Source organism: Neovison vison, chromosome 2 (assembly GCF_020171115.1).
Source record: "Neovison vison isolate M4711 chromosome 2, ASM_NN_V1, whole genome shotgun sequence".
Classification (NCBI taxonomy): Eukaryota; Metazoa; Chordata; class Mammalia; order Carnivora; family Mustelidae; genus Neogale; species Neogale vison.
The window spans coordinates 73234785-73295152 of record NC_058092.1 but is presented as its reverse complement, the minus strand read 5'-3'; the positions used below and the strand labels follow the sequence as shown (position 1 = coordinate 73295152).

At 39.0% G+C, this 60368-nt stretch overlaps 1 protein-coding gene across 1 annotated transcript; it reads right to left on the bottom strand.

Annotated features, from left to right (window-relative positions):
- Positions 1–28007: 28007 nt before the first annotated feature.
- Positions 28008–59813, bottom strand: CLCA1 (chloride channel accessory 1). Its single transcript, XM_044238626.1, has 14 exons — positions 59596–59813; positions 54421–54561; positions 53316–53463; positions 50596–50701; positions 46409–46586; positions 42921–43139; positions 42130–42357; positions 38888–39062; positions 36937–37043; positions 34729–34944; positions 33900–34161; positions 32668–32838; positions 29577–29816; positions 28008–28500 (listed from the first exon to the last, which is right to left on the bottom strand). The coding sequence occupies exons 1-14, from the start codon at positions 59755–59757 to the stop codon at positions 28118–28120; spliced, it is 2736 nt and encodes a 911-aa protein (XP_044094561.1). The 5' UTR covers positions 59758–59813; the 3' UTR covers positions 28008–28117.
- Between the last annotated feature and the right edge of the window lie 555 nt (positions 59814–60368).

Sequence of the window (60368 nt, the reverse complement as noted above, 5' to 3'; positions counted from 1 at the left end):
GAATATTTGGAAAGGAATGTTTTCTTCTGAGTAGTAGGTCCCAACAGTGGGCTTAAAACATTCAGTAAACCATGCTGGAAACAGATGTGCCATCATCTGGGCTATTGTTCCATTTATAGAGCACAGGAAAAGTAGATTTAGCATAATCCATAAGTGCCTTAGGACGTATGGAATGGTAAATGAGCGTAAGCTCAAGTTAAAGTCACCAGCTGCATTAGCCCCCAACAAGAGAAGCAGCAGTCCTTTGAAGCTTTGAAGCCAGGCATTAACTTTACCTCTCTAGAGATGAAAAGCCCTAGGTGGCATATTCTAATAGAAGGCTGTTTTATCTACATTGAAAATCTGTTGTTTACTCTAGCTGCCTTCATTAATTATCTTACCTAGATCTTCCGGATAATTTGCTGCAGCTTTACATCCACACTTGGTGCTTCTTACATTATAGAAAGAGCTTCTTTCCTTAAACCTCATGAACCAACATTTACTAGTTTCCAGCTTTTCTTCTGCAGCTTCCTCACCTCTCTCCGCCTTTACAGAATTGAAGAGAGTTAGGACCTTGCTTTGTCTGGCTTAGGCTCTGGCTTAAGGGAGTGTTGTGGCTGGTTTGACCTTCTATCCAGACCACTAAAACTTGATCCATATCAGCAATAAGGCTGTTTTACTTTTTAACATTTATGTGTCCTCTGGAGTAGCACTTTTAATTTCTTTCAAAAACTTTGCTTTTGCGTTCACAACTTTGCTAACTCTTAAGTACAGAGCCCTAGCTTTTGGGTGGCTCAGTGGGTTAAAGCCTCTGCCTTTGGCTCAGATCATGATCCCAGGGTCCTGAGATTAAGCCTTGCATGGGGGGGTGGGTCTCTCTGCTCAGCAGGGAGCCTCCTTCTTCCTCTCTCTCTGTCTGCCTCTCTGCCTACTTGTGATCTCTGTCAAATAAATAAATAAATAAATCTTTAAAAAAAAAAAAAAAGCTCTAGCTTTCAACCTATCTTGGTTTTGACATGCCTTCTTCACTAAGCTTGATAATTTCTAGCTTTTGATTTAAAGTTAGAGACACGTGACTCTTCTTTTCACTTCAACACCCAGAGACCCTTATAGGGTTCTTAACTGGACTAACCCAATTTTGGTTGTGTCTCGGGGAACAGGGAGGCCTGAGGAGGTGGAGAGAGATGGAGGAATGGTTAGGACAGTCAGTCTTTGGGGAGCCAGAACATGCAAAATATTTATTAAGTTTACTGTCTTATATGAGCACAGTTCATGTTGCACCCCCTCATTACAATATTAACATCACAGTTCACTGATCACAGATGATAGTAACAAATACAATAGTAAGAACAAATTTTAAAGATTACAAGAATTACCAAAATGTGACAACAGAGACATGAAGTCAGCAAATGCTGTCAGGAAAATGGTGACAATAGACTTGCTCAATGCAGGGTTGCCATAAACCTTCAATCTGTAGAAAACACAATATCTGGTAGTGCAATAAAGCAAAGCATGATAAATAAGTTATGATAAATAAGACTTGTTCCCAGAATTTTTGCAGGGGATTTGCTTTGCGATAAGCTAGAAGATTAAAAAAAAAAATTGCTTGCCCTTAAGAAATCTATAGTTCAGTGAAGGAGGTTGACCTATGAAGTTTTAGAATACAAGGTGATAAACGCGGCAATAAAAATCTGTGATAGCTGGCAGACAGAAGGAGCAAGTGTTAGGTCCCCCAATAATGGGTCCGTGATTAAAGGAGCGAGAATGATACAAAGTGAAGGTCAAGCAAAGCTTTTTTTTTTTTTTAATTTATTTTTTATTTATTTTCGGTATAACAGTATTCATTATTTTTTCACCACACCCAGTGCTCCATGCAAGCCGTGCCCTCTATAATACCCACCACCTGGTACCCCAACCTCCCACCCACCCGCCAATTCAAACCCCTCAGATTGTTTTTTAGAGTCCATAGTCTCTCATGGTTCACCTCCTCTTCCAATTTCCCGCAACTCCCTTCTCCTCTCTAACTCCCCATGTCCTCCATGCTATTTGTTATTCTCCACAAATAAGTGAAACCATATGATAATTGACTCTCTCTGCTTGACTGATTTCACTCAGCATAATCTCTTCCAGTCCCGTCCATGTTGCTACAAAAGTTGGGTATTCATCCTTTCTGATGGAGGCATAATACTCCATAGTGTATATGGACCACATCTTCCTTATCCATTCGTCCGTTGAAGGGCATCTTGGTTCTTTCCACAGTTTGGTGACTGTGGCCATTGCTGCTATAAACATTGGGGTACAGATGGCCCATCTTTTCACTACATCTGTATCTTTGGGGTAAATACCCAGGAGTGCAATTGCAGGGTCATAGGGAATTTCTATTTTTAATTTCTTGAGGAATCTCCACACTGTTCTCCAAAGAGGCTGCACCAACTTGCATTCCCACCAACAGTGTAAGAGGGTTCCCCTTTCTCCACATCCTCTCCAACACATATTGTTTCCTGTCTTGTTAATTTTGGCCATTCTAACTGGTGTAAGGTGATATTTCACGCCAAGCATCAAGAATCAAACTGAACGTTCAGGGCCGCGCCTCTTACAGGGAGGGTGACCTCTCTCTGCTTCACAGACGAGCTTTTAAGGGCAAAGGCCATGTGGTTGGGCCCGGCCATGCACAGGTGGCCAATGAAATTGTAACACACAGAAAAAACTGTATAGTCATGTTAGGTCACACATAAGTGACCAATTGAATTATAATTTACCCTAGTAGATAATTGAACCAGCCTATCACCTTGGTCTGAATTGGCACCCAAAAGGTGCCCCAAGGGGCGGGGTCCATACTCCTTGGTAACTAGGGAGACAGTATGTGCCCCCTACTGATCGGATGTCTCCCATCTCATATGACCCACCCTTGTACTTGGGCTTTGTTACCTGGGACTGGTTTCCGGGGGCTTGTTTTTAAGTAAGTCCTGTGGGGGAAGAAGGGTAGGGACAGCTTAAGGGTTAAACAACAAGGTTATTGTTTAACCTGGGTGGAAGTGCTCTGGCTAAAATAGGTCCTTACACAAGGAATTCTGAGTCAGGACTAAAGATGGATTTAGGGAATCAATCTGAGTCTTAAAGAATGGATAGGATTTTAATGTTTTATTTTATCTTACTTTAGTTTTACTAGTCTAATTTTTTTTGTTTTATTTTTAAATTTTATTTATTCTTTTTTTTTTTTTTTTTAACAAAGGAAGAACATGTACCAGAATTTTGTTTGCTCTTGTAGTCTGAATAACAATGCTTCTTTCTCTAATTGACTGATAGAGTAGTCTGGGTCATGACTGTCTTTAAGATGACCTCAAATTATTTTATAATTAGAATTTTTGTGCCCAAACAGGGATTGATTATATTCATAGCTCTATTAAATGTCTGATTCTAAAATTGAAGTTTTAAAGTTTCAAATGTTTCTTATCTGGAGAAGACAAACTAGAGATGTTAACGGCAGAACCAGATCAGGAGAGTAATTTCCTACCTGTGGACTAAGCCCCTCGGGGACTGAAGTTTATTGAGATGGATGTTCAACTCCATATACACATATGCATTCCTTTTTCAAGCCACAGATACCAGAGGTCTTATCTTGTGTGGTTGGAATAAGACAAAGTAGTTGAGAACTCAAGGTTTTGGAGTGGTGTTGCCTGAATTCAAATCCCAGCTTTATCATTGAGTGAGTGAACTTGGTTAAGCTACTTAATATTTCCATGCCTCAATTTCCTCATTAGTAGTGAGGAGAATATTAAACTTGCCTCAAAGATAGTTTTAATACTTAAATGAATTACAAACATATATGGGACGCTTAGAACACTGACTGACACTGTAAGGACCTATTTAGAAACTGTCCCTGCTCCTCTTTCCCCAGGGGATTTACAGGTAGCAAAGCCCAGATACAAAGGTGGGTCAGGCCAGGTGGAGACATCCGATCAGTGGGGGGATGCATACTGTCTCCCTGGTTACCAAGGAGTATGGGCCCTGCCCTTTGGGAGCCTTTTGGGCGCCAATCCCAATCAAGGTGTAATAGGCTGGTTCAAATGTCTACTAGGGTAAATTGTAACTCAATTGGTCATCTAGCATCACTGTGGAGTTTCCCGTGTGTGTTACAATCTCATTGGCCACCTGTGCATGGCCAGGCCTGACTGCATGGCCTTTGCCCTTAAAAGCTAGTCTGTGAAACAGAGAAGGGTCGCCCTCTCTTGTAAGAGGTGTGGCCCCGAATGTTCGGTTAGATTCTTGATGCTTGGCGCGAAATAAAGCTTTGCTTGACCTTTGCTGTGTATCAGTCTCACTCCTTTAATCACGGACCCATTATTGGGGCATAACAGACACATGGTAACTACTCAGTAAATATCAGTTATTATATATGTGAGTTGGGAAAGCAGATCACTGACATTATTTTGACATTACAAGAAATTCTTTTTGGATTATTTCTGAAAAAGCCAGAGCTCACTTGTCTACAGTAGATCCTTGCTTATTCAAAGAAGCCTATCTCAGTGGATTCCCCATGTCCTTTGCTCCTCTTCCTACGCCCTTCATTTCCTACTTGTTTTGTTTTCTTTGTCGGTTTGTTTTTTGGTCCATAGTTTACACATTGGTACCTCTAACCTGTATGAATTAACTAGGAGTGTTTTCACCTAATTAATAGTGGTGTCATGGAGGAAGACCTGATTGCCCTTCAAGGTCCTTCTAGCTAGACTTAGAATCAAACTGATATGAGATGGGAGAAAATCAAATTTAATAGATGTACATAGAGGGAATATACACAAACATGAAATTCCAAAGATGAAGCAATACGAAGCTTATATGAGCTAAGGGGAGGGGTATAGCTTAGGCAACGAGGATGCAAAGGAGAGGAAGGCCATAGCAGGAAGGTGAAGGGAGATGATTTGAAAAACTGAGGTCTCTCTATAAACAGATAAAGCTCTTAGGTATATGGGATTCTCTTGTTAATAGCTCTCCTTTCCATAGTAAATTTAGGTAGTTGAGGGGGAGGTGGAGAGCTTTTTCGGCATCTGCAGGGTTTTGATGACTTTTAACTCCAAATAATATTCATGCTAAAGTGCCCTATCTTGGTGCATCCTGCCTTTGACCTCTACAGTTGCTTAACCAAATATGGATTTATTTTCTTTACAAGGCATTCCAAGCACGGTACAGTGGCTTAAAGATGACATCAAAGCCACAGGCAATTTCTACATTTCTTTTCTACCAACCTTAGGTTGGTGACTTTTTACTCATGATTGCAAGTGGCTACTACAGAGACAGGTCCTGTATCTGTGCTGTAATCAGAGGAATATGGTGGCCTCAACAATGTCTACTTTACTATCAAAAAAGCAAATACTTTACCAAAAGCCCTCAAGAGTTCAATTTCCATCCAATTTTTCTGTACTTCTGATTGTATATGCTATGGATCACCTAGATTATCATCACCTAGGAATCTGTTAGAAATGCAGAATCACAGGCACTATCCTAGACCCACTGACTCAGAATCTGCATTTTTACAATGATTTTACAATTACATTTTACAAGATTTCCAGGTGATAAATATGAACATTAAATTTAAGAACTGGTGTTCATTATATTGACCATAGTTGGTGCATTTTTACTTTGTGGGTCTGACTTTGATGCAAATGCGTTTTTATTAATCACCTCTCTGATAAGGTAAAATAGACGATGGTGGCATTCCTGGCACCCACATAATCCTTCATGCTTAACTTAGTTTCTTTACTAGAATTTACACTTTGCATTTCTTTGGTAGGCATGGCCTTGTTCTTGGTACAGAGCCAACTTGTACTGTTGATGCCTTTGTATGACTTTCTAAATATTCTTGTAAAACCTCCTTTGATACTTCTCTTCTTTCTGGTTGATCCTTGCCACCCTAGGTAGGGATGATTAGAAGAGGAGGAATAGACCTCTTTCGCTGAACCATTTGTGCAATTAATTATTTGTTGAGCTGCTTGTTTGTTTTCTTTCTGCATTTATGTGCTTCAAAGTAATCAAGTTCAAAGTTACTGAGCTCCTTATTCAGTGAAATATATTGTTCTGTGCACTGGGTTTTTCCTCTATTTAGCCTCTTGCTATATACTTTGAGATATTTTATTAGAAAAGTTGTCAAAAAAAGGTTCGATTTTAATTTTCTTTTAGGCAAAGTGCCTTTCACACATGAAATCAATAAACTCTGTTCCCTTTCTTTTTAAAAGTAAATTTTCTTGGAACAGTGATTAAAGCAAATATACCTATAACTTCATAAAGTTATGACAACAGTATAATACAAAATGTTTTAAAATTTGCTCTTAGATTTAAAAAAATGCAGTTGATAAGTAATATGTTTTTTTCATTAACATGCCAGTGACTCTTGGATATAGTTGCCTGGAGAACTGGATGAACAGAAACAGAATAGGATCAAAATTAACTATATCATTAAAGAGAAGACAAAGGTTAATTTAGGATTGACACAGTAGGAAAATGCTGTGTATTAACCACAAAATATCAGGTATTTCAGCACCTCCATATCACATTGCAGAAATGAAGAAAATATTATTCTGTGGGAAATGTCCCTCATTCATATGATTTCAAAGAAGTTTTCTTTCAGTTTAGGACTCAAGAGTGGTATGAGATTTATAGAGGACTTAGAGTGACCAGAAAAATAAACATTGGTCCAAAAACCCAAGGAACTTCACAATGAGGTATCACTTCATACCCATTGGTATAGCTATTATCCAAACATAGATACACATGCACACACAGAAAATAACTGTTGGTAGGATGGAGAAATTGGAACCCTTCCTTGTGGATTGCTGTTGGAACAGTAAAATAATGCAGCTGCTATGGAAAACACTATGGTGACTCCTCAAAAATTAAGCTTAGAACTAGCATATCATCCAACAATTTCATTACTGGGTATATACCCCAGAAATTTAAAAGTAGGGTCTTGAACAGATATAGGTACACTCATATTCATAGCAATATTATTCATAATATCCAAAAATAGAAGTAACCCAAGTGTCCATCAATGGATGATGAATGGATAAACAAAATGTAGAGTATGCATACAATAGAATAATATTATTCAATTTTAATGCTACAATATGGATGAACCTTGAACAAATTATGCCAGGTGAAATAAGCCAGTAATCAAAGGATAAATACCATATGAGCCCACTTATAAGAGGTACCTAGAATAGCCAAATTCATAGAGACAGGAAATAGAATGGTGGTCTGGGGGCTAGGAGGAGCGGGGAATAGGGAATTGTTGTTTAAAAGGTTATGGAGTTTTAGTTTGAGAATATGAAAAAGTGCTGAATGTGGATGGTAGTGATAGTTGCACAGTATGAATGTACTTATGTGACAGTACAGTATACCTAAAAGTGGTTAAAATCATAACTTTTTATGTTGTGCATATTTTGGCACAATAAAAAATTAGGAACTTAAGAGGATGAAGGTTTAACATTTTTCTTTTATCTCACATATTTAAGTTCATAAGCTTAGCACTTACCACAGTGTTCTTTCCTTTATTCAGCAATTTGACTGCAACTGGGGTTGCCAATAGTTCCACGAACATTAGCTGAGTCCCTACTGACTAGAAACCAGGCATGGTAGGCCTTAGCAATACATAGCAAATTAAATATAGTCCTTGGTTTTAATGAAGGCACAGATTAGCATGTTAGATGTGGAGATCAATGATTGCAATTTATATTGCAGTGCAATATGTTACAGAAATACATATGAGATTGTGGTTGAGAGTGCAGATTCTAGAATAAGACTGCCTGAATTTGAATGCTGGATTAGTCACTTGTTACCAGTTGGAAATCTTAAACAAGTTGCTAAAACATGCCTCACTTTCCTCATCTGTAAAATGAGTGTAATAACACTTTCTACTTCACGGGGTTATTGTGAGGCTTAAATGAGTTTATATTGTAAAGTGCTTAGAATAGTGCCTGGAACACGAATTCTTTTTAACTCTAACCAGCATCAGCATCATGGATAGGACGGAAGTAGCAGTAGAATGTAAGACAGAAATTTTATCTTTTTTCTTCACTGCTGGATCTCCAATGCCTAGGAGATTACCTGACACATAAACAGTGCTGAAGAAATGTTTTTTATTTCATGATGAGAAAAGTGAGGCTCAGAACAAATACAGAGAAGAGAGTTTGAGGCCTGTGGGGAAGGTGGCTTGACAAAAAATCAAGAAGAAGTAGCACTTCAAAGAATTTGATGGTTGACTCTGTTTTCCTTGTAACAGTGAGGAGCAAGCCTTCCTGACAGAAGGAACAAAACTGCAGTCATGTGGCTGAAACAGCATCAACCATCTGGGGAATAATGATAAGTTTGGTATTGTCATATTGTAAAGGATTAGGTGGGGAATGGCCTGACAGGAGGCTAGAAAAATAGAGCATTTTCTATTTAAATAATTATTTAGTCATTACTATTTGCCTGACAATGTATATGGTACCCCTCAAGAGCTCATGTCAGAGATCTGAATGCCATGCAACAAGAGTTAGACTTCATGGGGTTAACTATGGAGTCAATGAAGAACCCCAAAAAGATTTTAAGAAAAAATATGACTTGCTTAGAATGTAGTTATAGGTAGAACTCTAGGATCAGGTAGAGGATGGGCCAGGCAGGGGCTGCAGTGTCCTGCTCCTGGTGCTGCTTACATGGCCACTCATGATGAGGTTTTGCTCTGACCCAGATAAGAGAGTGTAATGTCTAAACTAAGGTGGTATCAGCAGGGAGAGAGAGGAGAGATACAGATTCTCTATGATTTAGTGACTGAGAGTGAAGAGACAGAAAACCAGATGACTCCCAGTTTTCTGGCTTGGCTATCTAGGTGGAGAGTTGGGATTCCTGACTCCCACTCATTTAAGGAAAAAGATAAAAAAGAATGTAGATTAGAGAGTGAGAGGCAGAGACAAAGTCAGTAATTCAATTTTGGACAAATTATGTTTGAGGTATCAAAGGCTTATCTAGATGGAAAAGACCTGTACAGCATATGTGTGCACATACACACACACACACACAAACACGCACATACACACACACACACACACACACACATACATACATTAATCTGTTGTGTGTATTTATGTGAGTTGGTACTTGGCAGGGTTATTGCTAGAAACAGAGATATGGAAGTAATATAGCACACATTTACTTACCCAACAAATCTATTTATTAATGTCCTCGATAAACCAAGCTCTGTATTCAAAGCTAGATATGTGAAGTTCTTGCCAATGGATATGTGTAGCATCTTGGCTTGGGTTGAAAAATCTGAATATTAGGGTTAAATATAATGAGAATGGAGACCTATATCTTAAAATCAAATCACTCCTATCCTACTGTATTAGTTTCCTCTTTCTGTTGTAACAAATTACTACAAATTTAGTGACTTAAAACCACTCAGATTCATTATCTTATGATTCCGGAGTTCCTAAATCCAAAATGGGTTTCACTGGGCTAAGCTGTCAGTAGAGCAGATTTCTTCTGGAAGCACTATAGGAAAATCTGTTTCATGGCCTTTTCCAGCTTCTAGAGATGACCTGCATTCCTTGGCTCATGCATGGCCTCTTTCTCCATCTTCAAGGCCCAATGTACAGCATATTTAAGTTCCTCTTTCTATATGTCTCTGTTTCCATCATCACATCTTCTCTGCCTCTCCCACTGCCATATTTCCTTGATAAGGACTCCTGTGATTATACTGGGCCCATCTGGAAATCCAGGATTATCTCCCCATTTTAAGATTCTTAATTTAGTTACAACCGCAAAGTCCCTGTGCTGTGTTAGATAACACGTTCACAGTTGTGGGGACATGGACATCTTTGGGAGGCCATTATTCTATCTTCCACATTTTCTTTTATTTGTAGAGTTCAAGTTCATTTTGAGTTTATTCACCTTTAACCCACTGAGCCACCCAGGTGCCCTGTGAGTTTATTCACCTTTCGTATTTAGATGCCTCTCCCATTTGTTATGATGGCTGCTTATGTAGCTCTACAATCTACAACTAGTCCTTGTTCCCTTGACCTTGAGTAAGGTCATTAAATCTTTCTTCACCTCCCAGGCCGAAGAAATCTCGCTCCTCTGAACTCCTATAATGTTTCCATCTGTCTTGTTCATTTGCACTAATAATTTACTAGTATAAACTTTCCATTCCAACAAACAGAAATTTACCTCAAATTGGCTTAAAGAATTAAGTGGAAGTTATTGAGTCAGAGAATCCAAAAAGGATTGAACATGTAATTATGGGAGGGTGAAAATGCAGTTAGGAGCAGCCAAAACCAGGGACTTAAAAATTATCTCTCCCGGGGCGCCTGGGTGGCTCAGTGGGTTAAGCCGCTGCCTTCGGCTCAGGTCATGATCTCAGGGTCCTGGGATCGAGTCCCGCATTGGGCTCTCTGCTTGGCGGGAAGCCTGCTTCCCTCTCTCTCTCTCTCTCTCTCTGCCTACCTGTGATTTCTCTCTGTCAAATAAATAAATAAAATCTTTAAAAAAAATTATCTCTCCTTTCTTTGTTGCTACTTCTCTCAGAGTCACTTCCTTTCTTTCCTATGAAGGCTGACTTTGTCCATATGACAAGAACAGAGCCAAGAACAGGGAGTAAGTTGTATACTTTAAAGCTTCACTTACCAGAATCACAAATCAAAATGGACCTACAGGAAGAAATGTTGCTTCATTTTCCTTCAAGAGTTGTGAAAAAGAAGAGACAAACCAAGAAACAGACATTTAGCTATAGAGATCAAACTGATGACTACCGGGGGGATGTGGATGGGGATATGGATTAAACAGGTGATGGGCATTAAAGAATACACTTGTCGTGAGCACCAGGTAATGTATGGAAGTGTTGAATCCTTGTATCAGGGGCGCCTGGGTGGCTCAGTGGGTTAAGCCTCTGCCTTCAGCTCGGGTCATGGTCTCAGAGTCCTGGGATGGAGCTCCGCATTGGGCTCTCTGCTCTGCAGGGAGCCTGCTTCCTCCTCTCTCTCTGCCTGCCTCTCTGCCTACTTGTGATCTCTGTCTGTCAAATAAATAAATAAAATCTTTAAAAAAAAAATGAATCCCTGCATCACACACCTGAAACTAATATAACACTGTATGTTAACTAACTGGAATTAAAATAACAACTTAAAAAAATTAAATAAAAGAAAGAGTTGTGAAAAAGAAATATAATGCTTCAATTGCATGTTTAAGAACATCTTGTTTGTTCTACAAGATGTTTTTGTTCTTTGTTCTAGTCTAAAGGGATATCCAAAATATTGGTCTTAACTCACTTAGTTCTTGGGACGCCTGGGTGGCTCAGTTGGTTGAGCAGCTGCCTTCGGCTCAGGTCATGATCCCAGGGTCCGGGGATCGAGTCCCACATTGGGCTCCTTGCTCAGCAGGGAGCCTGCTTCTCCCTCTGCCTCTGCCTGCCTGTCTGCCTGTGCTCGCTTGCTCTCTCTCCCTCTGTCTCTGACAAATAAATAAAATCTTAAAAAAAAAAAAACCTCACTTAGTTCTTTAACTATCAACAAAAGTCCTTAACTCTAATTTCACAAGGAAGATAGAAGCTACTAGCATATACTCCCCCAAATGCTTTCTTTCCGTTACATCTACAAATATACCTTTATCTGGACTGTCCCTTTCCTCATAGCCCAGAAAACACTGATAATCACTTTTTGATCTCCATGTACCTGTGCTCTTTGTCTTCCAGTCTCCTCCAGAACCTCAACAAACCATCATTTTCTCCCTCTCTTCCTCTTTCTTCCTCTCTTTTGGTTTCCTTCTGATCTCTGACCCCTCTCAGCAGCATTTGAAAGTGATACAAACCTTTCTTATCTTAAAAAAGAAAACTCAATAATTTGGACATACTGTTTTATGCAGTGAGCATTGAGTATTTAATCTTACTCCACCTCTCTATAATATTGGATGTTGTTGACCATTCAGTCTTTTTTGAAACTGCCTCCTTTCTTGGTCTACATGATCCATTCCTGAATATATTGACAAATCTCTGGCTGTTCCTTCTCAGTCTAGTTCACAATGCCTCTTTCGTTATCCCCTCTTCTCACTGAAATGTTGGCTTTTATCAAGAGTTCTTTCTTGGCTCTCTTCTATTCCTCGTCTCTAGGTTCCAGTGGATGATCTCACTTACACACATGGCTTCAGTTATCCTTTGTACTCTGATGATGACCAACTACAGATCTAGCTCAGATTTCTCAACAGAAGTCCTAAATGCAAGAAACAATGGAATATTATTTTCAAAATATTGAAAGAAAAAAATTAAACCCACTATCTTAAATTATTACTTAAATATTAGAGTGAAGTAAAAATAATGTCAGAAATACTAGGCCTTACATTACCTAGTAACACTCTAAAAACTCTCTTGAAGGAAATTTTCCAACAAGAAGCAAAACAAATAAAGAAGAATCAATAAAATACGGGTGATAAGGATTAAGGAGGGCAATTTTGATGAGCATTGGGTGTTGTATGTAAGTGATGAATCAAAAATTCTAGTCCTGAAACCAGTATTATACTATATGTTAACTAACTAGAATTTAAATAAAAACTTAAGGCATTAAAAAAAATAAGATATGGGAACTAAGGCTAATATATAATTCAGTTAAATTTCTTGCCTAAATAAACAAAGAATAACAACAATAAAAACCTGTCTATTTATAATTTAAACTCTAGAAAATATCAAGAGGCAGGTTGCTGTTGGAGTGCAGAGAAAGATGAAGACCTGCTAAGGCATTTCCATTGAAAGTGAGAGGGATAAGGGGATTATAGATATTGATAAGCTTTTGAATTCTATTACTATAGGAAACAAATAGATGAATAATAAATATAAGAATTGGTCTTATTAAGTAGAGATAACCACTAGAAGGCTAAATGTATAATGTCTAATTTTCAAACCAGCTGAGCAAAATTCAGTCTATCTAATGGAAGTTAGGAAAGAAGGGAAACAAAAGAAAGAAAAAGGAAATTCATGAAATGGAAAATATAAAAGAAGATGGCAGAAATAATTTTTAACAGATAAACCTTGTGTGAATTCATTAAATTCACTCTTAGTAAGACAGGGACTCTCAACTTAGGTTTTGAAAAGGTGCAGTAATATGCTGTCCACAGAGACACATTTTAAATGATAATGTTATAACAATTCCCAAACTATCTGTGTGTAAAAGAAAATGTAATAAAGGTGAGTATTTGCAACAGGTAATGAAAAAGACAGAAGCAGTTGACCCTGCAAGATTTTATTTTGCCTCTTTATAATTTTGCATACTAGCTCACTAGCTCAGATTGTGATCTCTGTCCTCACAGAATTCCTCCTGTCTCTATCCTGTTTCCTCTCAATATATTCTACAGCACAATCTCTTTATTTTTTTTCAAAGATTTTATTTATTTATTTTGACATAGAGAGAGATCACAAGTAGGCAGAGAGGCAGGCAGAGAGAGGGGGAATCAGGTCCCCCACTGAGCAGGGAGCCCAATGCAGGGCTCAATCCCAGGACCCTGAGACCATGACCCGAGCTGAAAGCAGAGGTTCAACCCACTGAGCCAGCCAGGGGCCCCAGCACAGTCTCTTTAAATAAAACATGATCTTGTCTTGCCACAGCTATTTTACTATCATTCCCTGATTGCATACAGGAAAAGCACTAGATCTTTGTCATTTTATTTAAGGCCTTCCTTCATTTGTAGCTTAGTTATTCCTCATTGTCTTCTTACTTCTCACCTCTTGCCCTCTCTTCTTTCTGCTTTGGGTATACAGAAACCTTTACATTTACCTAAAGGGAACAGTCTCTCATTTTTATGCCTTTGCCTATTTGGCTTTTTCTGACTGAAATTTCCTTCTTCTCTATTTGTCCTTCAAGACATAGATGGGTGCCACCACTTCTGTAATGCTTTCTCCTTTAGCTCCTGTATTTATATCACTTCATACCACATCACATGAAAAATTACTTTGTCTCTCTCTCTGAGTAAACTGTAAGCCACTGGAAGAGGCTTTACTGCAATCCCAGCCTCTAGCATGGTACTTGTTATACAGTATAAATTATGCTCAATGAATAAATGAATCCAAGTCAGCAAATATATTCCAGGTGCTAGATGGTACTAGACTCAGACCAGTAGGTAAGGATAAAAAATTAGGAAATAGGTTCTGTGTATCAAGGTTACAATGAATGGTTTATTCAACTCAAAAAAGAGGATTGAGACAAATTATGTTCTGAAATAATTAATTGTATGAATGTTTTAGGCATACTCTTTTGTTGCATGTGACAGAAAGCCACCTCAAATAAGTTAGTTATATATATTTATATATAAAAGAATATTGGGCACATTTCACATAGTGTTGCAAAGGTGAGGTTGCCCCTAAGAGCTCAGATTCATGGGATCTGGGGAAACTAAGAATATGAATGTAGCCAGGCTTTTGCCCATCTCTTGTTTTACTGGCATCATCATCCCAGAGCAACTTCCCCTTTCAGCAGGAAAAACTGAACAGAGACTAGTCCTGAGCCTCAGAATACATAGCTTTGGGTCAGAGAGACAATGATCTTTTTCCCTTGTTCCAGTTCAAATAAATGCTGGAGAAGGGCTCTGATAAGCTTGTTCTGAGTCAAGTGCTTATACTGGGTGAATCAACAACAGCAAGGATGGCAGGGCAGACAGTAAAGATATGAGAAGTCTGGGGCAGTCTCAATCTTTGCCACTCAAAATCAGGTCCTGAAGTGTCATCTGAAGGGTGTTAGAAATGAAGAATCTTGGGCCCTCAATCCACTGAACCATAATCTGCATTTTAGCTAGCTCCCTAACTGATTAGTCAAATTTGAGAATCACAGGACCCATTAACTAGCAACAATTATTCTCTCTTTCTTCTGAGGCTGGGAAAATTAGTACCGGTTTTAAATTGTTGGAGGTATTTCAAGGAGATGTCTGTGAGATCATCCCACGTATTTGCACATAACATACAGTATTTCGAAAAGTTTTGGACTTTTCTTTTACGGGGGCAAATTTTATCGAGAAATATTATTCACTATTTTTCTCTGGGATAGTTTACCACATATGCGAAGAAATAGACATTTCAGCCTCCTTTACTGTTCCATCATTTTTATAGCAAGCTTACCAACTATTATCTTACATCCCATAGACTAATGACTGTCTCCTGAAAATAGTGATTTCTATACCAGTGACCTGTTTTCTCCTTGGGCCCCATGCCTACTGTTTTCCCCAGATGGTCCTGATTAAACATTATGGGCATTGACCATGGTGACTCCGAGAATGGTCCTGTGGTGGTATGAACATTCTTTCTGGACTTGTGTAACAGTGACCTATGTCAACCAGTCAACAAGTGTGAGACTCTGGGGCCTCAGTACGCAGGGCTGTGTCTAGTGATATAGAGGCTCCTTTTGGGAGGACTAAAAGGGAAGAATTCATTTGTACATCAAGCTAATAACAGCTTGTTGAATTTGCCAATCTTCTAGTGCATTCCAGATGAGGTCTAAAAAATGCTTTTTTTTTTTAAGATTTTATTTATTTATCCAACAGAGAAAGATTACAAGTAGGCAGAGAGGCAGGCAGAGAGAGAGGAGGAAGCAGGCTCCCTGCTGAGCAGAGAGCCCGATGCGGGACTCGATCCCAGGACCCTGAGATCACGACCCGAGCCGAAGGCAGCGGCTTAAACCACTGAGCCACCCAGGCGCCCTAAAAAATGCTTTTTGAACAAAGAATTTTTTCTTTGATTGGGTAGAGCAAGAAACATTTCTAGGAATTGACCATTTTCTTTATCATTTCTGCATATCAGGACTTTTAAAATAATCAGATTGCATCTTGGGTACCAGTCAAAATAAGCATCAATTAAAAGTTCCCAAATGATTAAAGACAATTTCTGAGGAACACTGACTTTTTACAGAGAGTTATTTATGTCACTATTGTCAGTGAATTTAATCAAAATATGACAGATTTTTTCCCATTAGACCTATTTTTTTAGTTGATTTAAATAATTTTAGATGTTTTTTTTTGTTTTTTTTGTTTTGTTTTGTTTTGTTTTGTTTTTCTTTTTCAAGCAGAGAACTTGTTAAAACTGTAAAGTATCTAAAACCATTTTCAGGATTCTGATTCAAAGACTCATTAGGCTTTCTTATCAGCTAGCCCATGGTGATAAGGATTTAGCACAATGCTAGGTCTCCCGATTTAAGAATTCTATCTAATTTTTTGGGGGGGAGAGAGAGAGAGAGAGAAAGAAAGAGAAGGTGCATGAGTTGGTAAGGATGGGCAGAGGAAGAGGGAGAGAGAATATTTTAAGCAAAGCTGCATCCCTAGCATGGAGTCCCACATGGGGCTTGATCTCTCAATCCTGAGATCAGGAGTTGAGCAGAAACCAAGAATCTGATGCTTAACTGACTAAGGCACCTAGGTTCCCCAAGAATTATATCTATTAAGATAACTCTATTTAATAACTATTTATGGAGTGGCAAGAGGGCTACTCAGGCTAGTTTTAAATGCAGACTTTCGAGGGAATTCATTTGTATACAAAGATAAATGGAATATTGAGAGTTTTTCTAGGTAACAAAATAAGCTTCTGAACTGCAGTAAATGAGCAATTTTTGTATCTGCCTTCACCAGTTTTCATGCCTTGTACAATTGGCTAAAAAGCCACCAAATGCTCTGTGCCACTTTAGGAAGACATTGTTCAAACCTGTGGAAGGGAAGCCAGTTCTGTTGGATGCATCCCAAATGATACTATTTTTATTATTTGTGTGCCATTGAATCTATGATTTATAGGACACTTCATGGAGAGTAAGAAGTGGAAGATAAAGGAACCATATTGCAACAGATTGAAGAAATAGATACCATTGAGCTTGGCTGAATTATATATGTGACCTGAAATCACACTGACCTAGATTATGCCACCGGTACAGTAATTTTAAGTCATATGGTTTGTCCTATATTGAATCATTTCTCTTTCATTTTCTGAAGGCATGGTTGTATGATTTCCAAAGCAACACCTCTCCATTTGATTTATAATGAAACTAAAGCAGCCAAGAACCCTCTCCATTTGATCCAAATATTTACTGAAAGGCAACTGAATCATTTCTTGCTCAGGAAGTTAAGTCCCTGAGAGAACTTGGAACCAGCCTGACTTCAGATGAAGGATAATGCAGGACTAATAACTCATAAAGTGCAAAATTCAATAAAGATTAAGGAACCAATGCATAATTAGTTTTGCTGGGAACTTTTAAAATCCAAATCAGATTCTGAAACTATCTGGGGAATGATTTCCTAAGGTCTGGAATGGAAAACACCCTGGTTGGCAGATGCTTTAGGTTGTGGTATAGGCAGTGCCAGCCAATCTGATATTCCTTGCTATCATTTGTAGGGTATATGATAACCTTAATGATCTGTAATCAATCAGGAATAATGTCATTGAAACTTCCAGATAACTAAAGCCTAATTCATATAGTTCGAAAACTTAGTTTTAACTATTTTCATGCTTTTCTAAAAGAGAATACATTGAGTGGGATGTGTTGAAGATAGTTTAGGTAATATAATTGGACCTGAGTGAGTGTGTATGGCAAGAGTCTTTATGAATGTCCTCCAGTAGGCACTAGGATAAGTCTTTATCAAAAGGGACAGATTTTACTGAGGCACACACATATTTTTACAGAGGGAAGTGACATATTTTCAGTTATTTTTAGTAAGCAATATCAAATAAATTCATATGGTAATCAGTAATGGGGCAAAGGAGTGGAGAAAACCCATTTCCTTGACATCTTCTCTGAATGGTTGGGCTTGCCTCTGTGTGGCATCTTCTAGTTAATGTTAGAATTTGTTTAGCTGCAAACTTGAGATCATCATTCTCTAAATCAACCTTTGAAGTCTCCTCTGGAGACCAATACAATATTCTTGGAAGTTTGCTTATCTTTGTAGAGGTGTGTGGTGACCCAGGTATCTTTAACTTGGCACGGTGGCCCCTGAAGGCGCTCCTGAGATGTCCTTATGCAGCAGAGTTTTAAATTCTCCATTTTTCTCATTTCTGGTTCTGTTCTGTCTTCCCAGTGCTTATTCTTTGTTGTCATTTTGAATTTCTCAGATCACTCTTCTGGTTTTTTTTCCTCAATGTTTTGGCTTTTGTACTGTGTAGATTTTTTTTATGTCTAAAATCTTCGCTCTGATTGTAAGTAATATTTATTATTAAAAATTGGGAAAAAATTATAAGGTTTAAAGAAGGAAATTTTAATCACCTTCTATTTTATAAATACATATACCCTTTTTTGTTAAACTATTAAGACTATACTATACTTTCAATTTTGTAAACATTTAAAAACTGGACATACTATAAGCATTCTACAAAAGATTATTTTGGGTTTTCTATTCTGTTTCATTGATCTATGTGTCTGTTTTTGTGACAGTACCATACTGTCTTGATGGCTACAGCTTTATAATAGAGTTTGAAGTCTAGGATCATGATGCTTCCAGCTTTGCTTTTCTTTTTCAGGATTGCTTTGGCTATTCAGGGTCTTTTGTGGTTCCACACAAATTTTAGGATTATTTGTTCTAGCTCTGTGAAAATTGCTGGTGATATTTGGAATAAGGATGAAGATGAAGGAAGTAATGAGGTAACCAATATTGCCTTAGTGATTCCTCTGTGCCAGGTCCTACTCTAACCACTCTATTTGCGTTTGTTCAATTAATCTTCTATCACCAGTCCTGTGATAGGACTTATTATCCCCATTACAGATAAAGAAGCTATGGTACAGAGAAATAAGTAACATGCCCAATATTCCATAACTAGTGAGTGGTTATATACATATATTTAAATTGACATTCATTTTCTTATGTCAAAATATTTTATAAATCCCATTTAAAATGATTGAATACAATTTCACCACATGAATACATCATACTTTACTATTATTGTTAGACATTGAAATTGATTTTCAGTTTGGGTATCATTCAGATAATGCTGCTATAAATATCTTTATTGGCACTTTTAGTTATTTCCTCATGACAGATACCTGGACATAAACTGATGTGTCAGGAGGTGAAGATATTTGTGACCTTTGACATTGCCAGTTGCTTTCTAGAAAGATAGTGCCCAGGTATAATTTATAATTCACAAGGTAGTATCTGAGAGTATACACCTCATTGCATTTTATAAATATTAACATTTAAAAACATCTTGTTAGTTTTAAAAGTAAAAATAGTGTTCCATATATTTTTAATTTAGTAGTATGGATTTTGTTGTTGCTGTTACCAGGAACAATCAATCCTGTACGGTAAGGTAGCAAATTTGATTGACACTCAAGTCTAAAGTTAATAGCTGTGTTGAGAACAGTTTATTGTAATAGTTCTATGAGCCTACAGAATTTTCCTTCTATTTCCTGGTTCCTGGATATAATGTAAGTGTAGATAAGGAAGGTACACAGGACGTTGAATTAAAAATAAAATGTGTTTTCATGTGGAGCCTTGGCTACATGATTAAAAAATTAGATCTATAAGGAGAACATTTAAAAATTATTTTCTGAAAAAAAATGCATGAAAAACTGGTTAACATGAGATTTTAGTTATGTCAGATAAAATAGTTCCTTGTACTATTATTCTAGAAACATTACTAATCATCTTGGGTCAGTTGCTTTAGTTCCACCTGTCTGCAAACAGACCTGACTAATGTAAAGATGGATCTATGAAACGATAAGGATGATTCAAAATATCAGAACTGCCTGAGTTAAAAATGCTGACTTTGTCACTATCTGTGTGACCATACTCAATTTGTTGGACCACTCTGCCTCTGCGTCCTCATTTGTAAAATGTGGATAATAATATTACCAACCTCATAAACTTTCTGGGAAGACAATGCAATAACAGAGCAGAAGCTCTTAGAACAGTACCTGGCACACGGTAAAGGTTTGCTCTTCTCATTATTACTACTAAATAACAATAAGTATTCTTGTTATTCTTATTATTCTGTGTGTTCTAATTATTTATTACTACTAAGGAAAGTCACTTGCCTCCTCTCTCTTCATCAAGCTAATGCTTTATGCATAACAATAGTATTATTGCCACTATGTTGCTGGAGCCAGTCTGCCAATGAATCAACCTGGAAGTTCTTGGCTATGGGGAAAAGAATGTCTGAAAATATGAGGCTTGTATAGTGTTGATCCAGTTCACACAACTAAGTGTCTGTTTCATGAGGGATTAAGGTAAACTGATTGAAGAGGTTGGTGTCCAGATTTCAAAACCAATTGTTTCAGGCAGCTTACTGAACTCCAAGCCTTAGTTGCCCATCTATATAACTAACTTACTTTCTTTCTTGCTTTCTTTCTTTTTCTTTCTTTCTTTCTTTCTTTCTTTCTGAGAGAGAGTATTAGTAGTGTGGGAGTAGAGGGGCAGAGGAAAAGGGAGAGAGAGAATCTTAAGCATGCCCAGTACAGAGCCCAGTAAGAGCTCCATATCACGATCCTGAGATCTTGACCTGAGCCAAAATCAAGAGTCAGGTGCCCAGCTGACTAAACCACCTATAGCCTTTTTTTTTTTTAAGATTTTATTTATTTACTTGTCAGAGACAGAGGGAGAGAGAACGAGTGAGCACAGGCAGACAGAGAGGCAGGCAGAGGCAGAGGGAGAAGCAGGCTCCCTGTCGAGCAAGGAGCCCGATGTGGGACTGGATCCTAGAACCCTGGGATCATGACCTGAGCCGAAGGCAGCGGCTTAACCCACTGAGCCACCCAGGCGTCCCCACCTATAGCCTTTTAATGTGACATTTCTTCCCTATAGAGTTCCCTGCTCTGGCTCTTTGATAATCGTATCTCCTCCAGGTTTGGCTTCACAGGCCTGATCTGTGTAGTCACAAATGGCCCTCTACTCAGAGGTTTAATGCTTTGCTGTCATTGTCTTGAAATTCTCATTAATTTTGTCTTTGAGCTTGTGTTTTGTAAATGAAGCTATGCATTTAAGTAGAGGAAATACATGCACTATGAGCATGTACCATTCCTTGCAACCCGATTTGCATAAAACATTCATGATATCCCACAAACACAGAATTCTGAATGGACCCACAATGCACTGGAGTTCAATGAGACTCAAAGTGAGTACCAGGTGAACATGTTATGTCTACAATCAAGTAAGTGTCTCCCTGACAGCTCTGAGAGGCTGAGCTTTCAGTTCAACCCAGAACTTTCTTTGAACAAGAAAAAAGGCAATGATAATCTAAGAAATACAAACAATGAAGAAATTGTATTGTATTTTTTTTTTATTTTTTTACTTCCCTTTGTTAGCTAACTACTTATGTTGAAAATGATGGTATAAAAGGAAAGGGAAAAATAGGGCCGCCCATAGTTCCTTCTTCTTACAAGGAAGTTAAAGGTAGAGCACATGTAATAAGATGTGAAATTTAAAAAAAAAAAAAACAACTTTGAGTTGGTTTTGTGCAGTTTTCACCATTCTGGCAAGAATGAAATATGCATGCATGTACAAGCTACAAAATACAGATTGTGTGTGTTTCTCATACAAGCTAGGTGTTCTTATGTTTGCATTTAGGACTCCCATTGTACATAGAAAGATGAATAGTAAAGTCATATAAGCACTTTAAGATTATAAGTTATTTTTATTTAGAACAACTTTAAATAACTAAAACACCAGGACAAGCTGAGAAAGATTATGAAAGAAAGGAAAAAGCTTTTCATTATGGTAACTTTAATAACATTAGTTACTGCTGCTTGAACAAGGAGTCCTGCATTTTCATTTTGTGCTAGGTTCCCATAATTATGTAATGGCCCTTTCTATGGGGTAAGGAGTCCAGAGGGCTAAGGAATTGTACCCTTCAAGTGGATGACCCTCTTCTCCACTTTTAGAACACACCACTCATCCACTCATGCCTGAAACAGGAAATTCCCTGACTAGTTAATGATCCTCCTTCCGTGATCTATATGGCCCAGAACTGATTTTGGTACCAGGGTCAGTTCTCCCTAGAGCAGATTATGTCCGAAGTGTGTGCATTTCCAGGCTAGAGAAATGGGCAAAGGGCTGCTGTTGATATTGTACATGGGCTTGAAGGGGCCACACCCATGAACATGAGATCCCTCACGGTGAGGACTGGAGGTGGGAAGAGTAGGAAAAAAAGGGTGCTCCATGGTCCATCTCTTCCTGACCTGCCATATTCCAGCATGACATTGGGGGGAGGCATCCAAGGATTTTATTTTATTTATTTTTGTTTTTTCAAACCCCAACATGTGGCTTGAACTCATGATCATGAGATCAAGACCTGAGCTGACATCAAGAGTTGAACGCCAACTGACTGAGCCACCCAAGCGACCCATAGAGGAGTCCAAAATTTTTAAATTTGAATCTGGCTTTCCAAGTCATAATGAAGGTATATTTGAAGATAGTAGGTAAAAAAACCATTTTGAATAGCTTGTTAGTCTGATTTATAATGTTTGCATATTTAGACATATTTTACGTGGGTCCCTTGTTTGTACTTTTGCTCCCAGGCCTCTCAAATATTAGGGGAGGGCCAGGTTGTGAGTATGGAAAGCACTTAGTGCCTAGCACTGGGTAAAATCCAGTAAATGATGGCTGTTATCAGTATCAGGTAACAGAGCAAATGATGATGGTGATAATGTAATACCTTTCTCTTTTTGTGCTCAAAGCCCTGAAACCCTGCTCACAACTCCCTCCACCAACACCTCTTCCGCACCCCCAACTGAGTGGGCTAATCATGGTCATGGTAGTGTTCTGCTTTCCAACCCCCAGATACTGAATAAGGCTTCCTCTAAGTAGACTGGTTGTCTGGTTCCTTGAAGTATTGCTCTGGGTCTCACGGCTAAACCCTACAAGTAGGCTCAGCTACAGTTCCGTTCCTGCTGGAATCATGCACGAGCTTGCTCTGCCCTCTACAGTATGCATTCTATCCATTCTGCAGCTCATCACATATGTTTTGTTGTTGTTGTTTTTCTAATGGATTTGGGATTACTTCTGATATTTAGGAAAAGATTTATCTCTACTAACAATTAAATAGGCTAAGAAAAACAATTTAACATGTTTCCCTTCTCACATTGGGTGCCCAGAACTGGGTTAAATAGATTTTTCTCAATTACAATAACTATGCACTGCTTGGGCTTCCTAATTCAATGAATTTTCTGCCCTCATTATTTAGTTCTTATCAGGATTGTCATCTTTGTCCATTTTGGTGAAATTTTACTGTAAGCTTTCTTGAATACTGTCTCACTGATTTGTCTTCTGTTTTAATGAACATGGTTAGACAGCACATTCTTCGGAAAATTTTGATATTTCCTTAAAAGTCTGAAACCATGTAGGATTATCTGGGAGCATGTAGAATTCATTGGGTTACATGCAGGTAGCTATAGTATAATTTTAAAAACATGGTGTTTATATTTTCTTTCTCATTCTTTTGCTGATGTTGCTGATTGGATTATCATTGAGTGAATGAAAAGAACTTGATTCCTGAGTCACTCCAGCTTCCATCTGGCAATAGATTTTGACCAACGGGAAAGATGTAGTAATATTTGGAGAAATGGAAGTTTGTTTAGGATCATTTTGTTTCTTTTCCTTCTCTTAGTTTTTAGCCAGACATTATGACATTAAATAAAACTTCCTTTGGCAGACATCACAAGCGGACTGGCTACCAAACTATAGGTTCTTAAAATAGATGCTTCCCCCAAAACAGCACCTACATATTGTGCATTGTTACTTGCCTGCTTGCTTGTTTATTGCCAGCTGGCTATAAACTCCTTAAGAACAGAAACGATCACCTGATTTGTTCACTCATTGTATCCTTGGCATCTAACACAGTACTTGGGACACTGTGTAGATACTTAAAAAATTTTTTTGTTGAACGGATAAATGAATGCCTCTAGCACACAGACAATAAGCTTAATGCAAAGCTAGGGACTTTCAGGGCAGGTATGGTACAAGATAAGTAGAAGTAGATGAGGGAATTGAAGGGGTTGTCAAGGGGATACTTGAAGTGACACACCATATCAGGGTGTACAGAAAAAAAGAGAATGGGCTATTGAGTAATGAGAGGTCATCATAAAATTGCAAAGCCAGTTTAGTGGGTTAGGAAGTGAACAACTCAGAGGTTAAGACATGTGGTCAGAATAGGTTTTTGGATTTTAAGATTTCATATATGAGGTTGTTCTATGCCATTATTAGTTCTGGATTGGGCCTTAGAAGTAATAGGAGATCAAGTCCTTCATCCTGTTCCCTGCTAAGTGGGGATCCTGCTTCTCCCTCTTCTTTTCTTCCCCTGAGCCCCAGCTCATGTGCATGCACTCTCTCTTTCAAATAAATAAATAAAAATCTTTTTTAAAAAGAAGTATTAGATCAAACCATGTGGAATTGTCAATATTCTCTCATTTTTTTTCTCTCATTTTTTTTACTTAGAAAAAGGCACTTTTGGGGCACCTGGGTGACTCAGTCATTAAGCATCTGCCTTTGGCTCAGGTCATGATCCCAGGGTCCTGGGATGGAGCCCCTCATTAGGCTCCCTGCTCAGCAGGATGCCTGCTGCTCCCTCTCATACACACCCCCATCTTGTGTTCCCTCTCTTGCTGTCTCTCTCTCTGTCAAATAAATAGATAAAATCTTTAAAATTATATATATATATGGGACACCTGGGTGGCTCAGTCGGTTAAGCAACTGCCTTCAGTTCAGGTCATGATCCCGGAGTCCTGGGATGGAGTCCTGCATCCATCTCCTTGCTTGGCAGGGAGCCTGCAGTTCCCTCTGCTTGTGCTCTGTCTCTTTCTCTCTCTCTCTCAAATAAATCTTAAAGAAAAAAGTGTGTGTGTGTGTGTGTGTGTGTGTGTGTAGGCATGAATCAGTCCAATAGTTTGCTAAAGTTTAGTGGAGATGGGGTGAAGATCAAAGAATTTTGAGGCTAAGATATTGATGGATTCATTCATATAGTTTCTGATACTAGGCAGTATGATTTTAGCAGGCAAGGGGGAAACATTGTTACCCAGGTGCCTGTCTTAGGTGAGACTGGTAGATGACAGTGAAGAAAATAGATGGATGATGACATAGATCAGTGATAGATTAGGATGAAGACTTTCTCCAAAAACCCATGAAAAAACAAACATGAGACCATAGGAGTAATGGACTAGTTTGGAAGTTGCAAAGGGGAGCTTAGAGAATACTGCTCCCCACCCAGCCCTGGTACTTGAGCATTGGGAGGAGTAGTATCTTCTAGAGAAAAGGGAATCTTCCAATAAGGGTTCAGGTTCAGTTAAGTAACAAAGGCAGAGAGAAGATTCACAGGGGAAGCAGAGCAAAACTTGGTTCAGATGAAAAAGCCTACATAGGACACAGGCCTTTATTTGAAAGTCCTAAGTTAATAATGTCTTAGATATATTTACCAGATTAACCCACTCACTTAAGTGGCTTAGGAGAAACTAAAAAAACAAAACAAAACAAACAAACAAACAAAAAAAAACTAAGGTGGTTGTGGGGTAGTAATGGCATAAGGCAAAATTTTGGGGGTTTTGTTGTTGTTTTTTGTTTTATTGCCACATATGACTCCAGATTCATTTTGCAACAAGCTTCCCTACATCCCAGAGGAAATAAAAATGTTTTTCTTTGCCATTCTCTGCTTTCTTATTTGCATGCTGACATTTATCTTTTCTCTGAACTAACACTATACATCCCTGTGCAGTTCCTGGCCTTATCCCATGGTACATTCCACTGAGTTTGCCCAAATGGGACATTAAAATCCCAATGAGTGATTTAGACATTTTCCAAGTGAAACCCATAGCAGCCAAGTTCTATGGGGCTGAGTTGGAGACATCAGGTCCATTTTTCCATATGGCTTAAATGAGTGGCCCTCTGGACATATGTGTGCCTCAGTTTGGTTTTGTAACTTTCAGAAGAAGACTTTGATTTGACCTTCTGTCCATTTGGTTGGCCAAGTACCTGGATGTGTCCTTAATAAGCAATGCTGAATTTTAGAACATCGGTGTTTTCCTAGCCTCAGTACTCTCTGCTGTTCAATTATTATAACAAACTTGCTATAATGAAAGTTTGACTTAGAAAATGTTCTGAAGGACAGGCAATCCATTACTCCAAAATTTATCTTTGGAGCAAACTCAAGAGCTTGATTCCCCCATGTATAATTGTCTTTCCTAAATAATGCTGGGACATCACTCCACTGTAACATCACAGTGATGTGGGATTACAGAGAAGAATGCTGTGATCTGCACTCTGTTAAACTTGCTATTGTGATTATGATATAGATGCCACTGAGGCTGCAGCCCTTAATATCACAGTTCCCTAATTTATTAAGAATCTATGGGTAAAACTTCACCTGGCTCCTCCTGAGCCTCTGATGTGCTTTTCACTGTAGACTCTGTTAATTTTGTTACTCTGTATATTTCCTTTGTTCTGCCTACTTGGAAGCTCAAAATAAAATGTGCAACTAGGCTATAGCAATTGTACAGAACATTATATTAGGCATTGGGTGTACTGAACCTTCCTTTTATTTTTAGTATATACTTATTTCACTTCATTTTTAATTTTTCTTAATTTTTTATTGTGTTTATTGAATGTATCTCTAAGGTACCTGAAATCCTATTTTGAAATAAGGAAGATCTACATAGAAATAAATTTGGGGCCTATGTAGAAAAACCTCCTATTGAGGCGCCTGGGTGGCTTAGTGGTTTAAGCCTCTGCCTTCAGCTCAGGTCATGATCTCAGGGTCCTGGGATCGAGCCCCACATCGGGCTCTCTGCTCAGCGGGGAGCCTGCTTCCCCCTCTCTCTCTGCCTGCCTCTCTGCCTACTTGTGATCTCTCTCTATCAAGTAAATAAATAAAAATCTTTTTAAAAAAATAAAAATTAAAAAAAAAGAAAAACCTCTTATTGAAAATAGTTTATTTTTAATCAGAGAGCCACCCACATCTTGAACTCCTTATGCTAATAAACTGAGAACTTGAACTGTCTTTTGCAGTAATACTTCTGGGAGGCCCTGCAGTTTGTGATCAGTCTCTATGTGGACTGTCATACTGTTAAGTTTATTTGGCTCCTTTTTTCCTTTTCTTCTCCTTCCCTTTTAATCTGTCACACATCTCCAACCTTTATTCAGTTCTTCACATGGTCCTCAAAGTACCTCTTCTGAAGCATAGCTCTGATTATACCTGTCTCTCAATTAAAAAAAAAAAAATCAGATATCCTCAGATGTTCTTTATTACCTAGAGGAAAAAAACCAACTCTTACTCTTTTTCTTTTTTTTTTCTTTTTTTTCTACTCAGGACCTAGCATGGGCCTGGAATATAATAGGCAGCTGAGGAACATTTGTTGAATGAACTGAATTGTACTACATAAGATAATGCATATGGGGCATTGGTAGAGCATTTAGCACTAAGTACACACACAAAAAAACATTTATTTCTTAGTCACTTCTACTTCACATCTGGCTTGAACCTACATTTCCTACCTCATCTCCCACCACTGTGGCTTTAAGCATCACTGACTTGTAATTTCATGCACATAACATACATTTCTATGCCTAAGGAGACATCATCATCCTACTGTTTCTTTCTGCAATGCAATCTCTTCCTGAAATGGGTAATCCTTGCAAATTTAGAGAAGAGAAGAGAATCCATTTTCCTGGTAATGTTGATACAAATAGCAAGTTGTGCCTTTTATATTTAGATAGTTGGACCTAGCCCCTTTCACATGCAATTACATGTTCTTTTTTAATTGGCAAAGCTCCTTAAAATGGATTAAACATACTTTCATTTATTGATGCAAGCACCTCTTCTTTAAAAATCATTAATAGGGGCGCCTGGATGGCTCAGGTCATGATCCCAGGGTCCTGAGATTGAGCGCCACATGGGTGGGTGGTGTCTCTGCTCAGCAGGGAGCCTGCTTCCTCCTGTCTATCTGCCTGTCTCTTTGCCTACTTGTGATCTCTGTCTGTCAAATAAATAAACAAAATCTTTTTAAAAAATCATTAATAAATGCCTGTGTGATGATTAAACTTCTGGATTTAAATGATAGTCTTTATACATATGTAGCCAGTTGTTTAGCATTTGATTTTATTATATCACCCTCTACGGGAAAGTTTAAAATACATTTTGGAGAATTTTATAATCAAAAGAAGGGTGGATGATTTATTCATCTCATGAAACTCAGCCCAAGGCTACTGACAGCTGCAATTCCCCTAGCCACTTCCACATTATTTTTAAAATGTGAAGGCCAGGAATGGTGCTATTGACATTGATATCAGGACAAGGAGGAGTAGGTATCTCTGGAGGAGTCGGTGGAGGAATAAACAAAGACACTCCCACAATATTAGAGATTTCTGACTTGAGATTAGACTTATCAACCGCCTGAACTGCAATGAAGAGATCCGTGCCATTTTCAAAAGGGATGTTTTCCGGTGTAAACACGAAGACTTCCTTAGAGTTGGCCTCCTTTGGGATAAGATCAGATGTGTTCACTTGAAGTGATTCAGTGAAATTGTCTCTGAGATCAAGAATACTTGCACTTATTTTAATGATATATTTGAGAGCTAAAAAGAAAAAAAAATCGTGACTTGTAATTCTCAAGTGTTACAGAAGTTTTAAGTCTATAAGAAACTATATTACCATTCTATAAAGTTCTAGTGAATAAATGTAGTTGATGGTCCATATTTATAAGCATTAGTATTCCTTTTACATTCTTGTTTGTGTATCTCAACAGAATGATAAATGTAAAACTGGATCAAGGGGTGCCTGGGTGGCTCAGTTGGTTAAGCATCTTTACCTGATTTTGGCTCAGGTCATGATCCAGGGTGGTGAGATTAAGCCCTGAAGAGCTTCCTGCTGGGCATGGAGCCTACTTAAGATTCTCCCTCTCCCTCAGCCCCTACTCCTTCTTCACCTGTCTCCACTCTTCCCCATCACGTGCATGCTCGTGCTCTCTCGATAAATAAATAAATAAATAAATAAATAAATAAAACTGGGCAGGCATGAGCTAAAGTCTTGATCAGCATTTCTATATATGCATCTGGCTGAGAGAGGAAGTCTTTAAACTATTGCTTATTGCTTATTATTTATAGAGGAGTTTTGGGTACAGTGCCTCTCAAATTTTCATGTACATAAAAAATACCCAGGGACCTTAAAAGACAGATTCTGGTTTTGTAGGTCTCATTGGGGACTGGAGTTCTACATTTCTAACAAGCATTTCTATGATGCCCATGCTGCCATCTGAAGACTATACTTCAAGACAAAAATCTAGTAGGACCTGAGTTTTCTCTTTCTCCCAAGGTCAGTTCTGCTCCATAGAGATCTATGTTGTATTCCCAAGCCTTTCCAGAATGATTGCTAAGAATGGGGTTTATTAAAAGACAGTTTGGTAAGATTTCAAAAAAATCTAAAGGTTGCCTGTTACTGGGTGAAACCTCTTAAAAGATAAATGTGGGCCAGCTTTTTAGGTTCTAAACCTCTCCTATTTAAAAATCCTAACCTTTCATTTCATAGGACATTCACAATCCCTCTTGCCTCCTGTCTTCCCCATGCATCATAACATGTCTGTCTGCCTCACTTCCTTCTGCACCCCTATTGGCTGGAAAACTCCTTTACATGGTTCACACCACATTCAGCTTACCTCTTCCATGATCATAATCATCCCCAGGAGCTGTCCAAGTCAAATTAATAAATTTGTTCCCTTGGATTTTTGCCTTAAGATCAGTGATTTGACAAGGTGGAAAGTGGTCAGGTATGGGAGCCTGTGGGACACCAGAGGCCACAAATGAACCTCCTGAGGTTGTTCTGCTGAAACACACTTGGTTGCTGTCAAGATCATTCTTACTAATTTCAGGTCTCGGTGGATTCCATTTTATTTCACCTGCAACACATTACATTACATTACATTACATTACAAGCAACTATATGACTATACTTCCCTTTGTTTTGTTGTCAGATTGCCCTCTTCCTACTCTCGCCTTTGCCTTCTTCCACACACAAAATTAATTTTAACTATTTGGTGTAAGATCCCAAATCAGGGCATCAGAGGAAAAAAAGCATAGAGAGAATCACAGTTTATTTTATCTTCAGATATTTTCTGGAATAACAATTCTCGTAATTTATTTTCATGACACTTGTCGTGGAGTTGTTTCTCTGCCCATCTTTTTGCCCATCCTGATTTTACTCTTCCTAGATCAGTTTAAATCCTACCTCTATTTTAAGCCTTCTTAGACTGCCTCAAGAAATCTCTTTCACCTAGTTAATGTGGCTGGTTTTTTTTTTCTTTTACGTGATATAGTTTATTATTTTTTTTCCCAATTTATTTATTTTCAGAAAAACAGTATTCATTATTTTTTCACCACACCCAGTGCTCCATGCAAGCTGTGCCCTCTATAATACCCACCACCTGGTACCCCAACCTCCCACCCCCCCGCCACTTCAAACCCCTCAGACTGTTTTTCAGAGTCCATAGTCTCTCATGGTTCACCTCCCCTTCCAATTTACCCAAATTCCCTACTCCTCTCTAACGCCCATTGTCCTCCATGCTATTGGTTATGCTCCACAAATGAGTGAAACCATATGACTCTCTCTGCTTGACTGATTTCACTCAGCATAATCTCTTCCAGTCCCATCCATGTTGCTACAAAAGTTGGATATTCGTCCTTTCTGATGGAGGCATAATACTCCATAGTGTATATGGACCACATCTTCCTTATCCATTCATCCGTTGAAGGGCATCTTGGTTCTTTCCATAGTTTGGCGACTGTGGCCATTGCTGCTATAAACATTGGGGTACAGATGGCCCTTCTTTTCACGACATCTGTATCTTTGGGGTAAATGCCCAGGAGTGCAATTGCAGGGTCGTAGGGAAGCTCTATTTTTAATGTGGTTGGTTTTATTATTTTTCCTATTTACTTGGTAATTAATAATTTGGACCATCAAGAATTGCCCTGATTATTTCTTCCATGCATTTTCCCCCTCTATCTCTATGTTTGTGTTTTATCATTTTTATTAGATGGCAGCTTCTCATAAACTGTTTTATGTTAGAGGTTCTAAAATTTTATGCTTTTTGAAGACTTCCGATTTTCCATTGAATGCCTAGGAAATTAGTGCTTGTAGCAATTTCAATATTCTTCACATTCTTGCTGAAATGTTGTATAAAAATAATCCTGGAACTCAAAGAATACCCTGACCTGCTCAATCAGTAGGGTTCTCCAATTCTCATTTCAATAAAAATATTCCGCAATACCCTAACATGGCATTACACAGAATTTACTCTTTCCTAAAACCTACTTCTTTATCCCTTAAAATTTTTGTCTGTAAAGACAGATTGATCTTCATACCCATCCATCTGGTTTTGGGCAAAGATAAAGCAGATACTGTAGCAGGTTCAGAGTTAGTATTCAATTCACCAATAGAGAGCATCTCTCTTGGTATTCATCAAGGGATAGAGGAAAAAATATGGCTCTCCAATGCCAAGCCAAGTCCTATCACAGGCCAATAACCTCTCTAGCCTCTGTTTCTCGGTCTTTAAAATGGCATAGTTAGAAGAATGTAATAATGTAATGTTCTAATGTGAGCAAAACACTGAGCATGAGGCTAGATATAGCCATTAAACCAAGAAGCTCCTGCCTTTTCCCCCTAACTTGGAAAGAAGAACATATGAAAATAAACTAAGCCGAAATATGTGAAATAGCTTTGAAAGCAATGTCTTTAAAGCATTGTTTTTTCTTGTGCTCACCTTTGCATGAAACACCACATATCCTAAAATCTTCCTTTTACTAAGCACACATCCAAGTAAATAGGACAATGGGAAGCTTCTTGGAGGAGCTATTCTTACAATACACCAGGTGCTAAGAAAAAGAGATTGATGGAAAACAAGTCCTGGAACCCATCAGTACTAGTCTTGGTCCCAATTCCAGCTCTAATCCAGGGCAAGTGTTTATGACCAAGACTGTATAGGACTGTCTGTTTCTTGGAGCACAATTTCCCCACCTGCTTACATGTGGGCTCAGTGTACTGGCTGATACTAGGTTCATCTATTATTCTCCCAGGTCTGAGCAAGAGAAAGGAGACAGTGGGGCTTGTGATACTGATGCATATAATAAGCTGTAAATACCCTTCTTCTATAGAAATGCCACTATCAGTGGAAAGAGCTTTATTATAAAATGTTTTAAAATTTATTAAAAATAATAGCAAACATTTATTTAACACTTTTATTTACCAGTAACAGCTCATTAGATGTATTTCCTTGTTCATTCCTCATAACTACCTTACGAGGTAGTTACCATTGTTATTCCCATTTTATAACTAAGGAAAGTGAAGCACAAAGAGATTATCTAAAATACTTTGGTAGAGGGCTAGAATGTGAACCCAGGCAGTAGAAAGCTGCTTTCAATCTATTGGCTTTCATCTGAGGGTTACTTTGCCTCTAGAGGACAGTCGATGATGTTTGGAGACATTTTTGATTGCCATGACTGTGGGGGATGCCTCTGATACCTAGTGAGTAGAGGACAGGAATGCTAGTAAACATCCTACAATGCACAGGACAGCCCCCACAACAAAGAATTATGTGGCCCAAAATGTCACAAATGTAGTGTTGGCCCAAAATATAGTGTTCAGACTGAAAAACCCTGATATCCAATCACACCATTCTCCCCACAGGCTTATTGGTTTTCTCCTGATCCCAAGCCTTTTTATTCAAGCCAGGTGTGTGATTACAGATTACTTACCATTCTCAATCCAGCCAGGCATGTGCATGGCTCCATTCTGCTGGGGTCTCACCCTCTGTCCAGCTGCATTTATTCCTCCCAGAGCCCTCACTTTCACACTGTATCTACCATTTGTATCATAAGCCGTAAAATACCTCGAATAGATACCATCGTCCTTAGTAGCATCGGCACCTTGACAGGAAAATGAAGAAATTGATGAATATCTGAAAGGCAGATGCGCATTTGTATATTTCCAACTCATATGTGGGTTAAAAATTTTCAAAGCAAAGATAACCTTGCACTATCTCCAAGAGAGTTTAGGATTTGATTCCATTAAAGATGAAATCTACTTTTTCTCTTAGGTGCACATGCATATGCGTGTATATGTCTCTGTGTGTGTTTAGCTTCATATGTGTATATTTTATCTTCCGGAATTGTTGTCTTTCTTTCTGAAATCAGAGGTCATGCCATGTGTCTGCTACATCCAACATAGCTCAAGGTAACTAACTATTCATTAAGTATCTGTCGAACTGAGTTGAATTGTTGCACATTACTATGAAGAAAAAAAGTTATATGATTATCTTTTTTTAAAAAAACTTATGGCTTCTCACCAGGGTAGATTTGGGTAGGAAATCCATTTATAGAATTTGTTCTAATAAGGTTACTTGCATCATCGTAAGCAGTCATGTGCCTTCTATAAAGAAATGTAGAATTCTCTTTCTCTCACTCCCTGATTTCTTTAAAAAATAATGGGCAGGATTTTCATTTTGGGGGCAAACTAATGCAGAGTCTGCATACATATAGCAGGCACATAAAACTGCAATTGGATTTATCTCTGCTGCTTTCTAAATGTGAAAGCCTCAATTTCTTCATCTGTAATGTAGGGTTAATAATATCTCAAAAGTGTGGTAAAGATAAAAATGAAGATACTATAACATAAAATAGCTATTAATTTTCCTCCCTCCCTTTTGGGGAGTGTGGAATACCCTCTGACAACTCCCTAGAGTATCTAAGTGTATTAAACTTGAGCCACTAATGTGTTTGGTCTTTGCAGAAGCTAAAGGTAAGCCCTTCTTCATGCTGTCCAACATTTTAAAATACAGGAATTGTGGGGAAGCAGAGAACTCTCCCGACCAGACCCCCAGTGGCGGACTCTCTGATTCTAACTGTCCGCACCAGATCATGCCCTCCTTCTGTTCCTTGATTGCTTTTTGGAAAAGAAAGATGTGTTTTCCAATCTTTGGAATGGTTACCTGCTCCATTGTCCAGTAATTCAAGGTTAACTGTTTTACCATTCACTGATTCTATTATAGCTGTGACAGTAGCCCTGAGGATTGGTGAGGATCCTTGATGAATCTTTGCATAAACGGCCATAGGGCTAGGAAATTTGCCTTGGTCTTTGCTCATTTTAGAGGTCACTGTAATTGGAGGCAGAGTAGCACTTGAAGCACGGGAGGTTACAGTCAGAGTCAGGGTTTGTGAGCTTGCTTTCAGACTGTAACTCCAAGCACCAACCTGACCAAAACAAATGGAGACATTTCCAATTAATAACTGTAGGTGACACAGACCTGACTTTAATGCTACCTATAGGAGAGCTTATCTGGTATAAGCATGTTACAAAAGCATATTTAAGAAGATCTCTGACATTTTGTCAACCAAGGGAAATTCTGGTACATTTGGGTTAACTACATGGTTCTTATTGTAAAGAAAATCCTAGTTGGGGAAAATGAGGTCAGAAAGCTGTGTCCTTATTTCCTTGGTTTCTAAAAAGCAGTATCAAATCAATGGGTTCCTGAGGTGATATTTTTCATGATCCCGAAGTTTCAAGGACCATTTTGCATCTTGACTTCTATGTAATTTGAAACTTCTCCCTTTAGGACCTGTAGAAAATATCATCAATTTCCTTTCCCTTGATTTGCTGTCATACTAATGAGATAGAGAATTGGATAGAGAATTTTCCTTGTTCTCTCTTTCATTCAATACTAACTCTCCTTTTAGCAACCACCCACATTGAAAAAGCTATTTTTTAAAACTTCAATTTATCTTATAAAATTGTGGGAAGGATAAAACCTGAGTCCATACCTTTGCAGTGCCTGGGATCTGGAGGTAGGCCATTCTAGTGCTTGTGTCCACTACCAAGCCATCTTGTTTCTTTCCACTAGGATCACTGAGAAGGATTTGGGGAGGCTGTGTTGTCCAAGTGATGAGAAATAACGTGTCCTTTCCCACAGTGCTGTCCACAAGCACTGTGCCATTCATCCACTGATTGTTCTGGAGGGTTAAGCCTCTACTCTCAAGCTGTTAAGAAAGAAAAACAGCTCTTTACATTCTGGAGAATATAGCCCCCATCGCACAGTCTCTTCCATTCTGCCTCCAATTCCCAATTGCCCCATTAAAAGCCTTCCGTGATGCCTGAGTCCTTGGCTTAGTATTTAGGTCTTAATCATTATCCAGGTCTAAATTACCTTTCTTCCAGCCTTAGCTTCCACAGTGTTTATTCCTGCACCCAAACTAGACCACTTCCCAAACGACACTCATGAATCCCTGACTCTGACTTTATCATACTCTGCTTTTCCTGGAAGTCTATACATTCAACTCCATTTATCTAAGCCTTATCAATCCTTCAAAACTCAGTTCAAATGGCACTTTCTCTCTGAAATTTTCTCTAAAGTCCATCTCACTTACTGACTGAGAATTATCTCTCCCTCCTGTGAGTTCTCACAGAATCTTGTTTCTGTCACTCCTTTGATACTCTCCCAGTGTTTTCCTTTATATCTACTTGTGTTTATATCTCATCCTGTTTACTAGACTATAAACTTAACTCTTTAGGGGCCTGACTGGGACTTTTTCCTAATAACCAATGCTAGATCATGTAGTCCCTGTGAAGATAAATGAAAATAAGTCAAGGGCTAAGGCTGATTTGTTGTTTGGAGAAGAATGAAGAAGTGGTTAGAACAGAGACTGAGGTGGGGAAGGGTTAACAGGACTTTTACAGAGAATGTGACCTTGAGGACTGTCTCCTAGATAATTATCTCCTGTCCTTAAACTGATATCTAAGAGAAGATAGGATGGCTGGGTCATAGAGTAAGATTTCTAATTTCATAGGTAGATTTGATCTTGGATGTGGAAGAAGTAAAGGGCTCTTATACTCATATACTGAAGGGCTCCTAAATCTGATTCTTAAGGCAGGTGGGTAAACGAGTTCTGCTCATTTCTCTATCTCTCTCACTGTTAGGCTTCTTAAATACAAAAGTAATGGGCAGAAACTGCCTGACCGTGAACTTGTCCTTCATCAGTTTAATCACTTTTTTCAGACACATTCCTCCAATTTCCAGATTGGACTCTTGAGTTCAGTTTTCTAAATCTGAGCTAGGATAACACAAATGAGTATAATTTCTATCTTCTTTGATTGAATAAATGCTACCCTGGTAGATCAGAAAACCTATTGTTTCAAAATCTGTCAATTTTTGGCTTTAACATGACATTGTTTTTTTACTTTCATCCAAACTCTCACAATAAAATTATCACAATAAAAATAATAATTCACATAGATGTGAGTTCTGATTATTTACTCTCTAGCTTAAAAATTCATATGAGTAGCTTTTGAAACTCAAGAAGAACATTTAAAATATATTTGTCCTTTTCTTAATGAATAGTCCCAAAATTTTTGAAAGAAAATTTGGTTTTCTTGACATTTTAGAACCAGATGGGCCCATGGTTCTGGTTCATATCTGGCGGAGAAACTGAGGCCCAGAAAGGGGAAGTTCTTAACCTACAGTTGGAGAGTTAATGGCAGGCCCAGGACCAGAATCCAGGTGTCTTGACTGACATCATGGGCTTTTCACAGAGCAAAACACTTTTCACCCATAAGGAAATCCTGGCAAATATCAGAGATTTGAGGTAATGGAAAAATAGAGCACATAATCCACGAACACTGACTTATCCCAGAAGATTTGTGTTAAGTTGATCTACTGTGAAGAAAATTTTGAGCCAATTATATTGGTATGGTTGCTTGTTAACAGATGTTAAAAAAAAGAATTTTTGGACCTATAATATTGTATGTTGCTGGTTTCTGTGGAGAAGTCAATATTGTTTCCAAACAAGTAAACACTAATTGCTTTGCTTTGTGTTACATTTCAGGAATAATGTCCAATATCAGGGTAAAACGTCTATTTTTAGTTTTACCTTACTACTAGACAAACGTAGCACTTAAAAATTTTAACCATTAAACTCTCCATTTTGGTTATAATTATTTAGAAACATGAAAAACCAGAGAGTAAAAATTCTGACCTGGATAGCACGCTGGGAGGCAGCTCCATTTCCAGATGAAAGGGCCCCAAAAGCATCAATGAGACCATTGTTCTGAGCCTGATCTGAAGCATATGTCTGTAAACCTCCTAAAACACATTTATATTATCAGAAGTTGTTTTCTAGAAAGCAAGTATTTGCACCATTTTAGCTACTGTTAAGATAGCAGAATACATGACATAAATATTCTATTGCAGTTTTAAAATATTAATCAATCACCATCAACCAGGCATCCAGATTAATTCAGAAGTCGATACTAAATTTTTAATCCTACTAAATAATAGCTTCAGCAACATCTCAGTTGCCCAGTTAGGTCAATTATCTGCAAAGCAGCCATGAATCTCTGATAGGTCAAAACTAGTAACATAAAATTTCATGTTTTAAAGGTCATATGCTTCATATAAGAGAATTCATTAAGCCTTATTCCAAGCCTATTGGTTTATTCTTATTTTAGACATAATCTTAACGAGCTTGACTTTTGGGTTTTCTCCTATATCATAAAACATATATATGTTAACAACAGCAAGAAATAACAGCTGCAAGGGATAGTTATAGAAAGTGTAATATATAATAAAAAATAGATTATACACCAGGTCTCCCAGTCTTGGACTGTTTAGAGCACGTGTAACTAAGACAGTTGATGTGAAAACACTTTTAAACCATTAATGCCATCCAAGGGTTTAAGTACTTTGGTAATGCTCTTGGGGCCCCACCCAGATACCCTTACTGAGGCAATTGAATCTTTCTCCTGCTGCTCTAAGTGTTAGCTGCTAATGGAATATAACTGTTCCTTTTTCCAGAAAATTGCCTTACCAAAAGAGGCTATGCTTGCTGGAGAAGTAACATGCTCCCTCACCTCCATCTTGCCTTGATTGTCCACGGCTGATGACTGATGGACAGACACAGTGGTACAAAAGGTCAGCCCTTTGCCTCAAGAGTGTACCAAATGTGTGATGCAATTCCAGATTGAGATCTCCCTGTAGTGTTAGGCTTCAGCTAGACTCTAAGTCCACTTCTGTGCTTGGGTCCTTCCCCTGTCCTATCCTACTGCCTTTTCTCCTGTTCTCCTGAGAGCTCTCCCTCTATAAATCACATGCACCCAAATCCTTGTCTCAGGCTCTGCTGCTAGGAAACCCAGCCTAAGACATGTGGTATTAGGAATAAGCAGTCCATCATTTTAGCTCCCTCAGGAGACAACTCAGCATAATAATTGATATCCGTAATGCTGGCCCTAAGTTAAAAAAATACTGTGCCTACTTACTTTGCTAAGGAAGCCAGGCACATATGGAATCTTTTTAAACCATCTGTGGGTGAGATTAGAAACTCAATATATTAATATTTTAAGGAGAAAATGCATTGTTTTCTACATTGTCAGAATGACCTTCTGTGCGCTCAGCGTCTTCTTTGCTTTTCCCCTGCTACTCCTTATTAAAGTCTCAACTTAAAGGTCACCTTTCTGGACCTTCTCCTTCCCTTAATAAGGTCAAAGGCTTTCCATTCTAGTGTGCCTTCTATAGTTAATAGAGTACTTGTATCATGGCATTATATAATTAGTGGCTTATCATCTCTTCCCCCTGGTCTGCAGGCCAGCTGCCAGTTGGAAAAGAGTGGTTCCTGGCTAATATATTATGTTCTTTGCAGTCCTTACTTACAAAGTGTCTGGGAAAAGAGACCTGAGTCCTAACTAGAGTGCTGTGCTGATCCCATCTTCCTCCAGACTGCCATAATCCTAGAACTGAGGCCTTAAACGAAATGGGGAGAGTCAATTCTAATGGTCATTTGGAGGAAAAGGCAGGTAGTTGGTTAATAAGATTCCCCCTCTCTATATATAGCCCACCCTTCCCCTTCTCCCTTGTTCACTGGAGCTCACAGTACAGTGGAAGAGACAATTCAGCAATTCAGTGGGACACAGCAGCAGCAGATCGTCCTTCACCTGTCATTTTAGACAGCTCCTCTAGTTCTTTTGCTGCAGAGGGCCCCAGTGCAACTGTGTGGATGACAGCTCCACTTTGTTTCACCTCGTTGAAGCACGAGCTTATAGTGTTATCCTCTCCATCGGTCAGCAGCACGATTTCAGATCCATCTGTTGAGAATTTCTTCCTAATAACCTAAGAACATAATGCAGCATATGAGTTATCGGTGTGGCCAAGGTATTTGGGAGAACAGCATTTAACGGGAATGAGAAGAGAAATTCCAGAGGGATTGAACAAAAGTGCCTGAGAATTGTCAAATAGCTCTCTCTCTTGAAGTGATAAAATTTTAAATCAGCAACACTAATGGAATTTGACAACAGTCTTTTCTTTTGGTTACCCTACTGCAAAGTGGGCTCTGTAAAAAAAAAGTCAGGATAGTTACAGAGATTCATAGCACTGGGGAAGCAGCAAAGGAGGTTTTTTTAGTTTCCTTCATATGATCTCTCCTTGACAGGCTTCTGGAGGTTCCCAGATGCTTTCAGAAACCACCCTCATTGAATAGGGATAATATATGGGAGATATTAGACACAGGGTAGAGTTAGTTTGCATGATATTCACCATCTGACTATACCAGCTGTTTATGGTTGGCATTAGTTCTGACTGGTAAGGACCCAGGTCACAGGAATTATTAAAATTTTTAATATTCCCTCTGATTAAAATAAATAATTTTATTCTATTAACCCCAACTCCTAATGATCTTATGACATTGATGTTTCAACCATTCCTGATTAACATGGATTATAGTTTTTTACATTGTGTAGGAAGCACAGATTTTTTTTTTTTTACCAGTGTTGGATAAGATTTTGATAGAAGGAAAATTAGATTTGAAAAATAGTGTTACTCATTTCAGAAGAGGAATGCAAGAGTCCACTCTTCCCCTAAAAAGAGTAGAAGGAGAGACCCAGTAGGGAAAACTAGCAATCAAGCCTGAATAACCTCTCTTCCCTGGACCAGACTCAGAAAGGGAAAGCATCTTCAGTAGGTTGAAAGAAAAGCTAAGAGCAGAGAGTACTTCTGCTGCACTGTTTGAACTCTGAGGGGCTGCACACAAGGGAAGAGAACAGAACTGTGCCTGCTGCTACATGATAGAGCCTAGAGCCCAGGATCCTCTCAACCATGGCCATGGCCTTGATCTGAACAAACTGAGAGGCCAGAGAAAGGCCTTAATTTGGATTCCGTTGTCCTACTCTCTATCACTGCTATGTGCTGTGGAAAATGTGTGTAAGTTCCCACATATCCCACAGGGAAGAGAGAAGTCAGCAGGAAAGAGAAGAGGTCATCTCACCAGACAGGCTGAGGGGTGTTGTCTGCTCAGGAGCTGGAAGGAGGACAAAGTGGTGCTTAGGGCTCTGCTTCAATAGTGGGATCCAGGGTGTGGCTGAGTCAGCAAAGATGACTGGGCCTGAATCAAGCCCAGAGAACAAAGTCCAATGGGCACCTCAGCAGACACGGGAGCCCAAAACAGACCTGACAAGGGCCCTGCTGCAGGAACCAATGGGGAACTTGGGACACTGTAGGACCCAAGGCTCTTTACCTCATCACACACAAGCTCCTCCCATCCCATATCTGGACTCCATTGGGCAGGGGGAGCATCTAAATTCCACTTGTATCTTTCACACTCTCTCTCACCCATCTAAGGGGAAAATGCAGAGCCAGAAGTTCTCTCTTCACCACCAGGCCATCTGGCATTACTCATCTCCCCTAAGGTTTTGCATAGCAGGAGTTTAATATTACATGTCAGCGATTTCACTGTCTATTCACCTCCCTCATTTGCTTCTTTAATCAAAGCTTGGGTGAGTGGCAGAGGCGTGAGAATCCAGATGCCCACAGGCCTCTGGACAAGGTTCTGCAGCTGACTGTGCATACAGTGGAAATCACTTTTAGGGAACTGAACTTAAAGGTGAATAAAAGGTCCTGGGGACAGACTGAATTTGAGGAAATGTTGTCTGTTGTCCACATACAATAGTGTGAGCTGGAAACTAAATGTTCCTGCTGCTGCTTGGGAATCTGGAACAACCCTGGGGCGTGTTGTTCCCCCTATTCGACAGACAGCTGACCTGCCCAAGATGTCACAGGGATTTTGAGACCTTAATCAGCCAGCTTCTTTCAGCCTCTTATTCTTTGTTTCATGGGGCTAAAGATCTTCTAAATAACTATGGAATATTAGATTATGTGTTTGGAGCAAAGAGGTATCAGGTGCTATCAAATAATTCAATATTATTGAGACCCTTCTGTATAAAAGATACTGTGCAGCAGCCTCAGAGGTCAAGAGGTAAGTCTTATCCCTAATGAAATTTTGCTTGAGTGAAGCACGTGATTAGAAAATCAGACAGAAGGGGCACCTGAGTGGCTCAGTGGGTTAAGCTGCTGCCTTCGGCTCTGTTCATGATCTCAGGGTCCTTGGATCAAGTCCCACATTGGGCTCCCTGCTCAGCAGGGAGCCTGCTTCCCTTCCTCTCTCTCTGCCTGCCTTCTCTGCCTACTTGTGATCTCTCTCTGTCAAATAAATAAATAAAATCTTAAAAAATAAAATAAAACAATGTTTTAAAAAAAAAGAAAGAAAAAGAAAATCAGAAGAGCCTAGAAGTCCGAAGAAATTTTTTTGTTAAAGTTCACAGGATTTAGAAAGAGTGATTCTGTACAACTGAAAGAATCAGGAAAGATGTCCAGAAGTAGGTCATGTCTGGGATGGATTCTTTTTTTTTTTTTTTTAAGATTTTATTTATTTATTGGACAGAGAGAGATCACAAGTAGGCAGAGAGGCAGGCAGAGAGAGAGGAGGAAGCAGGCTCCCCGCTGAGCAGAGAGCCCGATGCGGGACCCGATCCCAGGACCCTGAGATCATGACCTGAGCCGAAGGCAGCGGCCCAACCCACTGAGCCACCCAGGCGCCCTGGGATGGATTCTTGAAGGATGGCTGTGATTTGAGGGACAGAAGAGGAAGGAGAAAATATTCTAAGGGGGGAGTCTGGCAAAGGTGTGGAAGCGCTGAAGGACAAGTGATCCAAGTTGCTGAGATATAGGACGCCTGGAAGAGTGTTCCTGGTATGGGACCTTAGAAAGGTAGGTCTCTATAGGTGGTGCTCTATTATGAAAGAATTTAAATATTGGAGAAAATTTGACTTAATTTTGTTGAAAACAGACTTAAGTTTAGGAAACAGAAATTATAAACATTGACAAATGACAGGGCAACTCGTCTTACAGCAAATGCTGATCGAAGCCCGGAGCAGATGGATGTTCCTCCTGCAGCCACTGCCGGTAACCTTTTGGTGAGGGCATCCCTTTCTGCAGCACTGTTTATCTGTACAAGTTCACTCTGTACATGGGCAGCACTGTCAAATGTCACCATCCCAGCCCAGGAGCCTTGCTCAACTATTTGCAGAAGGAAAAGTTTGCCGGCTTGATTCAGTCGGTTAAGGCGGTCACCATTCTAAATGGAAAAGTAAAAGAAAAGCAGTCACGTTGGGTTTAGATGAGCAGACTAATAACAAAACAGGGCAGAGGAAATTTGAAAATGACTGCCTTAACATCGAGTAAATGACAATAAGCCTATTCAGGGGCCTCGATATTAAATTAAATTTCCATATTAAATTTCTCCTTTATAATTAGTAACATCTGGGTAGAATTTTAGGGCCTTTGTTTAAATAGCCCTAAAAGATCAAGCTAGATTAGGCAGTTAGATCATTACTGCTTTAGTAAGAGTTCTATAGATGGACATACTGTCAGTGAAACATTAAAAAATGTCAAGGCTATATACTTCAGCAGATCTTGCTCACAAATTAAAAGCTAATTTTATTTGGCAAATGAGACTCTTGCTGTTGAATTCCTGTTGAATAGAGTTGAGGTGGGTGTTTCTAATGGTAATGTTATTGCTGTAACTGTTCTGACCCTAAGGGTTGTGTTTATTCCCAGCCTGTTACAAACTGTGGTCCAGATCATATCATACACAAATGTTGAGAGCAGCACCCTGAAGACCAAGACCAGTTAACGTACCGTCATGCTTCCAGACTTATCGAGAACTAAACACACAATTCTTTGTCCAATCTGCAGCAGTGAGAATGTGGGTGCGGGTGGCTGGGTCGTCATAGGAGTGGTTTTCAGAAAGTCCTCAGAATCACGTATCACTTCCCATGTGCTTCGGAGATTGCATTTTTGGTTTTGTGGGTTTGGGGCCTCTTTGTTGTGGTTCTTTTCTGTACAGAATTGAACCACCTGAAATTGTGGATAAAATTATAGAGATAAACAGTAGAGAGGCTATTTAAATCTCTTGCCCTCCTTCTTAGTCTGCCCTGCTAACCCATAAACTTGGCTTAATCCTGCAATCAGTACAGGGCATTGCTGGGGAAATTCACAGTCATAATTCAGACCTCCTGTCTCATACCACATCTTCAACCTTATTGGACCCTTAGTCCTCCTCAGCAATCTATTTATCTGCTCTTGGCTTCCTTCCTACTTCTCAAACTGCCATTTCAAGCATCACCACGGTCTTCAAACCACCCACTTCCTAACATTTCTCTGCTGGTAACATCTTATCTCTCCATCCTTTTACTTCCCACTCCCTCTTCCCACTCACTTACCAACACCCTGCATTCCAGCTCTTTCCACTAAGACGTCCTACCAGCTCCTCAACCTTCATGTGTTCGCAGTTGAACTTACCACCTTTCCTTTAACTCTGCTCCTCCTCCTGTCCACCCAGTCACCTCCATCAGGAAATCCTATCTTCCTCCTTCTACAAAATAACCAAGATCCATCTATTTCACTGCTTCTCTAGTTCATCATCTTTTTCCTTCTCCATTGGAATCTCCATCATTCAAAGCCTTATGGTCCCTGCCTCGGACTATTTTGGTCTACTATCTGACTTTTCCATCTTGTTTGCCCTCCGATTGGCCCACTCCACAGTTTCCAGAAACAGCTTCTTTCTTACTTCTGTGCTCAAGACCCTTTGGCAGCTCCTTATTTCTCATACACTATTTCTAGACTATTTGCATAGCAAGCAGCAATCTCCATGATTCAGACTTTGCTTCACTTTCCATCCTCACTCTGGCTGAGCATTCCAAGTCTCTAATTTCCCCTACGTAATCCATAAGTTCTCAAACTCACCTTTGCTCATGGTTTCCCCCTTTGTCAAGGAATTCCTCTTCCTCTGTCTTCTGCATCGTGAACTTTACCCTCACGTTTCAGCCAAAAGGTCATTTTCTTTTTCTTTTTCTTTTTTTCTCCCAAAAGGTCATTTTCAAAATGTTTTCTTATTTCCTACTCCCCCCAAAGAATTTCACTCAGCCCTGTGGCTACACAGTACCCTAGAGATACTTCAGTAAGACCTCTTTAACATTGTTAGTACACTTATTGGGCTACAAACCCATCTATAGTAGAAAATTGTCTCATTAAATTTTGCTTCCTCAAAACTTGGCTTACGTCTGACATAATAAAAGCTCAATATAAGTTTGTTGTTTTTTGAGTAACCTAAAATCTACATATCAGTTTTTTTTTTAATGTACAAAAGGGCAATAGTTATTATGCAAGAATTACATGAGAACATATGGAATAGGGTCCATACTAACACAGCCGATAAATGACAGTTTCCTCCCCTATCTTTAAGATTTGTATCTCTAGCATTTGAGGGATTAAAAAAGGAGCCACAGTACCCAAAGCATGTGTAATTTCATTCCTCCTCTCGGATTGTTATTCATAGTATTATCGTCCAATTAAAAATCCTAAATATCCAAGATTCTAGTAACTTAGAAAGTAATCATTATCTGTAAAGCACTTATTTTCCTCCTAATTGGCATTTCCAGGTCATTTTGGTTGTTTTTCCATAATACCATAAGGCTCTATTTTAGCAGGAGATCGGAAAAACTTATATGTAAACTGTAGGCAGAGGTTCCCAAACCTGACTGTACAACAAATTTAACTTTCTGGTTAATTTAAAACACAAAACCACAAAATCTGGGCCTCCTCTTGAAATTTTCTTTCTTTTTATTTTTCTATATTATACTTTTTTAAAAAGATTATTTATTTATTTACTTGTCAGAGAGAGAGAGAGAGCAAGCAACAAGCCAGGGAGGGGCAGGCAGAGGGAGAAGCAGGCTCCCCACTAAGCAAGGAGCCCAACACAGGATTCAACCCTAGGACCCTGGGATCATGACCTGAGCTGAAGGCAGACACTTAATCGCTTAATCGACTGGGCCACACAGGCACCCCCTCTTACAAATTTCTGAGTAAGTCTAGAAATGGATTGCAAAGCCAGACCAAAGGATGGGCCTTTTGAAGCATGGTAAATCACATTTTTAAAACTTAGACCACCAGTATCTCTGATAAGTTATTTCATCCTCTATTCCAAAAGGAAAACAGAATTTTATATAAGAGGCTGAAAGATAAGAGACTCCCCACAAAGTCTCTCCACTGACTTTAGTCAGTGATAACTGATGCATTTAGGTTTAGTTTGTCTAAATTTGCCAAAATGTTTATTTAGCACTAATAAGGATAATTTGTCATTTATCACCTGTTCATCATTTAAAAAAATTAGGAAGTATTTTAAAACTACTTAAACCTATTAAAACTATGACCAACTCCTTACAAACGCCTTCACCAATGCTCTTAAAAAGATAAAAAATTGGGGCACCTGGGTGGCTCAGTGGGTTAAGCCACTGCCTTCGGCTCAGGTCATGATCTCAGGGTCCTGGGATTGAGCCCCGCATCGGGCTCAGCAGGGAGCCTGCTTCCTCCTCTCTCTCTGCCTGCCTCTCTGCCTGCTTGTGATCTCTCTCTGTCAAAAAAATAGGTGAAATCTTTAAAAAAAAAAAAAAAAGAAAAGAAAAGAAAAAAAGATAAAAAATTACAGTTAACAACCAAAAGCAAATATGCAGGCTGAAAAGATCTCTGCAAGTCAGATTTAAGGCTATTAATTGTGTCCTTATTAAGAAATAAAAAGAAGTGTCTGATCCTTTTGGGTAAATTTCTTATTTTAACTAAGAATTTTTGTGCTTGTCTGCTTTTAAGGATATTTGAAGTAATTCTAAGCACTGAAACTCCAAGCTTCTGGGGCACCTGGTTGGCTCAGTTGGTTAAGCTGCTGCCTTCGGCTCAGGTCATGATTCCAGGATTCTGGGATCGAGTCCCACATCGGACTCCCTGCTCAGCAAAGAGCCTGCTTCTCTCTTTCCCTCTGCCTGCCACTCTCCTTACTTGTGCTATTTCTCTGTCAAATAAATAAATAAATAAAATCTTTTACAAAACAAAACAAAACAAAACAAAAAAACTCCAAGCTTCTGGGAAGGAGATAATGGAGCCGCAGGAATTGACCTAAGGAAACAGGAGGGGGAAGATACGACTTTATCCCTGATTTTGTACTTCCATCTTGTCCCACAGAGAATCAGCTGCTCACTGGTGATTTCCTAAAATAAGATCCTTCCTTGCAGCAGTCAGGATAAGAACCTCACTAAATTCGTAAGTGAAAGAAAGCAAAAGAACAGGGTACTTACAGAATTAATACTTGGCGAAAACATTATGGAAGCCTTCTCAGTCTGGTGTTTATTGGGTACGAACTTACACCCTTCTTTGAATAGTCCTGTTGCTGTGTCGATTTTACATGGTTTTGGGATACAGCTGCCTCCCTGACACTGCAGTGCTTCATATTTACCAGTAATCCTTGCCGAACATCTGAAAATATATTAAAGTTAGAAGTTTAGGTGCTATAATCATTTCAGAGGGTTAGACTCTGTGGTCAAGTTGTTCTGATGTCTACCACTTCCTCTTATAATTCAATGAACAATACATCACCTTAAATAGCAAAATTATGAAATTCACATCAGTGTCATTTTTGTTTGCCGGACAGTGAAGGGTTCCCCAAACAGTATCAGAATTTGTTTCTCTGCAGCCGAAAAGCTAAGTCTGGCTTATGATCACCATCAGGTAATAAGGATCCACATCCTTAGCCACGTCCTCATTTAGGACCCTCTTTCCTAGGTCATAAATCAGAAGCTCTCTTTTGTTTCCCTTGAAAGCTTGCGAACATTTCCTGGTTTTCTTTTCCAGTTAGTTTATGTCATACAATTTTTGCATAGTTCTTGTATGTTCATAGGTATTTTAGATTTTTCCTTAGATGCTTATGAATTTGCAGCTATTATAAATGGACTGCCTTTACCCAACATTTTATTTTTTGAGTATATAAACAATATATGAACACTAAAGGAAGTTGGTAAAATAGCAAGAATATTAAGAAGAAAAGAAAAAAATCATGTCCCACTATAAGAAATACGCTACTGTTAACGTTTTGAAGTATTTTCTTCTCTATACATCAGCATAACATTGTACATACAACTTTGCTTCCTGCTTTAAAAAACTTGGTATATTAGTATATTTAAGATTTTAATATATTATTATAATTCATAGTATTCTCTTAAAATGTGATTTTAATAGCTATATGTTTCGATACTATAATACGAATCTAGTCTTAACTTACTTAATATGCTTCTCCCAATTTGTCAGTACTAAAAGTAAAACTTCAATGAATAAATAAAAATTCACATAAAGTTTTGACACTGTTTCCATGTTTGCTGCAGGATTGATTCCCGGAGTAGAAGTTTGAACATTTTAAAATCTGTTGATACAGCTCATTCTATGATTTCCCTTAAAATGGATTTTTAAAAAAGATTTTATTTATTTATTTATTTGACAGAAAGAGAGAGCACAAGAAGGGGGAGCAGCAGGCAGAGGGAGAGGGAGAAGCAGGCTACCTGTTCAGCAGAGAGCCTGATTCATGACTTTATCTCAGGACCCTGGGATCATAACCTGACCTGAAGGCAGATGCTTAACTGACTGAGCTACCCAACTGCCCGTTAAAATGGATTTTTAAACACGAAATTACAGAATCAAAAAATAAGAAAAATTTCACAGATTTTATGTGTCATCAAATTGCTTTATAAGAAAGCTGTGCCGGGCGCCTGGGTGGCTCAGTGGTTTAAGCCGCTGCCTTTGGCTCAGGTCATGATCTCAGGGTCCTGGGATCGAGTCCCGCATTGGGCTCTCTGCTCAGCGAGGAGCCTGCTTCCTCCTCTCTCTCTCTGCCTGCCTCTCTGCCTACTTGTGATCTCTCTCTCTCTCTGTGTCAAATAAATAAATAAATAAATAAATCTTTTAAAAAAAAAAGAAAGCTGTGCCGATTCATGCCTCTTACAGCTCTCTGTGGGAGTGCTCATCCCACTGAGAGTAATAATAAACAATTCTCATTTTTGTCAAATTTGTGCTAGTAAGTCTAAATATTTATTGTATGTTTATCAGCCATTTTAATTCTTTTTTGGGGAATTATTTTTTCTTTTCCAGTGTCCATTTTTCTATGAGAATGTTACTGTTTTCCTTATGGTTTTCAAAAGTTCATTTTGAGTTATGATACTAAGCTTTTAAAAGCCTGATTTTTTAATTTTTCTAAGTACTTTGTTCTGTTTTTACCTTTTTATTTAGTTTATGTTTGATTTCTTTACAATAACAATTTTAATTCTTAGGTTGCCAAATTTGTTATTCTTTTAGTTACGACTTTTTCTAACTCTTGAATGCATAGAAAGACCTTCACCACAAAAGAGTTAATATTCATCTAGTTTTTCCTACTCTCTCACTATATGATGACTCTATCCAATTGGAGAAGGCTCTATTAATTTTTCCCCCACATATTTAAAAATTGTCCTGATCTCTTAAGAAATTCTGCCTTTCCTCATAGCTTTGTAATTCTAGTTGTATTAAATAAATTATTATATATGTATCTACCAGTTCATACTGTTTTAATTAATGTAGCATTGGTGTATACTTAAATTCAATAAGTAGAATTTCCCTTTATTATTACTATTATTCTTTTTTTTCAAAATCTTGTTAGCATTTTAAGTAGTTTCATAAAACCTATATATTAATTTTGGTTGAATTTACATCTTCCATGAATTGAAAGTCTCCCAATTTATCTTGATATTCTTTTAGATTTTTTTTTTCTTAAGATTTTTATTTATTTGTCAGAGAGAGCGAGCACAGGCAGACAGAATGGCAGGCAGAAGCAGAGGGAGAAGCAGGCTCCCTGCCAAGCAAGGAGCCCGATGTGGGACTCGATCCCAGGACGCTGGGATCATGACCCGAGCCGAAGGCAGCTGCCCAACCAACTGAGCCAAGGATTTTGTTGTTTTCTTCATATTGATTTTCACATTGCCTAGAGTTTCCCCTACTTTAAAAATTATTTTATTTCATTTATCTATTAAGTTTTTATTTTAATTACCTGGTGCTTATCATGACATGTACACTCCTTACTCCCCATTACCTATTTCACTCATTCCCCCACCCCCACCTCCTCCCTGGTAACCATGAGTTTGTTCAGTTAGTTAGGAGTCTTTCTTGGTTTGTCTCTCACTCTTTTTTTCCCTTTGCGCATGTGTTTGTTTCTTAAATTCTACATATGAGTGAAATCATATAACATTTGTCTTTCTCTGTCTTTTTAAGATTTATTCTATCTTATTTATTTTTTTGTCTTTCTCTGTTTTGTTTCATTTAGCATTATACTGCATTCATGTGGTTGCAAATGACAATATTTCATTTTTTATGACTGAATAGTAGTATTCCATTATAAGTATATGTGTGTTGTGTGTATATATATGTATACATATATATATATTCCATTTTTATATATTGTATTAACAGCATATTGTATATATAATGGAATATATTATTCCATCATTCCATTCTATATAACAGAGTTTGAATGGAATATATATATTATATACATAGAGTAGAATATATAATATATATTTCTTTACCCAGTCATCTAAAATGTCAGCCAGGTGCCCCACCTGTCAGATTTTAGTATTCTGAATTATGCTAGCTCTTCAAAGTAGATTAGGAAGTTCCTTGTCTTTCCTGTTTGTGTTAAAGATGTTTATATTCACTGAAACAGATCTCACTCATAAAATAATGGCAGCCAAGAGTACTTTACAAATATTCAGTTTGCTTTCTATTGACACCACAGAAAGTTTAATTTAAATTGGAATAGGGGCACCTGGATGGTTCAGTTGGGTAAGTGTCTGCCTTTGTCTCAGGTCATGAACCTAGAGTCCTAGGACTGAGTCCTGCACTGGGCTCCCTGATCCTCAAGGAGTCTGCTTTTCCCTCTCCTTTTGCCCCTCCTCCCTCCTCATGCTCTATCTTTCTCTCTCTTCCAAATTAAAAAAAAAAAAAAAATTTAAATTGGGATAAATTCTGTTTTGTTCTAATATTTGGATTGTCATTCTTTTAAGTTCTACTGTCCCTCCCAGGTCCAATCATACTAATGAAGTCTGCATAGATATCATTCTGCCCTGAAGGCACTGAAGAATGCGTGAGATTTATGTCCCTGATTCTGATGCAGGAAGATGGAGACACTGAACATAGCACCTGTGGATTTCTTATAGTTACACACACACACACACACACACACAGAGAAGCAAATAATTTATAGCTACACAATAGAGAATTCAACTATTTGAAGCACTTACAATGTGTACAAAATCGGTAGTTTTTTGGGAAGCTGAAAAAGAAGACACTAAGAATGAGAGATCAAAATAAGATGAAAAAAACCTGATACTTTTAATGTCATCAATTCCTGAAAAAATTCGTATCAATTTAAAATAGTTTGGGAGAAGTTAAATCAAAATATACATACCTTACTGCTTCTCTTTTTCCATTGAGTAAGTAGAATTTCTGGTTATTATTGTACTCATCAAATACCCCCCATCGTAGATGAGCCCATTCATGGACAAAGACTCTTCCTGTAAGAAATATTTGAAACACCCAATTACAATAAGAATGGCAAGATTATCTTCTCCTGCTGGGAGAAAATAATTTTTCCAAACATCATTATACTTTGCTATGTTAATTTTTTAAAATTAGATGTTTGATTTCCTTAGGAAAAAATCAAATAACAACTGCACATTTCTTAAAAATGTAACTCCTTATTTTGGCTCCTCAAATGTTAATTAGACACTGGTAAGTGCCAGGCAGTTGCTCATACAAAGATGAAACAACTGCCTTGTCCTCATGCAGATCATGGTCCAGCAGATGATGCAGATGACCAGATAACTAAATCCCAAGTTGCGTAAGTGTCATGATGGAAGTCAGCGCGGGCTGCTGTGGAGCCAGAGGTAGTCACGAGGCAGCCTGGGCAGCATCACCAGTGTGTCCTTCTCCCTCATGGCTCATTCTGGCTAACTGTCAAGGCCTGCCTACTATACTTCTGCCTTTTTGCTTTGACCTAGTCTCATATTTCTAGTCTTACCGCCACCTACTCCTGAATCACTGCAGTAGACACCCACCTCACCTCCATATCGCTAGTCTTCGGTGGCTGCCCTATGGTGCTCAAGTTAAATCCCATTTCTCAACATGTCATACAAGGTTCCTGATGATCCAGGCCCTGCTCTTCTCTGTAGCCATTATTTCGTGCTGTTCTTAACCCAGTTCCACGCACAGTGAATTCCTAAACTCCCTTTTACTTTCTAGGGTTACACCATGCTCTTGCCCATCTCTGGTTCTTTTCACATATTTTTCCTCTGGCTCAGAACACACACTCTCTCTCTTTCTCCATCTGGATAACTCCTACTTTTCTTTCAGAATCAGGCTCATAGTCACCTAGAAGCCTTCTCAGACACCCTCAGACTAGTCCAGATACTCCTTCTTTGCGCTTTCATTACATTCCATTATGGCACTTAACATGTTATATTTTCATTGCTGCTTACATGCTAGTCTCTCCCCTAGACACTTGTTTTCATAAGAACAGACACCATGATTTCTTCACTGTCTCGCCTTGGAAATAGTGCCTAGAACTAAATAGGCACTCAGTATTTGTTAAATTTGCATGAATCTTAGTGACTTATATTCAGCTCAGTTTTTCTGGAATGTAAATTCCTAGGTATGCTGAATTTGGAAGGCTAAATGGGAGGGCACATGCTAAGAAAGATCTTGTAGATCACACTGAAGATTTAAACTATTCTATCAGTGCTGGGGAATAACTCATGGCTTCTTAAAGGAAAGGGTAGGTTTTGGGGGAGCAGGCATGAAGTCACAGTACAGAAAGGAAAGATTATAAAGGAATGGCATTCTATGTGGTGACTCTGGTGGCTAAGGTGGGCTCAGGCGTGGGAGGGGGCAGTTAGGTAAATCTATTCAACACACATTGAGCCATATGTTGGGAATTTTCTCTTTGATACGGAGTGCTTCCGGGTAGTTGTTCCGGGTAGTTCCGAGTGTTGTAAAAGAACAACAAAGAAGTACATTTGTTTGACACCTCTTTCTGATAAGGTCTGTCGGTGTTCTAGGGTATTTGGGGGTGGGGTATGGAGGTGCTAGCACTCTTTTGTTTGTTTTCTCTGCCTTGCCCATTTAAATGAAGAAAATCAAACTGGTTCTAACCTTTTCAAGATAGTGAAGAAACCTACTACTAGTTATTAGTTAACCTAATTATCTAAAAGGAATCATATTTCATTATATTTAGGAAGTACATACTATGTATACTCCATTGCTTGTTTCTTTTAATATTTTCTCCAACGGTTGCTCTAAATAGCTGATATGGGAATGGTAGTTTATTTTGTGAAGAAAAATTGGATCTTTTCTTTAGTCATGGGTTTTTGAGATATTCTGTCTGGTACTCAAAGTGTGGTCCATGGCCTCACAGTATCAGCATTATCTGGGAACTTATTAAAAATGAGGATTCTTGGGGCGCCTAGGTGGCTCAGTGGGTTAAATCACTGCCTCCGGCTCAGGTCATGATCCCAGGATCCTGGGATCAAGTCCCGCATCTGGCTCTCTGCTCAGCAGGGAGCCTGCTTCCTCCTCTCTCTCTCTGCCTGCCTCTCTGCCTACTTGTGATCTCTCTCTGTCAAATAAATAAATAAATTCTTTTAAAAATTATAAAAATGTGGATTCTTGAGTCTGGTCCCACACCTATTCAACAGCATCTGCATTTTAAGCCATTTCTGAAGTGAATGCACAAAAGAGTCTGAGCGCACTGTGCATCTCTGCCATCTGGTGGCTACTACCTGAGTTGCAGGCAGGAGGTTTAATTTGTTCAGGTGTTCACCCCCCACCGCAGGATCCATAGAAACCTAATATACATATAAAACTATCTTACAGTTATTATGTTATACTAATATTACCAGATAACAGTCTCTAAAAATTAAAAATACTTCATTTACACATGTATGCTAAATACGAAGAAGTTAAACTTTAACTGAGAAATGCATTATTCTTATTCCCTATTTTAAGTGAAAGTTATAATAGTTTATTTTGCTTATATATGCTCACTCAGATCATGTTGATTGTTGATCTACTTTGAACATAAAATTATTAAATTGTGAGAAATATAGCAGAATATTTTATTTCTACCCCTACCTTGTGATCCATATATATCCAACTTTTTCCCTGCTAGGAAGTCAGGGGTGAAATTAATCCTTTCACCCTTTTCTCCACACTTTCCCATCTGCTCCGTGTAGGGTTCATCGTCACCTGGAGTATTCGGTTCAGCAACTTGAACATCAGCCTGAAATTTAAGGAAAAGTCATTATCACAAAATATTAATGTAAGAAAGATATTATGTTTCAAAGCCAGTGGTCCAGAAAGAATTCTTGAGACCTCTTTGGTGCAAAAATGTGGTCTTATTAAAGCACAGGGACAGAACCTGTGGGCAGAACAAGCTGCACTGGAGTCATAAGGAGTGGCTCCTTATAAACTTTCAAGTTGGAAAGGGGTTAGGGATAGTGTAAGACTCCCCAGTATTTTGGAAACACGGTTTACAGGATCCTGAGGGGGCTAGCTATTGTTAGGAAAGGTCATATCTTCCCATTTAGTAAAACCTAGTCATAAGACCTTTCAAATGTATATCAGTAGGTCATATGCTTGGGGGATGTATCCCAAGTATCGTGGGAGGGTAGAAATAAGGAAGTTTCCAAAGGAATTCTTTTTTTTTTTTTTTTAAGATTTTATTTGTTTATTTGACAGACAGAGATCACAAGTAGATGGAGAGGCAGGCAGAGAGAGAGAGAGAGGGAAGCAGGCTCCCTGCTAAGCAGAGAGCCCGATGCGGAACTCGATCCCAGGACCCTGAGATCATGACCTGAGCCGAAGGCAGCGGCTTAACCCACTGAGCCACCCAGGTTCCCTCCAAAGGAATTCTTATACGTTAAAGTAGACTTATGGGTTCCAGGAAGTTGGGCTAAGGTTGCATTTGCCACTAGCAAAGTATCAACAAAGACAGTTCAGTCCCTAGAGGAATGTCATTCTGCCTGCTTTAAGGACTTGTGCATGGGCTGTAGGTAGTAAGGAAACTTAGTAAGTTTTCTTATACTTTTGTTTCCCACATTGATATCAGCAAATAAATGACTTTATTCACACAGGAGGATTTTGGAACAATTTCATTTGATTCTAGAATATTTTGATGAAAAAAAATCTGAATCAGAGAAGGAAATTGAACTTGAAAAAAAGAACTTGAGATTCTCACATTTTTGTAGGTCTCGAGTTTTGGTCTCACATACTCAGGCTTTGTCTTCCATTTTTCAGGAATCAAAATGGCAACACTTTTGAAGTAGAATCTTTTTTCTGTAGCTTCAAACAAATATGGAGATGCCTGGGTCACCATGTCCTGGGAAAAAGAAAACATATGTAACCAGCACAATTATGACAGAAAATAGGCAAAGCTGCCAATCATTCAAATTTACACCTGTATTTCACATCTCCAAAGACTAGCTATTTATCAGGCTGGGGAGGGGAAATGTGGAATTGCCTCTTATTAATAATAATAGTTAACCTTTTCTGAGCACTTACTATATGCTGTGTCACGCTGTAATGGTTGACGGAGCAGACCCCAGAGGCAGACACTAATTCTAGCTCCACCACTTACGTTAGTACATCATACAGTTTTCTCAAGCCCTCCTGAACCTCAGTTTCTCCAGGTATAGAGTAGAAAATATTCTATTGACTAGCTCGTAAAGTTGTGAGGGTCAAAGGAAGTAAGGAAAGCACTTCAGACCATGTTTACTCAGCACAAGTGCTTATGAAATGTTAGCTACTGGTTTCATTTCATTTGCTCTTTGGAGTATCAATAAACCTTTCAGGGAGAAACTGACAATTAGAGAGTATAGGGCTCAAAGTCACGCACCAAGTAGTACTGGGAGAGAAACCCAAATTAAAATGAGTACAGCTGCTCACGTCGCTGTAATAAATTGGGGGTTAACTAAATGTTATGAGAGTATTTATTTTTAGTATAGTACCAAGTGTTCAATATAAGGAAGTGGCATAATTAATTTATCTTCAAGTTACACCTAAATTTATTTCTCTGAAATGAAAGAGCCATAGTGTTAAATTTTAAATGCCTTTGCAGATTCCCTGAGTTGCTTCATGACAAGAGAGTAGAGAGGGTATTATAGGAGATTCATTATACCAGGGGGTATTGGGTCTACTGGGACCAAAACCCACTGAAAAGCACAAAAGCAAGTATAGATAGAAGAAAAAAGAGGGCTGAGGACTGAGCCTCAGGGCCCCAGCATTAGAGGTGAGGTGAGGAGGAGCCAGCAAAGGAGACTGAAGGAGCAGCAGGTGCATGGGGAGGAAGTCAAAAGGCACTGGGGTGAGAGTGTTTCAGGAAGGAGAGAGGCCTTGTCGGTGTTTCATGCTCCTGGGCAGTCAAGTGTGGTGAGGACTAAGAACTGAGCAATGGACCTAGCAACCTGAGCAATCCATTTTAGTGGAAGAGAGATGATAGCTCCATATGAGTGAGTTCAAAAGAATAGGAGCTGAGGAAGCAGTGGCAGTGAATACAACAGATCAAGAAGTTTTCCTATGAATTAAAGAGGAATGCAGAAATGAAGAAGTAGCTGAAGGAGGACTTCAGGGTAAGGGGTTTTGTTTTGTTTGTTTTTTTAAAATGGAAACTATTATACGTGTACACTATGGGAAAAACAACAACGACGACGACAAAAAACAACCCAGATAATGTAAGAGAAAACAGACTTGTGGGAGCAATGTCCTTGCAGGAGCAGACCAAAGTGACTAGCCCCCAGTGCCCAGTGGGGCTGACCTTAGAGGCAGGAACAGTTCATCATTACTGGGGAAGCAGCGCTTGAGCATGGATACAGGAGAACTCTTGCCCTGCCACTTCCTAACAGGATAAACTTGGGGAATTTATCTCAAAGAGCCTGTTTCCCTCCTTTCAGATAGTGATAATAATTATGGCTGCCTGGATATTATTTTAAAAGTTCTTGTAATGATTTGCATTGCCTCCTTCTCCCAAAGACAGATTTTCAACAATCCACTAGGAGAATTTAACATTGTATCATTTTTAGAAATAAAAACAGGGAGGGGGACCTGAGTGCCTCAGTGGGTTAAAGCCTCTGCTCAGGTCATGGTCCTAGGGTCCTGGGATTGAGCCCTGCATCGGGGCCCCTGCTCAGTGGGGAGCCTGCTTCTCCCTCTCCCTCTGCCTGCCTCTCTGCCTACTTGTGATCTCTGTCAAATAAAAACTTAAAAAGAGAAAAAAAAGTAGACTAACCATTTAAAAAAAAAAAAAGTAAGAAAGAAAGAAACAAAAACATCGAGTCAAGATCACCAAAAAGTTGAAAAGTCGGTATAAAACTTCCGACCTTAGGGTGTTATATCACAATTTGACTTGTGAAATGTGAATTTTCAGTATCTCCCGGAAGAATAAGCAGCATGAAATGCTCTTATCTTCCATGTTTTAATGGAACCATTAATAAGGGATCTTTGCTTCGGCATCTGTTCCAGGTTTTGAGATGACCTCACATCCAAATAGACATCTAAACTTTTGAGGTTTGGAGAAAGTTGAGGATGACAGCTTTTGAGGAAGGGCTGATAATTCCTTAAGGACAAGGGTATCATATCGTTCATCACTAGGTTCCTGGTGCCAGCATAATGTAAATGCTCTGTAAATATTTGTCGAATGAAGGAACAGACTGAATGAATGAAATAAATGGTTATGATGAGTGGTAAACTGTCCAGGAGTGCGAAGTCAGGAGATGCCTGGGCTCCCATGCATCGAGGAGACCCCAAACTACTCCGATTGTGTGTGTGTGTGTGTGTGTGTGTGTGAGAGAGAGAGAGAGAGAGAGAGAGAGAGAGAGCGGGAGAGAGAGAGAGAGAAGGGGGAAGAGAGAAAGGACACACAGAGAGTGAGTCCCTGACTCTCATTCCCTCATCTTGTAGATGTGCTCCCATTGCTTCTCTAACGCTGGGTAGAGTGTAGGCGCGGTGGCTAGAACAGCTGCAGCGCCATCTGCCGGCCTTGTAGCTGGAAAAAAGTTGGGGACTGTCCTGGGGAAGCCGGTATTTAAGAGCTGCAGCTTCTGTCCCTCTGAGAACAGGAGAGAGAAAATCCCCTCAGAAAGCAGAGTCAGGAATGGCCAGGAAAGGCGGCAAAGCCCACAGTGAGCTCCCTCATCTCTGCGGATCTGGAACATCAAATAGGGGAAACTACTTTTATTAGCTACTCAGGGACACTGAGCACACTTAGTGCCCTTCCCAGTGTTCCTTTTATAGAGAAGATGTGAAAACGAACTTACAGGCAGCACATTCAGGACTTCAACCATAAAGGTGAACTGAAGTGAGAAGTGCATTTTCTTCAGGAGGAAAACTCCCAGAGATATTAGGTGAAAGCACTTTGAAAGCTCTAAGGCACCATATAAATACAAATGACCTTTGTATTCAAGGTAAATCATCTGTATCCTCCTGGCAGTTTCTGAGCCCTTCTCACTGTCCAGCCAGAGACAGAAACATCACTGGCCACGTTTTTCTTCCATACTTTGTCTGTTGCTCCAAGTGACTACTTCATTTTTGAAGTAGTCATTTCTAAATTTAGAGGTAATCAAAAACTTATCCAAGGTTTCTGATATTGAGAGATTTCAAAAGGTGTGAATTTCTTTCACCAATGGTGGTAAACCTGATAGTCTTCTAGTTCAATAGGTAAACTCTCTGCTCCCATCAACTGCTGCATTTCTCCAACCCTAAAATGCTCTTGGTGATAAAATGGTTCTCTCCAAACTCATCTGCTGCTGCTGAGAGCAAAGAACCTTTGAGGGTGAACTTTGGAGCCCTTGCTCTACTAACTTCTGAGCTCACACTCAAGAACTTTGCCCAGAAACAAGCTTCAGTCTCTTTGGCTTGGTTAAGAGGGAGGAACTCCTGATCTAGAAGAATTAAAAGTGGTACTGGTAATTGATGACTATGCCTACCATTTACTGGGCTCTCATTACATACTAGGCACTATGCATATGTTTTTGAAGTTTTTTTTTTTAATTTTGAGATAAATTTAGGCTTATAGAAGATATGCAAAAATTGTACAGAGTTCCCATATACACTTCACTCTGCTTCCCTTATATTCATGCATTGTTATGTTGAATTCTCACAAAGTCCTATGAGGAAGGTACTTATTATTATTCCCATTTTACAGACTAACACTTCTACTCACTATACAATACTGCTTCTGGATATGTGCTACAGCCTTTTATAAGGCATTTCCTTTTTATTCTTAGCTGTTTGCTGTTGCACACAACCTCCCTAATCCCTCTACCTTACGGGCAGTCAGATGTCTCTGCCGGAACACAAAGAGTCTTTTTCCCTAGTTTTTCCTTCTCCCATAGGAGAAGTAGTAAGTGAAGTGAGGCTGCCTAGCTGCCCTGAGAGGGTTCCTTTGCATTAGGGCTGGCAAAATGCACAGTTTCCTCTCATTGGAAGGGTTGGGATCGTTATAAAATCAGAGATTTGCTTCCTAGGCTCCTATATTAGGATAACAGACAAGGGGGTTACAATTGGGACCGTAAAAGGAGAATATGATATAAACCAATAGTGAAATTAAGCAAAAGAATTAACCTCCCCATATCTCACAATATCTGTCAAGTAATGCTGGTCCTACCTTAGTGTGAAGCTAAATAGTTTTCAATGATATCGTCTATAACCTGTCATTTATTAAGCTCCCACAATGTATCAAACTCTGAGTTATGTGACTGCATTTATAATTTCATCTGTCACAAGAATCCTAGTAGTTTAGTGTTATTATTTTCATTTTATACCTGAAGAAACAGGCTCAGATATGAAAATAATTTGCTAATGTCACACAGTTGGACTTAGACAACTCACGTTTGCTCTATCACAAGATTACACTTGATTTTTTTTAAAGCATGGATAATTACCATTTTGAATTTACCTTGATTTGTTGATTAATTGATTGATTTTTTTTAAGATTTTTTTTTTTAATTTATTTGACAGACAGAGATCACAAGTAGGCAGAGAGGCAGGCAGAGAGAGAGGGGGAAGCAGGCTCCCTGTTGAGCAGAGAGCCTGATGCGGGGCTTGATCCCAGGATCAATCCCAGGACCTATCCCAGGACCCCGGGATCATGACCTGAGGTGAAGGCAGAGGCTTTAACCCACTGAGCCACCCAGGCGCCCCAATTGATTGATTTTTTAAAAAGATTTTATTTATTTAATTTGACAGAAAGAGACAGAGAGAGAGAGGAAACACAAGCAGGGGGAGTGGGAGAGAGAGAAGCAGGCTCCCTGCTGAGCTGCAGCCCAATGCAAGGCTTGATCCCAGGACCCTGGGATCATGACCTGAGCTGAAGGCATAGGCTTAACGGTCTGAGCCACCCAGGCGCCCCTGAACTTACCTTTATATTTTGAATGAGTGTTTCATCTTCTGGCACATTAGGGTCAATTGCAATGACAATGCCTTCATAGCCATTATTATTGAGCTGAATGAGTGAATTGCTCAGGGCCCCTTCAAGGAGATGAAAGACCAAGATGAAAACAGAACTCTTAAATGACCCCATTGCTGTACATTGCACTTTGATTTCTCTATTTGGAGAATGATGCTTTTAGAGGTCTTCTTTACCCCTATATATACCTATATATAGATATATATATATACATGAATATATAGACACACATTTTTTCCAAGCTATCAGAGGTAGTTTATCAAAGTGTTTAACCCTTTGACCCCAAATTCTTTCATTATTGCATTTGTTTCCTCCATAGGGAAATAAAGCTTGGTCTCAAATTCTGTGTACTTTCAAATGTTTCATTTTGAAAGGATTATTAGCCTTGCCTTCACCTGTGCCAGATGCTGGGAATGAGGGTGGGGAGCCCACATCCGGTTCCGTGGAGGGACTCACAGATGACAAGCAGCTTGGCCATTGAAAGATATTTACTTATTACAAATGTTTGCCAACCAGGGACACCGACCCACCCAACACCACCTTTCAACCTTCACCTGCCCATGGAAGTCTGACTGTTCTGCATATTCAGTGAGCATTTATTAAGCCATATACCCAGTTATCCTTTATGGTGTTCTCCCCCACCTTTTTTTGTAACCCTCATTGATTTTGACATAGCCTCATCACCTCTTCATACTCCCTTACAGAATCCACCTGCACCAAAAAAC

What these genes read in the sequence shown, in the direction of transcription:
- CLCA1 (XM_044238626.1), bottom strand. Translation starts at nt 59,757, where the DNA reads ATGGGGTCATTTAAGAGTTCTGTTTTCATCTTGGTCTTTCATCTCCTT. An exon ending in GGAAAAAGAGAAGCAGTAAG is followed by an intron (nt 46,587 to 50,595) that starts GTATGTATATTT and finishes ATATATTTTCAG; the next exon opens with ATGTTCGGCAAGGATTACTG. An exon ending in GGAGCTGTCTAAAATGACAG is followed by an intron (nt 37,044 to 38,887) that starts GTGAAGGACGAT and finishes AATGTGTTTTAG; the next exon opens with GAGGTTTACAGACATATGCT.